This window comes from Pelodiscus sinensis, chromosome 30 (assembly GCF_052426305.1).
Source record: "Pelodiscus sinensis isolate ZL-2025 chromosome 30, ASM5242630v1, whole genome shotgun sequence".
NCBI classification, from domain to species: Eukaryota; Metazoa; Chordata; order Testudines; family Trionychidae; genus Pelodiscus; species Pelodiscus sinensis.
Genome location: NC_143081.1, coordinates 16,986,949 through 17,042,464, shown reverse-complemented (window position 1 = coordinate 17,042,464; position 55,516 = coordinate 16,986,949). Strand labels below are relative to the sequence as shown.

The 55,516-nt window shown below is 62.2% G+C and overlaps 2 protein-coding genes across 6 annotated transcripts; both read left to right on the top strand.

Annotated features, from left to right (window-relative positions):
- Nucleotides 1–1,659: 1,659 nt before the first annotated feature.
- Nucleotides 1,660–10,024, top strand: SNAPC2 (small nuclear RNA activating complex polypeptide 2). Of its 3 annotated transcripts, none has more exons than XM_075918180.2 (6): nt 1,660–1,792; nt 2,669–2,876; nt 3,611–3,730; nt 3,982–4,050; nt 5,950–6,193; nt 8,961–10,024. In XM_075918180.2, exons 2-6 carry the CDS (start codon nt 2,679–2,681, stop codon nt 9,467–9,469), a joined length of 1,140 nt encoding a protein of 379 aa, XP_075774295.1. In that variant the 5' UTR covers nt 1,660–1,792; nt 2,669–2,678; the 3' UTR covers nt 9,470–10,024. The 3 variants fall into 3 exon arrangements, with proteins under 3 accessions (XP_075774295.1, XP_075774296.1, XP_075774294.1); XM_075918181.2 differs by having other exon boundaries at nt 5,896–6,070; XM_075918179.2 differs by having other exon boundaries at nt 5,896–6,193.
- An 8,391-nt stretch (nt 10,025–18,415) lies between these two features.
- ARHGEF40 (Rho guanine nucleotide exchange factor 40) lies at nt 18,416–52,898 on the top strand. Of its 3 annotated transcripts, none has more exons than XR_012900250.2 (19): nt 18,416–18,634; nt 22,883–23,080; nt 24,079–27,010; nt 27,143–27,260; nt 30,952–31,057; nt 32,225–32,302; nt 34,058–34,174; nt 36,338–36,436; nt 38,756–38,883; nt 39,415–39,541; nt 40,881–41,584; nt 43,644–43,884; nt 44,044–44,130; nt 45,053–45,286; nt 46,237–46,407; nt 47,027–47,204; nt 48,445–48,623; nt 48,782–48,861; nt 50,944–51,001. XR_012900250.2 is itself a non-coding variant. In XM_089774295.1 (16 exons), the coding sequence occupies exons 1-16, from the start codon at nt 26,817–26,819 to the stop codon at nt 51,037–51,039; spliced, it is 2,871 nt and encodes a 956-aa protein (XP_089630421.1). In that variant the 5' UTR covers nt 26,681–26,816; the 3' UTR covers nt 51,040–52,898. The 3 variants fall into 3 exon arrangements, 1 of the variants encoding a protein (XP_089630421.1); XR_012900249.2 differs by lacking the exon at nt 50,944–51,001 and adding an exon at nt 50,735–50,789; XM_089774295.1 differs by lacking the exons at nt 18,416–18,634; nt 22,883–23,080; nt 30,952–31,057 and having other exon boundaries at nt 26,681–27,010; nt 48,405–48,623; nt 50,944–52,898.
- Nucleotides 52,899–55,516: the final 2,618 nt, after the last annotated feature.

The following is a 55,516-nucleotide window of genomic DNA, read 5'->3' as shown; positions in this document are numbered from 1 at the left end:
CCTCCCCCGGCCAACTCCGCCCCCCCGGCCTCCTCCTCCCCCTCCCCCGACTGGTTTCCCTCCTCCTCCCCCTCACCCCCCCCCCGAGCCCCCCCCCCCTCCTCCCCCGGCCAACTCCGCCCCCCCCGACCGGTTCTGCCCCCCTCCTCCCCCGGCCAACTCCGCCCCCCCGACCGGTTCTCGCCCCCCCCCCCCCGGCCAACTCCCCCCCCCCCCGACCTGTTCTCCCCCCCCTCCTCCCCCGGCCAACTCCGCCCCCCCCCCCGGTCCTCCCCCCCCTGCCCCCCCTCCTCCCCCTGCCACTCCCCCCTGACCGGTTCTCCCCCCCCCTCCTCCCCCGGCCAACTCCGCCCCCCCGACCGGTTCCTCCCCCCTCCTCCCCCGGCCAACTCCGCCCCCCCGACCGGTTCTCCCCCCCCTCCTCCCCCTGCCAACTCCCCCCCCCTCCCCCCCTCCTCCCCCCACCCGCCCCCTGTTCTCCCCCCCCCTCCTCCCCCGCCCCCCAACTCCTCCCCCCCCCCCCCGTTCTTCCCCCCCTCTCCCCCCCCGGCCAACTCCGCCCCCCCCGACCGGTTCTCCCCCCCCCCCCCCCCCGGTTGCCCCCCCCCCCCCCCGACCGGTTCCCCCCTCCCCCGGCCAATCCCCCCCCCGACCGGTTCTCCCCCCCCTCCTCCCCCGGACTCCCCCCCCCGACTTCTCCCCCCTCCTCCCCCGGCCAACTCCGCCCCCCCGATTCTCCCCCCCGCTCCTCCCCCGGCCAACTCCCCCCTGACTCCCCCCCCTCCTCCCCCACTCCCCCCCCCCCGACCTGTTCTCCCCCCCCCCCGGCCAACTCCCCCCCCCCGACCTTCTCCCCCCCCTCCTCCCCCGGCCAACCCCCCCCCCCTTTCCTTCTCCCCCCCCTCCCCCTCCCCCCCCCGACCGGTCCCCCCCCTCCCCCCGGCCAACTCCCCCCCGACCGGTTCTCCCCCCCCCTCCTCCCCCGGCCAACTCCGCCCCCCCCGACCGGTTCTCCCCCCCCCTCCCCCGGCCACCCCCCCCCCGACCGGTTCTCCCCCCCCCCTCCTCCCCCGGCCAACTCCCCCCCCCTGACTGGAGCCCTCCCCCCCTCCTCCCCCCCCGACCTTCCCCCCCCCCCCCTCCCCCCCGACCGGTTCTCCCCCCCCCTCCCCCGGCCACCCCCCCCCCCCCCCCCTCCCCCGGTTCTCCCCCCCGCTCCTCCCCCCCCTCCTCCCCCCCCCCCGACCGGTTCTCCCCCCCCTCCTCCCCCGGCCAACTCCGCCCCCCCCGACCGGTTCTCCCCCCCCCCCTCCCCCGGCCAACCCCGCCCCCCCCCCCCCGGCCGGCCCCCCCCCCCCTCCCCCGGCCACTCCCCCCCCCCGACTGGCTCCCCCCTCCTCCCCCGGCCAACTCCGCCCCCCCGACCGGTTCTCCCCCCCCCCCGCCCCCATGTGAATTCCGGTGTTTTTTGACGCCCCCCCCCGACTCGAGTCCCAGCCCCCCCAACTGTATCTCGCGCAGACACTGCCCGGGACTGACGAGAGACGCATGCGCAGTATGATTCCGAAGCCCATAGTGTCCCTGGGCCTGACGGGAGACGCATGCGCAATGTGACCATAAATCCCATGGTGCCCTGGGGCCGCAGTGACTGATGGGCAAAGCCCGCACTTCCGGGCGTCTCTATTTTCCCGGCGGTTAGTTTGTGACGTCATCAGTGTGCGACGCCGGGAGGTCACGTGTCTTGCTGGAGCGGTCACGTGAACTAGCCAGTGCTGTTCTGTTCTGTCCTTAGGTGTGGGGGCCTGCCACCCCGGGAGCTGGGCGGGGGAGGGGCTGTGGGTAGAGGGGAGGGCGGGGGAGAGGTGTCCTGGGGGGAGGGACTGTGGGGGGGGGGAGGGCGGGGGAGAGGTGTCCTGGGGGGGAGGGGCTGTGGGGGGGAGGGGGTGGGAGGGGGAGGGCGGGGGAGAGGTGTCCTGGGGGGGAGGGGCTGTGGGTAGAGGGGAGGGCGGGGGAGAGGTGTCCTGGGGGGAGGGACTGTGGGGGGAGGGGAGGGCGGGGGAGAGGTGTCCTGGGGGGAGGGGCTGTGGGGGAGGGGAGGGCGGGGGAGAGGTGTCCTGGGGGGGAGGGGAGGGCGGGGGAGAGGTGTCCTGGGGGGGAGGGGCTGTGGGTAGAGGGGAGGGCGGGGGAGAGGTGTCCTGGGGGGGAGGGGCTGTGGGTAGAGGGGGTGGGGGAGATGTGTCCGGGGGGGGGGTTGGGTTGTGAGTAGGGGAGGGCGGGGGAGAGGTGTCCTGGGGGGGAGGGGCTGTGGGTAGAGGGGAGGGCGGGGGAGAGGTGTCCTGGGGGGGAGGGGCTGTGGGTAGAGGGGGTGGGGGAGATGTGTCCGGGGGGGGGGGTTGGGTTGTGAGTAGGGGAGGGCGGGGGAGAGGTGTCCTGGGGGGGAGGGGCTGGGGGGAGAGGGGAGGGCGGGGCAGTGGTGCTCTGGGGGTGGGAGTGGGGGGATGAAGTGGAGGTCTGTGTACTACAATGGGACTGCCATTGTGCTGAGGGAGGGTCCACATCCTCTTCTAACTCATGGTGCTGAGAGAACAGGCTGGGCGGGGGGGCTCTGTGAGTTGATGGGCAAGTCTGGGCCTTTGACCCCTGACTCCTTATTTGTCTCCCCATGCAGAGCTTGAGCCATGAAGCCACCTGTTCGGACCCGCTCAGCCCCCAGCCGCTATGACGTGGGCCCCTCTGCAGGCCTCGCTCCAGCCCGGGTCCCCTGGACTGCAGGGGAGAAGAGGCGCCTGATCAGGGCTCTGAAAGCCCAGGCCCCTCCCGGGGACCTGCAGGCAGAGCTATTGCGGGAGCATTTGCCCCGTAGGACTGCAGCTGAGGTGAGTGGGAACAAAGGGACTGGTCCCAGCCATGCTGGTGACTGTGGCCAGGCCAGGCCCAAGAGATGGTGCCCGATCCCTTGCCTGGTTGGAGATAGGGATTTGAGGGGCCAGTTGTTATTGGATAGTTGTCAAACTAGTTACTTCCCCCACTCCGCCTTGCAGCCTCTATCAGAGGCAGGTTGGAGGGAATAGTTCAAACCCGTGTGGAGCCTTGAATCAGCTGGAGTGTTGCCACTTTGAAATGCTGCGTGGAGCCTGACCCCAGGCTCCATGCGGTGCTTTTTCCTTTGAAGTGTAGCAACAGCCCTAGGGAGGAGGCACCCTGTAGACTAATCGAAGCAATATGCGTGGACTATTCGATTATTCAATTACTTGCAATTTAACATCCTGAGTTGGGGGGAGGGGTCCCTGCCAGCTCTTGCTCTGGCATTTTCTGCCCTGATAGCTTAGTTCCTGTCGCCATGGTGCCTAGCTGCAGCTGTCTTCTGTGTTGGCTTTTGAGACCTAAAGCTTGTTTGGGGTTTTTATTAGTCGTGCAGCCCTTTTGGAAGCTCAAGCCATGAACTCCGTGCTGTCTGGAGCCAGAGTGGTTCTGGGAGAGGTGGCTCGGACACTCAGCACAAGCTGCATGGTTCCGCTGGGATAGAAGCACCCAGCCACACCTTTCCTTGCCAGTGTGAGGTAGGGTCACCTCTGCATCCTGCTAAACCCAAATCTTGCTGTGGTTGCAGATTCTGGCCTTCGTCCACCAGCTGAAGGGCCGTGTAGCAAGGGAGGCCATACGGACAGAGTATCGGCGCTGCCGGGAGGAGCAGAGGCGCAAGAGAGCTGAGATCCTGGCACCTATTGAGGTACGAGTGAGAATCGGGGTGGGTACCATGTGGGCAGGGCTGCTTGGTCTGTACAGCACCAGGGCCACAGGGAGTTGGATGGTACAGTACCAGGCTGTTGGCTTGAAGCTACAGGGAGTCCACCCTTTCTGAAGCTGTTCTTGTCTCCCTCCTGTTCTCCTTCCCTCTGCTGGCTTGTCATCTTCTCCTTACACGGTACAAAGGTGGATGAGAACCTGATTCTGGTGCCCTCACAGAAATCTGCCTTTCAGGTCTGGACAGATCTTGCTGAGAAGCTGACAGATAAGCTGGAAGAAACCATGACAGCAGCTTTTTCTCAGGTAATGGGCATCAGTGCTCAGCGGATGTCACAAGTTCCCATGGGGGCCAAGAACTCAGCAGGGTCAGAGACTGTCCTAGCACCTTATTCTGTCTTTACATGGTCTCATTCCCACTGTGACAGATTTACCGGGTGCGAGTGCTCCCTTCCGACGGGGCAGGGGGGTTCAGCGGACCCACTGTCTGTGTCTGACTGCCCAGGAAGGGCTACGTGAGTGCGATCGCCCGGTGCCGAGTCGGTGCCGGGGTTCGGCGGACTCACTGCCCCGCCCTTGTTAAGGTCCCGGGGTCCCGTAGGGTAGGGGGGATTTCCAGGGGCCAGTTCCTAGGAAAGGTCCTCCCCGGGGAGGGGGGGATGGAATATCAAGCGTTCGGTTCGCGTTCAAGGTCACCCGGCTCCCCAGGAGTTATGGCGTGACGTAGTTACTGGGTAGGTTGAGGCAGCGGGGACAAAAAGGAGGGAGGTGTGGGGGACCTGGGCCCGCCCTCTCCACTGGGTCCCAGCCCGGGGCCCTAAGTGGGGGACAACTAACACGTTCCCTCCACGACAGGTGGGGACAATCCCCGAAACTCACCTGCCCACGGGTGTCAGAAGCGCTCTGCCCTGGGCTTCTTCCACTCCCCACTCCCCGCTGCCTTGCCGGGGTCTCATTCCCGGCCACTTACCGCGCCCAAGCCGTCGGCCCCGTCCAGCCAGTGTCCTGGGGGCTCCGGCATCACTTTTCTTCCCTTCCAGTGAGGCGGGATGCTTGTCCTTTTGGGAGAAGTTCGGCGGCTCCTCCCTGAGCGTGCGCGCTCCCGCTGTCTCACTCGGCCACTTTTCAAGCAGCCCGGGCAGGGACACTGGGGGCGCCAGCTCCGGCGTCCGCACACCCCGTTGCGTAACGGCCGGGGCCCGGAGCTCCGCCCCCTGCGCTGCACAGCCCTGTGCTGCTGGCACGCTCCTCGGGCTCCCAGCCCGCCCGCTGCGTCTGGCCCCGTCCCCCTTGCTGCGGAGCCGTGCACGTCCCCCTGCGCCAGGTCTCAGCCCGGCCGGGGCTACTCCGGCTGTTTGTACCGCCCGTCTGCCCTCCCCTAGCTGAGGGGTTGGTTCCCTGCCCTGGGTCAGTGCGGACCCCGCTGGGTCCGTCACACCCACAGTGCCTGAGCAGTAGTTCCTCCTTCCTGTTGGTACAGGGAAACTGAGGCATATACTGTGGAAACCACTTGCCTGGTATCTTGCAGCAGGTCCATAGAGCGCTCAGAGTAGAACCCAGCTGTTCTGACCTTGTGTGTTGCTCTCTCTCCTGTTTTCTGCACAGCTTAGCTAAGTCATGGCAAAGCGCTTGAGGTAGGGTCTGAGCAGTGATCGCTCTGTTGCAGCAGTGAGCAAAAATGTTTCTTTGTCACACAGCTCCTAACCAAGCATCTCTCCTCTCCCTCCTGGATATCGGAGATTGCTCTGGGGAGCATCAGGCGATCTGAAACCCCTGTATCTCATTGCATGCTCTTCAGTGCTGCATAGTGGTGACTCTCCTGCCCAGTCTCGCCTTAAGGATGGGCTGTCCTGCAAAGGGGGTCCCCATTCCCTTTGCTTCCAGAGCTCCTCCTCCTAACTAGATAGAGGCAAAGTAGAAGTAATGCTCAGTGTTGTAACAGGGAGGGTAATTAACTGCCTCAGCAGGTTACCAAGAGTCCTAGTGGAGTCTCAACACTGGTCACTTAACATCAGGAGTGGGAGGGTATTGAAAAGCTCTGCACTAGTTCAAACGTGAATTAATCCCAGTGAGTCCTGCAGCCTGTGTCATGCAGGGGTCACACTAGCCGATCGCAGCATCTCTTCTGTCCTTAGAGTCTCCACTTTTCAGGTACTGACCGTCGCAGCCACCGAGCCAGTCACTTTGCTCCATTCGCTTCCCCAGAAGCTGACCAGAGCTGCAGAGAAAAAGGCTCATTCAGACTCCTCGAGCCAGCGGGATGCCTTGCCGGCCCCTGCCAATGCAATGAGGAATGGAGCTGCCAGTCCAGAGCCCCCAGCAGCCAGTCAGTCCCCTAACACTGGTGCTCAGGGGGAACCAGAGACATTCAGTGTGGACTTTGATAAGATCTATAAATACTTCTCTCTGCTCTCCAAGGACATGAAGGTGCCTGAGCTCTCGCCGTACGGTGAGTTGGGACCCCACAGGTGACACGTGGGGGGTGAGCTATCTGGCCGTAGTAACCATCCCTCACTGATAGCTTAGCTCAGGGTGGGAACCCAGCAAGCCCTGGTGATGTGTGGAGCGACTCAACTGTGGAAATGAATCCAAGACCAGCTAGATGTGCACAGGTGCTGCGTGTACGCCCTGGGATCTTGTAACTGCCTCATGCTCTTTGTCCATCAGTAGATTCCTCCAGCGTCTAGAAACTGATCTGCTCCCTCGTCTCTCGGAGGGAGGGGAGTGTTTGCCCTGTCCTAGCAGCTGCCTCCCCTTCCCCCTTTGTGACCTTCCTGCCCATTCTGCAGAAAGTTCTGGGGGGTTGGCCCTCGAGGCTGGGTGGGTGTATGTACTCAGGGTCGCTCTTGCCCTGAGATGATGTTTGTGGCAGGGGGAGAGGGGAGTCCTGGTTCACCTCTGTCTTCTCCATTCTCTCACTTGTGTATCGCTTGATAAGTGCTGGTCACCTTGTCATCAGCGGCATTGTGCTCAGACAGAGGTGAGCAAGACAGTGGTACACAATTCCATGCAGAGCACTGGTCCTCCAGGCCCAGCTGCAGCAAACCCATCCCTTTCCTTAGTGAGCATTGCTGTGGCAAGATGGATGCACCGTGGCCATGTGCTGCTTAGTCAAACCCTCCCATGGGGGGAGGCTGATGGAGCCAGGGAGGGTCCACGTCCTCTTCTGACTCAGCTCTGGGACGAAGGGACCCCTGTGTGGTTGTGTTGAGGAATTAGTGCAGGTGCAACACCTAGGGCACACATCTGTTCATGCATCCAGGGCCAAAACACAGCCTCCGTACCACAGGCATGAATGACACGATCATGGGGGCTACAAGTTTTGGAAACAATTTAAAAATATATCACACTTTTCTTCTTGAAAAATAACTCTCTAAAATCGTCAAACTGTGCTGAAGCCAAACCTTACTCTAATCCTTTATAACAATTTAAAGAACAAAAATATTCAAACAGTACTTGTTGCTGCCAAGTCTACTATATAGAGAGAGTTTGTCTGTTTGATCAGGAACTCTTCCTAAATGGTAAGAGCTAGGCCCATTAAATTCAGTATACAACTTACGCTGCTTTCAGTTAAGATCAGAGGAAGGGTTTGGTTGTGCCAGGAGAACAGGATGTGCCTGGAACATAAGAACAGCCAGACTGGGCCAGCCCAGTATCCTGTCTGCTGACAGTGGCCAATTCCAGATGCCCCAAAGGGAGGGAACACAACAGGTAATCCTCATGTGATCCCTCCCTTGTCACCCATTTCCAGACAAACAGAGGCTAGGGACACCATTCCTACCCATCCTGGCTAATAGGCATTGATGGACCTGTCCTCCAGGAATCAATCTAGCTCTTTTTGAACCCTATTAAAGTCCTAGCCTTCACCTTCCAGAAGTTGACTGTGCGCTGCATGAAGAAAAACTTCCTTTTGTGTGTTTTTAAACCTGCTACCTATGAATTTCATGTGGTGACTCCTAGTTCTTGTTTTATGAGCAGTAAATAATTCTTCTTTATTCACATTTTCCACACCAGTCACGATTTTATAGATCTTTATCATATCCCCCCTTAATCTCCTCTTTTCTAAACTGAAAAGTCCCAGTTTCTTTAATCTCTCTTCATATGGGACCCGTTCCAAACCCCAAATCATTTTTGTTGCCTTTTTCTGAACCTTTTCCAATACCAATATATCTTTTTTTGAGATGAGGGGACCACAGCTGTACACAGTATTCAAGATGTGGGCGTACCATAGATTTGTATTCTCTATCCCTTTTTTTAATGATTTCCAACATTGTTTGCCTTTTTTTGATGGCCGCTGCACACGGAGTGGATGTTTTCAGAGAACTATCCACAAGGACTCCAGGTTCACGCTCTTCAGTAGTTATAGCTAAATTAGTCCCCAGCATATTGTATGTATGTTTAAAAAAAGAATTAGGGAAATTCCTAGAGGATGGGTCCATCGCTGGCTAATAGGCAAGGGGGTCAGGGATGCAACCTTATGCTCTGAGAGTCCCTAAACCTCTGACTGCTGGGAGTGGACAACAGAGAGTGGATCGCTCAACAACTGCCATGTTCCGGCACCAGCCGCTGTTGGACAATCGAATGCTGGTCTAGATATACTATTTGTCTCACCCGGTATGCCCATTCTTATGCCCCTAAACAAGACAGCAGTTCTCCCTAGGATGGGTGCAAAGAGACTTTCAGTTCATTCAGACCATTCAAAAGGGCGAAACTGATAGGGAGTTGGAATAGTAGGAGCGTTTGTTTTCCTTGTGAAGTCTGAGTGACAAGGAACACGAGACATATTCTTAACGACCACAGGTTTAAATATAGAAGGTGTTTATCTTTCTTCTGTATCCAGCTTGTTGCTTTTATGTATTAAAAACTCAATCATAACATGTTGGGTTTGTGCATTTAACCGAATCGTGGTTTCCATCCAAATGGAGCTGATCCGAAATCATGGGTAAAACATTAATCTTCTAGTAAATAGGAAATACATCATTTCCTAATGTGTAAATGGGTATGAATACACCATCTCTCCTGTTTGCAAAAAGCAGCCACAATTTGGGTGAGAAGGCTCTAGTGAGCTGCAAAGCTGCATGTCTGAGTGGTTTCTGGGCAATGCCGATCAACTCCTTGTTAGGAGAGTAACTGGAAAGTACATTGGCAAGGCAGGATTACATACCAATGGATGATTTAAATTAGCCCAGCCTGACGAGGTCTGCTCTTCCTTCCAGAGTCTGCCGTTGTCCTGGACCTGCTGATGTCACTCCCTGAAGAGCTGAGCAACTTGGACTATGCTGGAGTGAAGAGCCACATGCAGAGATCCTACAAGGAACTGACTGCCCAGCAGCCAGAGGGGAGCAGGAAAGGGTCTGACCCAGGAGCCGGTGCGGGAGAACAGGTTGCTGAGACACCTTCTGCCAGTGTCAGCTGTGAGACGCCTCCTCCTGCTAGTCTGTCTGTGAGCTGCATGGCCCCAGCAGAACTGGCAAAGCCAAGTGACCACCAGGAAAGGACCAGCAGGTCAGGGGAATCTGAGCAGGGAACACAGGAAACCTCCCTGCCTAGTGTGCACCCATCCCCAGACCAGCCGTCAGCTTCTCATGGTCAGCTGCCCCTGCCCCTCCCTGGTCCTACAGCAGCTGCTCAGAAGCAAGTTTGGAAGGATCTGGGAGTCTGCCCTTTGAACTTGTTCCTTCTTCCCTTGGAGCTGCTGTCTCGAAAGGGGGACAGTGTGGACTGAACAGGCTGGTGCTGAGTCTTGATTTCTCAAGGTGGAGATTCAGGCTCATTCTTTACACCAGTCCCTGCTCTGGTGCTGCGGTGGGGTCCCTGGAATTGACACAGTCTGCAAGTGTCTTTCGCCTGCACAATGGGAAAGCCCCGGTGCCTGGAGTTACGTGTCATTCTTCTAGTGGCTGGCATTCTTGCTGTAGTGCAACACTCTTCCCTCTCGGCACTGGGCGTAGTGCTGGACTCCTTTCTCTGATGAGCATGTGACAGCGCTGGGTTCACAGCCCTCTGATCATGTTGACTAAGTCCTGGTTTGCTAGTGAAGTGAAAATGCAAGTTAGCCTTTCTCTGAAAGGAGGGATGGCTGAGCTGTGCTGTTCCCCAGGGACTGAACCAAGCTGTGTGTATTTCAGGTTCCTATGCACAGTGCTATAGTGTCTGTGGAATAAAACTGTATCGTCTTGGTGTGTGGGCTGTAAAGTGTCATCCCTCACCTCTGGGCCATGCCTGAGGAACCTGGTCTGTAAATGTATTTAAGATGTGGAATAAAGAGCTGGAAAACATTCTTTTCAAGGTAAATATCTTCCCTTCTCTCCTGGAGCTGGAGGGAAGGAACTGGCTGTGAGCGGCTTTGAGCAAAGCCCTGTTCCTCACACAAGCATGAGGTGAGCATGGCAGTTCTGTGCCGAGAGTGGCCCTTTCTGGTAAAGAACTGCTCTTGGCAGCAGAGGCTGTGTCTATGGTACATGGTGTGGCCCTGACAAGTCCTCGCCAACGGAATTTGGTCCAGACCAAGATATTACCTCACCCGCTTTAGCTCTTCAGGAACTTCTGTCTCTCACCCACCTGTGAGCCCACTGGAGCGGAAAGAGGTTTATCAACAGAGGACTAGACCAGATCACTTTTTTCCCAAATGCAGAAGGAGACAAGACCATTTTAATAGAAACCAAGCCCCAGCTAAGGCGAAGCACCTGTCTGTCGAGGGCTGTGCCCATCACCCTTGCCAAACAGACTTTTATCTTGCTGTTTGGGTGTAGGGGGGTTACAAGTGCTGGTCACACTGGACTGGGGCAGGGAGGTTACAGTTCCTATGATTCATCAGGCCTTAGATCCTGGTGGAACCACAACCTCTGGAGGAGGAGATAGATAGAGCCCTGCGGGATACAAAATTTTGTATCTGCAACAATGAGCCATGGATATCCATATCTGTGTCTTTGCAGGTATGAGGGAGTGCTTAGACCCTCCCACGGCTGCTTGATGCATGTAAGGGGAGCAGGAAAGGGGTGTTGTCTGCCTCGCTGCCATGGGGCTTCCTGCACCCCATCAGACCCAGCAAGGCCTAATTATCCACATGACGGTTTTGGTCTGTTAATTTCCAGTTTCCTGTTCCTCACGTGACTTCGGCCCAGTCCTCACGTGCAATCGGTAGAGCTTTTCGTTTAGGCCAATTCAGTCCTTAGCAATGCCCCTCTGAAGCTTTTGTAACATTTGTGTGATCTTTCCTCCACTTCTAGCAGTTTGGCTTCTGTATAAACTTGGGAATACAAATATTAATTTGGGTTGACGGAGTCAGATGAACCCCAAGGCACCTTTCTTGCTTTGATGCTTTTTCCAAGGAAATACAAACCAAACTCCCATTTTTGAATTTTTTTTTAAGTCTTAAACAACAAATAGTCCCACAGCACCTTTGCGACTTAACAAAAAATGTAGATGGTATCATGAGCATTGTGCCCCCAAAAGCTCATGATAACATCTACATTGCTTGTTAGTCTCTAAGGGTATGTCTACATTACAGCACTATTTCGAATTAACTTGAAATAGTTCAATTTAAGCTAATTCAAAATAACGCATCTATACACAAAAAGTATTTTGAAATAGCACAGCCACACTGAGTGGACCCTGAACCGAGGTTAAGGCTGGCCGGAACCAGTGCCAGCAGGGTATCAGGTTAGGACTTAGAGTGTGGGGCTGCAGCCTGAGGCTAACTGAGCTCCATGCTTAAAAGGACCCTACCCCCACCCCCACCCCGGACAGACAGTTCTCAGGGTTCCCCGCTTGCTTGTCTCCCTCGATGAGGGACAGCAAAGCAGTCCTGTCTTGGAGTGCCCTGAGTGCCCTCACTCGGGACACCACAGCACTAGGACACATAGAGCCAGAGCTGCCCCTGGGCATGCTGGTGCCTCTCGTGGGGTCGTTGCCATCAGCCCTGCTGCACTTGCTGCAGGCTGCCATCGCGGGGCTGTCAGGATACAGGAGGCCCTGAGGGAGAGTGTTGGTCCTGAGGAACCCATAGAGCCTCCCTGGCCCTCCCCACCGGGGGCTCGTGCCCCATTCCTCCCTCATGTCCTTCCACTTACCCCTCCCTAGCCCCCCTTCCTGATGTCAAATAAAAGACACGTATGTTCAAAAATAGAAACTGGGTTTATTGAACAAAACGGGGGGGGGGGGTGTGAACCTCTGGGGAGACTGGGAAGAGGAGGTGGGAGAGGGGAAGAGAGAGGGTGGGGAAAACCTGGGAGGAGGGAGCTGGAAAGGGGAAGAAGGAGGAGGGGAAGCTCAGGGTTGGGGGTCTCCCCGGACCAACCTGACTTTCATGCAAACCTGCTCCAGGGTTCGCATGTGGCCTTTGGTGGCCAGGCTGGCAGCTATCCTGCCATAGACGGCCGCATTCCTCTGTCTAGTGCGGAGATCATGGATGTTGGGGGCATCCCCCCAAACCTGAATAAGGTCCATGATCTCCACCCTGGATAAGGAAGGCGCCTGCCTTCTCCAGCCCCTGTCAGGCTCCTGGGAGATGGCAGACTGCTCCTGGGGAGTGGTGGAGTGCTGGCTGCCAGTGGCTTGCTGGCTCATGTTTTGAGGCCACTGTCTACCCCTTTCATAGACTCATAGACTTTAAGGTCAGAAGGGACCATTATGATCATCTAGTCTGACCCCCTGCACAGTGCAGGCCACAGAATCTCGCCCACCCCTCTTAGAATAATCCTCTCACCTATGTCTCAGATATTGAAGCCTTCAAATACTTTGAAGGCCCCAACATGCAGAGAGTCCTTCAGCTGTGATCTGTGCCCAATGCTACAGAGGAAGGCGAAAAACCTCCAGGGCCTCTGCCAATCTACCCTGGAGGAAAATTCCTTCCTGACCCCAAATATGGCGATCAGCTAAACCCTGAGCATGTGGGCAAGACTCACCAGCCAGACACCCAGAAAGTTCCCTATAGCAACTCCTATCATCCCTCCATTGACCTATTTCCAACTGGAAATGAATGGTCAATTAGTTACCAAGATCATGTTATTTCATCCAACCATCCCCTTATCATAGAATCAGAACTGGAAGAGACCTCAGAAGGTCGTCAAGTCCAGCCCTCCGCTCTAGGCAGGACCAATCCCATCTAAATCAACCCGGCCAGGGCTTTGTCAAGCCGAGACTTAAACACCTCTAGGGATGGAGACTCCACTACTTCCCTAGGTAACCCATTCCAATGCTTCACTACCCTCCTAGTAAAATAGTTTTTCCTAATATCCAATCTGGACCTCTCCCACCACAACTTGAGACCATTGCTCCTTGTTCTGCCATCTGTCACCACTGAGAACAGCCTCTCTCCATCCTCTTTGGAACCTCCCTTCAGGAAGTTGAAGGCTGCTATCAAGTCCCCCCTCACTCTTCGCTTCTGCAGACTAAACAGACCCAAGTCCCTTTAATGGCTCTAGAGCTGGGGCAGAGGAGAGTAAGTTTTTCTGGTTGTGCCCAGAGTGGCCACCAGGGCTCTCTGGGAAGGGCTGGAGGCCCCCTATTTCGAATTAAGTGTCTACACAGCACTTAATTCGAAATAGCTATTTCGAATTTGGTAAACCTCATTCTATGAGGAGTAACACCAAATTCGAAATAAGGGCTCCACTATTTCGAATTTATTTTGAAATAGCGGTTTGGCTGTGTAGATGCAATTAAAGTTAATTTGAAATAACTGCTGTTATTTTGAATTAACTTTGTAGTGTAGACATACTCTAAGGCTGTCTACATTGGCATGATTTTGCGCAAAAGCAGCTGATTTTGCGCAAAAATTTGCTTCCTGTCTACACTGGCGGGGAGTTCTTGCACAAGAACACTGATATTCTAATGTGTGAAATCAGGGCTTCTTGCGCAAGTACTATGATGCTCCGGCTCAGGAATAAGCCATCTTGTGCAACTGTTCTTGCGCAAGAGGCCAGCGTAGACAAGCAACATAAATTTCTTGCGCGAGAAAGCCCGATGGCTAAAATGGCCATTGGAGCTTTCTTGCGCAAGAGAGCGTCTACACTGGCACGGATGCTTTTGCGCAAAAGCACATCTCTTGCGCAAAGGTGCATGCCAGTGTAGACGCTCTCTTGTGCAAATACTTTAATGCAAGAATTCTTGCGTTAAAGAGTATTTGTGCAAGATCATGCCAATGTAGACGTAGCCTAAGGGCGTGTCTACACAGCACCCTAAATTCAAAAGAAGATAATCAATTTGCGCTATGCAAATTAAATGTCTTATTTCGATAGAATTTCAAAATAAGCTATTTTGAAATAGTGTCTACACAGCGCCAAATTTTGAAATAGCACGCTATTTTGAGACGTCCCTTAACCCACGTGGAACGAAGGTTGCAGAGATGCTGAAATAGCATGCCTAATTCAATGCCTATTTGCACATTTCAAAGATGCAAGGTAGTTATTTCGAGATACATCTGGTATCCCGAAATAGCCCCACTGTCACCCATTGGTGCTGCAGGACTATTCATTGTTTAAACATTTTCAGTTAGGGTACGTCTACATGGTAGTGCATATCTCAAAATAAGCTACGCAATTTGAGCTATGCAAATTGGCTACGTCTAGACTGGCATGATTTTCCAGAAATGCTTTTAACAGAAAAGTTTTCCGTTAAAAGCATTTTCAGAACAGAGCGTCTAGATTGGCATGGACGCTTTTCCGCAAAAGCACTTTTTGTGGAAAAGCATCCGTGCCAATCTAGACGTGCTTTTCCGCAAAAAAGCCCCGATCGCCATTTTCGCAATCGGGGCTTTTTTGCGGAAAACAAATCTGAGCTGTCTACACTGGCCCTTTTGCACAAAAGCTTTGGGCAAAAGGGACTTTTGTCCGAATGGGAGAGCATAGTATTTCACAAGAAGCACTGATTTCTTACAATAGGAAGTCAATGCTTTTGCGGAAAATCTAACGGCCAGTGTAGACAGCTGGCAAGTTTTTCTGGAAAAGCAGCTGATTTTCCGGAAAAACTGGCCAGTCTAGACACAGCCATTGTGTATCTTATTTCAAAATAGCCTATTTTGAAATTTGGTGCTGTCTACCAAATCTTGCTAAATTTTGAAATAAATTGCTATTCCGGCATCTTCCTTAATCCTCGTGCAATGAGTTTTACAGGGAGCTGGATTAAGAAGCCCGTTATTTCAAATGTATTTAGAAATAACGGGCTTCTTGTGTAAACAGTGCAGCATGCTAAATAGTGCTGCTGTGTAGATGTACTCTAAAGGCTGTGTCTAGACTGGCAAGTTTTTCTGCAAAAGCAACTGCTTTTGCAGAAAAACTTGCCAGCTGTCTACACTGGCCGCTTGAATTTCCACAAGAACACTGACGAGCTCATGTAAGATTGTCAGTGTTCTTGTGGAAATACTGTGCTGCTCCCGTTCAGGCAAAAGCCCTCTTGCACAAATGCTTTTGCGCAAGAGGGCCAGTGTAGACAACCCGGTATTGTTTTGCGCAAAAAACCCCCGATCGCGAAAATGGCGATCAGGGCTTTCTTGCGCAAAACCGCATCTAGACTGGCACAGTGATAGAAATGTAATCCTAAAAAAGCAAGTTGAAAGAGCCAGACGAATACCTAGAAACCATCTACTTCAAGACAGACCCAAGAAAACCAACAATAGAACACCACTTGTCATCACCTACAGCCCCCAACTTAAACCTGTCCAACACACATTATCAATAAACTACAGCCTATACTGGAACAGGATACTAAACTCCAAGAGGCTCTGGGAGACAGACCCATAGTCTCCTATAGACAACCACTAACCTCAAGATGATTCTTACCAACAACCACAGGACATACCACACTAATACCAACCTTCCCTTGCAACAAACCCCGTTGCCAGCTTTGTCCACATATTCACTCTGCTGATACCATTATTGGACCTAACCAAGTGAGTGATAAGATCAAGAATACATATTCCTGCGCATCTAGAAATATAATTTATGCTATCGTGTGCCGAAAGTGTCCGTCTGCTTTGTACATTGGACAAACATCTCAGACACTTCGCCAAAGGATCAATGCCCACAAAACAGATATTAGACAGGATCACAAAGAAAAAAAAGTTTCTTGCCATTTCAACCAGAAAGGACACTGTCTCAGTGACTTAATTACCTGCATCCTGCTTCAGAAGCCTTTTAAATCTGCACTTGAAAGGGAATCCTCTGAACTGTCATTCATGCTAAAATTCGACACTCTACGCGTGGGTCTCAACAAAGACCCCAGTTATCTTACCCATTACAAAGATAGCTTCCCCAATTATCACCTCTAATACCATTAGCTCACAGACATTTACCTCCCCCCCGCTCCACATCCCCCTTCTGTTCTGAAATTTGATTTGTGTTCTTTTTTTTAATTGTATCTTTTGGTATATATGGTTGTGACTAGTTGCTTCCACTATTTGATCTGAGGAAGTGGGTCTGGCCCACGAAAGCTCATCATCTAATAAACCATCTTGTTAGTCTTTAAAGTGCTACATAGTCCTGTGTTTTGTTTTAGACTGGCACAGACGCTTTTCCGCAAAAAGTGCTTTTGAGGAAAAGCGTCCGTGCCAATCTAGTCGCTCTTTTCCGCAAATGCTTTTAACGGAAAACTTTTCCATTAAAAGCATTTGCAGAAAATCCTGCCAGTCTAGCCTTACAGACTAACAGGCTACCCCTCTGAAACTTTGAAATCTACAATTCAAGCCTTTTCCCACTAGATGGCAATGAGTAAAGATAAGCCACTATCAAGGAGATTCCGGGGGATCCATTCAGAGCACACTGCTGGGAGACAGGGCTGCCACCGCCCAAGACTGGGGGACTTTCTCCAAAGCCAGTCACAAAGAGCACTTTTGTGTACAACAGAAATGGGTGGTACGTGATGCGATTGGTTTTCAAAGCCTCTCATTTGTACAAGGAGTGGCCCTGGCAGTGGCAGAGGAGAACTGTAGTGCCCGTATGGTTGCTTGTTAGCCAGCGTGGTGAACAGAAAAGTGCTTTTTGTGATTGGCTTGGTGCCTTATGGTAGAGGACCCTAGTCTGGGGCTGTCAGTAGCCCTCTCCCTAAGCAGTTTGATATTCTCAGGAGTGTCCCTCCAGGCCACCCTTGTTACAGCAGCTTTTAATGGTCTCTTTTCTCAGAAATTAATTGAAATGATTTTTTTCTAGTGATTGTCACTAAAAAAGTTCTGAGCCTCCTTCATCTCACATTTCCACACAATTTTTACCATAATTACGTACTGTAATAAAGGCCCAAGGCTCTTTGGCCAGTGAAATCGACATAGTGTACGAGGGGAGGTCCTCTAATGAATCAGTAACTAGTTAAAAGCTAGGAAACCAGGATAGGAAGCAGTGGTCAGTGCTCACAGTGGAGCGAGGCCAATAGCTGTGTCTTTGTAATGGAATCTGCGCTATTCATAAATGGTCTGGAAATGGGGGGATAGGTGGCAAAGTTTGCAGACAATACAAAGTCACTTGAGAGGTCAGTTGCCTGCAAAGAATGACAAGGGGCTTTCAAAGAAGGTGGCAAAAATGACAGATGAGATGGAATGTTGATTAGTGCCAAGTAATGCCTAGGCAAGAGAGACTGAGGGGCATGGACCAAGGTGTGTGACCTGAACGGACCAATCACTGGGCTACAAGGTGCGATTGGCATGCCTGCTGCATTTGCTGCGACACCACCTGCAGACCCAGCTAAAGGGAATTTTGGGTATGAATTCCCATTCAGGGAGGCTGCTCCAGCCTCGCACGTTCACAATGACCCAGGCTGTCTCATAACTTGGGCCTGGCAGGGGGTGTAACCAGGTGACACCTTTTGCCCAGGAAGTTGGACAGAGGAGGAGGCGGGGCTCGACCGTGTTGCTGCGGGGGTGGGTTACTCTGGCTGGCTTAGGATGCAGGTAGGGAGCTGAGATGCTCCTGGTTCCTGTTCTGCACCGTGTACCTGGGAACCAATAACCCTCCCTGCTGGTGAGATCACGTCTGGCTGTGGATGGGGATGCAGGGCCCTGTAGCTCCCCACACGCCCTAACACAGACATTCTCTGCCTCTGCTGAGTGAGGTCCAGGTCAGGGAATGCACAGGCCCTGCTAGAGCTAGGCTGCTTCTCTGAGAACCAGGCAGCTTGACTTCTGAGGGCTGGGTCTTTGGCAGGAAAGTGAGCGAGGGATCTCCTCAAGGAACTGTTCTTTGCTGGTCCATTCTGCACCGGAGGGTGCCTGGAAGTGGATGTTTGTGTGTGAGAGAGCGAGATTACAGAGAATGGGAATTCCTAGTCTGGGCTGAGGGGTCCCTGGGCAGAGGGGTCTGTGCAAATGCTCCCTCTAATCTTTTCCACCCATGTTCAGAATGAATTTTTTTTATGTGGAGCGAGATGTGCACCACCAGTCTAAATGTGCACTATTTAGCTGGGCAGCATTGGAATCTCTCCTGAGGACGTATGAGCGCACAGCTGCCTGGGCACACTGGTCAGTCGTCTGGCTAGGGGGTGTGTGGAGAGTCCCTGGGCAGGGGAGGAGGATGCATGTGGGGGTCCCTAGGCAGAGAAGCGGGTGCATGGGGGGGGCGAGGCAAGGCAGGCGGTGTGGACACCCACCTGTGGAGGCTGGCACTGGTGATGGGGGGGGTCCTATGCAAGGCTTCAGGGGCAGGGCTGGGGATGCCCGGGGCTCTGCAGCGGGCGTGGGGAGCCGCTGGGGGCTCAGCTGTGGGCAGCCCGGGGCTATGTGGGGTTCCCAGCTGAGCGCTCGGGGCGCGGCTCCGCTGTCCGGCACCGCCCGGCGCCGCCTGCGTCTCGGCGTCCCCCTTGGCGCGGCCCCATCCTGCGTGAGCGGCCCCCGGCCAGCCCGGAGCGCAGCGCCCGCGGGCCCCGCCGGGACTGGACGGGACCGAGCCGCAGAGCAGCCCGGCGCGCCATGGTCAGTATCGCCGCCCGGCGCGGGCCCCCCGGAGCCCCCCAGCCCGGCCCCCCGGAGTCCCCCACCGGCTCCCCGGTGCCCCCCCGCCCGGCCCCTTCGGAGTCCCCCACCGGCTCCCCGGAGCCCCCCCGCCCGGCCCCTTCGGAGTCCCCCACCGGCTCCCCGGAGCCCCCCCGCCCGGCCCCTTCGGAGTCCCCCACCGGCTCCCCGGAGCCCCCCAGCCCGGCCCCCCGGAGTCCCCCACCGGCTCCCCGGAGCCCCCCCGCCCGGCCCCTTCGGAGTCCCCCACCGGCTCCCCGGAGCCCCCCAGCCCGGCCCCTTCGGAGTCCCCCACCGGCTCCCCGGAGCCCCCCAGCCCGGCCCCCCGGAGTCCCCCACCGGCTCCCCGGAGCCCCCCCGCCCGGCCCCTTCGGAGTCCCCCACCGGCTCCCCGGAGCCCCCCAGCCCGGCCCCTTCGGAGTCCCCCACCGGCTCCCCGGAGCCCCCCCGCCCGGCCCCTTCGGAGTCCCCCACCGGCTCCCCGGAGCCCCCCCGCCCGGCCCCTTCGGAGTCCCCCACCGGCTCCCCGGAGCCCCCCAGCCCGGCCCCTTGGGAGTCCCCCACCGGCTCCCCGGAGCCCCCCCGCCCGGCCCCTTCGGAGTCCCCCACCGGCTCCCCGGAGCCCCCCAGCCCGGCCCCTTGGGAGTCCCCCACCGGCTCCCCGGAGCCCCCCCGCCCGGCCCCTTCGGAGCCCCCCCGCCCGGCCCCTTCGGAGTCCCCCACCGGCTCCCCGGAGCCCCCCCGCCCGGCCCCTTCGGAGTCCCCCACCGGCTCCCCGGAGCCCCCCCGCCCGGCCCCTTCGGAGTCCCCCACCGGCTCCCCGGAGCCCCCCCGCCCGGCCCCTTCGGAGTCCCCCACCGGCTCCCCGGAGCCCCCCAGCCCGGCCCCTTGGGAGTCCCCCACCGGCTCCCCGGAGCCCCCCCGCCCGGCCCCTCGGAGTCCCCCACCGGCTCCCCGGAGCCCCCCAGCCCGGCCCCTCGGAGTCCCCCACCGGCTCCCCGGAGCCCCCCCGCCCGGCCCCTTCGGAGTCCCCCACCGGCTCCCCGGTGCCCCCCAGCCCGGCCCCTTCGGAGTCCCCCACCGGCTCCCCGGAGCCCCCCCGCCCGGCCCCTTCGGAGTCCCCCACCGGCTCCCCGGAGCCCCCCCGCCCGGCCCCTTCGGAGTCCCCCACCGGCTCCCCGGTGCCCCCCAGCCCGGCCCCTTCGGAGTCCCCCACCGGGTTCCCGGAGCCCCCCCGCCCGGCCCCTTCGGAGTCCCCCACCGGGTTCCCGGAGCCCCCCCGCCCGGCCCCTTCGGAGTCCCCCACCGGCTCCCCTGTACCCCCCAACCCGGCCCCTTCGGAGTCCCCCACCGGGTTCCCCTGTACCCCCCAACCCGGCCCCCCGGAGTCCCCCACCGGGCTCCCCTGTGCCCCCCAACCCAGCCCCTTCGGAGTCCCCCACCGGGTTCCCCTGTACCCCCCAACCCGGCCCCTTCGGAGTCCCCCACCGGGTTCCCCTGTGCCCCCCAACCCGGCCCCCCGGAGTCCCCCACCGGGCTCCCCTGTGCCCCCCAACCCGGCCCCCCGGAGTCCCCCACCGGGCTCCCCTGTACCCCCCAACCCGGCCCCCCGGAGTCCCCCACCGGGCTCCCCTGTGCCCCCCAACCCGGCCCCTTCGGAGTCCCCCACCGGGTTCCCCTGTGCCCCCCAGCCCGGTCCCTTGGGAGTCCCCCACTGGGTTCCCCTGTACCCCCCAACCCGGCCCCCCGGAGTCCCCCACCGGGTTCCCCTGTACCCTCCAACCCGGCCCCCCGGAGTCCCCCACCGGGTTCCCCTGTACCCCCCAACCCGGCCCCTTCAGAGTCCCCCACCGGGTTCCCCTGTACCCCCCAACCCGGCCCCTTCAGAGTCCCCCACCGGGTTCCCCTGTGCCCCCCAACCCGGCCCCTTCAGAGTCCCCCACCGGGTTCCCCTGTACCCCCCAACCCGGCCGCTTCAGAGTCCCCCACCGGGTTCCCCTGTGCCCCCCAACCCGGCCCCTTCAGAGTCCCCCACCGGGTTCCCCTGTACCTCCCACCTAGGCCCCCAGAACCCCTCCACCGGGTTCCCCTGTGACCCTCACCCGGGCCCCCTGGGGAGCCCCCCACCTAGACCGCTGGGTACCTCCATTGGCTTCTCTGCCCGCCCCCCCCTTTCCCTGCCAGGATCCAATGTGTAACCTCCACCTATCCTCCTAGCTTCTGGCCGGCAAGCGCCACCCACCACCCGGCCCCTGGGTATCCTCCACTCAGTCTCCACCTGGCCAGAGGTCTCAAGTACCCCCCCCATCTTTCCCCTAGCCAGGCTCACCTGGGAACCCCTCATTCACTCCCTGCAGGCCAGGCTCTTGGGTACCCTCCCCCGACCCCGTCCCTCCCAGGGTGAGGCTCCTGGGCCCCCCTTTCCAGAGGGCTTGGGCAGGGGTGGGGTGAGGTGAGGTGGGGCGCTGCAGCACCCTCAGACTTGGGTGGTTTCTGTTCTAGATCTGTTCACAGCTGGGTTCAATGGTTTCAATGCACCCCCTCTGTGCCCATTGCTCCAGCCCCTCCCTGGCCAGGGCTCCCTACATCCTCCCCACCACCCTGGCCAGGGCTCCCCACATCCTCTCCACCACCCTGGCCAGGGCTCCCTACATCCTCTTCCCCGACCCCGGCCAGGACTCCCTACATCCTCCCCACCACCCTGGCCAGGGCTCCCCACATCCTCCCCACCACCCTGGCCAGGGCTCCCCACATCCTCCCCACCACCCTGGCCAGGGCTCCCTACATCCTCTTCCCCGACCCCGGCCAGGACTCCCTACATCCTCCCCACCACCCCGGCCAGGGCTCCCTACATCCTCCCCACCACCCTGGCCAGGGCTCCCTACATCCTCCCCACCACCCTGGCCAGGGCTCCCTACATCCTCCCCACCACCCTGGCCAGGGCTCCCTACATCCTCCCCACCACCCTGGCCAGGGCTCCCTACATCCTCTTCCCCGACCCCGGCCAGGACTCCCTAGGTCTCCCCTGCCAGCCAAAGCTCCCTAGGTCCCCCTTCCCCCCCCACTTGGGCCCTGTGAAGTGAAGCTTGCAAGGCCTGGAGTTCCCAGCTGGGCTTTGTCACACAGGCAGCTCAGTGCTGTGTCCCTGTGTCCAACAGAGATTTCCCTCTCCAGTCCCACCTCCCACCCCTGTGCCTCAGTGCTGTGGGGAGCCGGGGGCTGGCCGTGGGGTAACTGGCCAGGGCAGAGGGCTGGGGGATGGCTGTGTGGGGCGGAGCAGGATGTGCACTGGGTGGGCGTGAGGCACAGTCTAGACAGAGCCCTCCCCAGTTTCCTGGCCCTGTGCGTGGAAGGAATGAGCTGAGCACGGTTAATGGCTTGCAGCTGGTGCCGGAGACTCTGCTCAGTGCCCAGTTGCGCTCATGTTGTCCCAGCTTGGGCTGGGTTGGCCCCAGCATGCTCAGCACTGGCCCGCGTGCAGGGCCCCAGCCGACAGGTCTGGGCGAGAGGTTAGAGCTGGGGGGCTGGAAGCCAGGGGTGGGCCACATCTATGTTTGGAACGTGTATGGAGGGCCAGGCAAGCTCACAAAACTGGAGGGGGGCTGAGGATGAGGTGTTTGGGGCACAGAAAGGGGCTCCAAGCTTGGATAGAAGGGTTTGAGGGGGATCAGGGCTTCGGCAGGGGGGTCAGGGCTTCAGCAGAGATCCATGCTATGGGGAGGGGCTGTAGATGAGAGGTTTGGGTTGTAGGAAGGGGCTGCATCCTCCCATGTGGCAGTGAGGCCATGCGTGCTGCACTCTGCTGGCACTGCCCCTGCAGCTCCCATTGGCCATGGCTCCCAGCCAATGGGAGCTGCAGAGCAGGTGCTTGGGGGGGGGGGGGGGCAATGTGTGGAGTCATTTGTCTGCTCCTGTTTCCCGGAGTCATACAGAGCGGGGCAAGGCAAAGCCCTCCCCCTCTTCCCCCCTCCCTTTCTACTCTCTGGCAGGAGCTCAGGGGCCAGAATCCAAGGTCTGCTGGGCCATAGTTCGCCTGTGGGTGGTGGGGGCCAGGACCAGGACTTCTGGGTCCTCTCTGGGCTGAGGGGAGGAGTCTAGGGGGTAGGAGCAGAGTGCAGGGGGGCTGGGAGCCAGGACTCCTGGGTCCTCTCTGGGCTGGCAGGGAGCACGCTGGGCTGTAAAGCGGTGCCATGTCCTTACTGCCGGCAGGAGCCTGAGCCGGTGGAGGACTGTGTCCAGAACACACTCTCGGCCCTGTACCCACCCTTTGCAGCCACGGCGCCCACGCTGCTGGGGCAGGTGTTTGAGGTGGTGGAGCGGACCTACCGGGAGGATGCCCTGCGCTACACCCTCGAATTCCTCATACCTGCCAAGCACATCTTGGCACGCATCCAGCAGGAGGCCTGTGTGAGTCTGTCCATCCGTGCACATGTCTGGCCCTTTGTGTGTCTGGGGGTATCTGTGGCCTGGCATGTGGGTGTCTTCCCTAGCAGGCAGAGGGGCAAGTGTCTAAGGGTCCGCCTCGCAGGCCCAGCTCTGGGTGTCCCAGGCTGTGTGGCCCACTGACTCAGTCTCTCTCCCTGCGCAGGCCCTGTACTGCGATCTCATGTTCTGCCACGAGTGTGGGCTATCTGTCTGGGCAGGCCCGGCACGTGCCGGAGCGTGTCTGTCTGTGGCCCTGACTCGTTTTCTCTCCCTGCGCAGGCCCAGTACCACGGGTTTGTGTTCTGCTACGAGAGCTGTCTGTCTGTGGGCCAGGCCTGGGGAGGGGCTTCTCTGTCTGTCTGTGGCCCTGACTCAGTTTCTCTCCCCCACAGGCCCAGTACCAGGGCCTCGTGTTCTGTCACGAGGGCTGTCTGTCCGTCTGTGGGCCAGGCCTGGGGAGGGGCTTCTCTGTCTGTCTGTGGCCCTGACTCAGTTTCTCTCCCCCCACAGGCCCAGTACCAGGGCCTCGTGTTCTGTCACGAGGGCTGTCTGTCCGTCTGTGGGCCAGGCCTGGGGAGGGGCTTCTCTGTCTGTCTGTGGCCCTGACTCGGTCTCTCTCCCCCCACAGGCCCAGTACCAGGGCCTCGTGTTCTGTCACGAGGGCTGTCTGTCCGTCTGTGGGCCAGGCCTGGGGAGGGGCTTCTCTGTCTGTCTGTGGCCCTGACTCAGTTTCTCTCCCCCACAGGCCCAGTACCAGGGCCTCGTGTTCTGTCACGAGGGCTGTCTGTCTGTCTGTGGGCCAGGCCTGGGGAGGGGCTTCTCTGTCTGTCTGTGGCCCTGACTCAGTTTCTCTCCCCCCACAGGCCCAGTACCAGGGCCTCGTGTTCTGTCACGAGGGCTGTCTGTCTGTCTGTGGGCCAGGCCTGGGGAGGGGCTTCTCTGTCTGTCTGTGGCCCTGACTCAGTTTCTCTCCCCCACAGGCCCAGTACCAGGGCCTCGTGTTCTGTCACGAGGGCTGGCCACTCTCTTTGCACGAGAAGGTTGTGGTGCAGCTGAGTTCCCTGCCCTGGCAGCAGCTGCGCCCTGGCGACTTCTACCTGCAGGTGGCCCCCTACCTGGCCCGGGCCCCCCGGCTGGTGCTGAAGTGCCTGGCGCCCGATGGGCGCAGCCTGCAGGAGCTGCCGGTGCCGCCCCATGCCTACCCCTTCCTCTTCACCGCCGAGTGGCTGAGCGGTGTCAACGCGGATCGGCGGGCCGGGCGGCTGGAGCGCTGTCTGCTGGCGGCTGGGGAGCGGCTGCTGCGCCTGCCCTGGACCGAACTCATCTGCCCACAGTTCGTGCCCCCAGATGGCTTCCCAGCCGGGCGGCCGGGCCCTGCCCCACTGGGGGCGCGCAGCCCTGGGGACGGTCGTCACTCCGGCGGGGAGAGCCAGGAGCTGGAGGGGGAGTATGTGCAGCTGCTGGAGATCACCCCTCCCCGGCCCCATGCCCCCCCGGCAGCCCCCATGTCCCAGAGCCGCACCCTGCCAGCCCGCAAGGGCCAGAGCAAAGGCCGCAGCCGGCGCCACCGGGCCTGGCTGCACCCCAAGCCCAGCCGGGAGGAGACTCTGCCCAGGAACCGACCCCGCAGTACCTGGGAAGGGGGGGGGCCGGGGACGGCCCTGGGCCAAGTGGGGCTCCTGCAGGCCTGGGACCCACAGAGGCCGTACGGGGAGACTCGAGGGCCAAGGGTCAGCCAGGCGGATGGGCAGGAGCAGGGTGGGGGTGCACACAAGGTAGCAGCCCAAAGCCTGGACAAGGAGGGGCAGCTGCCTGGGGAGAGGGGGAGGGGAGGTCCTACCCTCAGGGAGCAGGAACGGGGGGGGGACTCTGGGGAGCACAGAGGGGGTCCGAGCTTCCAGAAGGGGCAGCTGGGCAGGGACCCGGGGGAACAAGGATGGGATCCCAGCCATGGGGAGCAGCAGCAGGGTGGGGACCCAGGGGAGCAGGGAGGAGGTCCCAGCCTCCAGGAGGTGCAGCAGGGAGGGGACCCAGGGGAGAAGGGAGAGGAACAGGGAGGGGGTCCAGGCTTTGGGGAGCAGCAGAGGGATGGGGACCCAGGGGAGAAGGGAGAGGAACAGGGAGGGGGTCCAGGCTTTGGGGAGCAGCAGAGGGATGGGGACCCAGGGGAGAAGGGAGAGGAACAGGGAGGGGGGCCTGGCCTTGGGGAGCAGCAGCGGGATGGGGACCCAGGGGAGAAGGGAGAGGAACAGGGAGGGGGCCCTGGCCTTGGGGAGCAGCAGCGGGATGGGGACCCAGGGGAGAAGGGAGAGGAACAGGGAGGGGGTCCTGGCCTTGGGGAGCAGCAGCGGGATGGGGACCCAGGGGAGAAGGGAGAGGAACAGGGAGGGGGTCCAGGCTTTGGGGAGCAGCAGAGGGATGGGGACCCAGGGGAGAAGGGAGAGGAACAGGGAGGGGGTTCTGGCCTTGGGGAGCAGCAGAGGGATGGGGACCCAGGGGAGAAGGGAGAGGAACAGGGAGGGGACCCTGGCCTTGCGGAGCAGCAGAGGGATGGGGACCCAAGGGAGAAGGGAGAGGAACAGGGAGGGGGCCCTGGCTTTGGGGAGCAGCAGCAGGATGGGGACCCAGGGGAGAAGGGAGAGGAACAGGGAGGGGGTCCTGGCCTTGGGGAGCAGCGGCAGGATGGGGACCCAGGGGAGAAGGGAGAGGAACAGGGAGGGGGCCCTGGCCTTGGGGAGCAGCGGCAGGATGGGGACCCAGGGGAGAAGGGAGAGGAACAGGGAGGGGGTCCTGGCCTTGGGGAGCAGCGGCAGGATGGGGACCCAGGGGAGAAGGGAGAGGAACAGAGAGGGGGTCCTGGCCTTGGGGAGCAGCAGCAGGATGGGGACCCAGGGGAGAAGGGAGAGGAACAGGGAGGGGGTCCTGGCCTTGGGGAGCAGCGGCAGGATGGGGACCCAGGGGAGAAGGGAGAGGAACAGGGAGGGGGCCCTGGCCTTGGGGAGCAGCGGCAGGATGGGGACCCAGGGGAGAAGGGAGAGGAACAGGGAGGGGGTCCTGGCCTTGGGGAGCAGCGGCAGGATGGGGACCCAGGGGAGAAGGGAGAGGAACAGAGAGGGGGTCCTGGCCTTGGGGAGCAGCGGCAGGATGGGGAACCAGGGGAGAAGGGAGAGGAACAGGGAGGGGGCCCTGGCCTTGGGGAGCAGCAGCGGGGTGGGGACCTGGGGGAGAGGCAGCTGGGTGAGGATCTTGGGAAACAGGGTCTCTGCCTCGGAGAGCAGCAGAACAAGGACCCCTCAAACATCTCTCCCCAGCCCAGTGTGGGTGCCGAGGGGCTGGAGGCCTGGCCAGCAGAAGGGCTTGGCCCTGGGCAGCGGGAACAGAGCCAGGGCCCTGCAAAGCCGAGCAGCCCCCAGCACATGGCTGCCTGTGCTGAGCAGAGGTCCCTGGGAGCCAGGACGCGCCCCCAGGGGGGTTCTGTGCCGGGGGTACCACCCCGGGCTGCCAAGGGCAACCGCAGGAGGAGATGGGGCGGGAGAGGCTATCGCACCTCTGTGGACTGGCAGGAGCCTGGCCCTGTGGCACGGGTGGGGGGTGCTCTGGCTGACACCAAAGAGGGAGGCAGCCCCTCTGGCACCGGACTCCCCGTGCCCCCTAGCCAAGAGGAGGAGGCTTCTGCAGATGGCTCCACCCCAGCAGAGGCCGCAGACTCCACCGGCCCATGGGACGAGGCTGCCCCCAGCTCCCCAGCGAGGACAGAGGCTGCTGGCACGGCCCCTTGTGTGCGGAACGTGGTGCCCTGGCAGCAGGGGGCCAGAGCCGGCTGCCCCCTGGAAACTCTGCCCCCCATCACCGCCCTCCGGGGCCAAGACGTGGACTGGGAGCTGCTGTGCTCAGGCATCTTCCAGCTGACAGGTGAGCGCCCACGCCAGGGCCAAGCAGCTGCTGGGAGCTTGGCATGGGGGACAGGGGGGCTCCTGCAGGGGAGAGGCAGTTCACTTGGGTGTGTCCTGCCATGCAGCCGCCTCCACCCTCTCTCCCCTGCAGGCGGCACAGACCGGACGGGCAGGGCCCTGCTGACCATCACTCCCCCGCCCACTGGGAAACTGGACCCATCCCAGGGGGAGCTGAGCCGGGCCCTGCGGTACCTGCATTCGCTGCTCAGGTAAGGCCAGTGTCCTGCCTGTCCCCACGGCTGCCCCCAATCTGACTGTGCTCACTGCTCCCCGCCCCCTCACGTCACCGGCCCCCTGGCTCCCCGCGGCTCTATGTCACCGTCCTCACTGCTCCCCGCCCCCTCACGTCACCGGCCCCCTGGCTCCCCGCGGCTCTATGTCACCGTCCTCACTGCTCCCCGCCCCCTCACATCACTGGCTCCCCGCGGCTCTATGTCACCGTCCTCACTGCTCCCCGTCCCCTCACATCACCGGCCCCCTGGCTCCCCGCGGCTCTATGTCACCGTCCTCACTGCTCCCCGCCCCCTCACATCACTGGCTCCCCGCGGCTCTATGTCACCGTCCTCACTGCTCCCCGTCCCCTCACATCACTGTCCCCCTGGCTCCCCACGGCTCTATGTCACCGTCCTCACTGCTCCCCGCCCCCTCACATCCCCATCCCCACGGCTCTATGTCACCGTCCTCACTGCTCCCCGCCCCCTCACATCCCCATCCCCACGGCTCTATGTCACCGTCCCCACGGCTCCCCGCCCCCTCACATCCCCATCCCCACGGCTCTATGTCACCGTCCTCACAGCTCCCCGCCCCCTCACATCACTGTCCCCCTGGCTCCCCATGGCTCTATGTCACCGTCCTCACTGCTCCCCGCCCCCTCACATCACCGGCCCCCTGGCTCCCCACGGCTCTATGTCACCGTCCTCACAGCTCCCTGCCCCCTCACATCACTGTCCCCCTGGCTCCCCATGGCTCTATGTCACTGTCCCCACGGCTCCCCGCCCACTCACATCACTGTCCCCCTGGCTCCCCACGGCTCTATGTCACTGTCCCCACGGCTCCCCGCCCCCTCACATCACCTGCCCCCTGGCTCCCCGCGGCTCTGTCACCGTCCTCACTGCTCCCCGCCCCCTCACATCACCGGCCCCCTGGCTCCCCACGGCTCTATGTCACCGTCCTCACAGCTCCCCGCCCCCTCACATCACTGTCCCCCTGGCTCCCCACGGCTCTATGTCACTGTCCCCACGGCTCCCCGCCCCCTCACATCCCCATCCCCACGGCTCTCCACGGCTCCCTGCCCCCTCACGTCCGCCCCCTCACGTCCTCATCTCCACGGCTCTATGTCACCGTCCCCACAGCTCCCTGCCCCATCACGTCTCCGGCCCCACAGCTCCCCACCCCTTCACGTCACCGGCCCCCTGGCTCCCCACGGCTCCCTGCCCCCTTACGTCACTGGCCCCACGACTCTATGTCACCATCCCCACAGCTCTATGTCACTGTCCTCACAGCTCCCTGCCCCCTCATGTCACCGTTCCCATGGCTCCCCGCCCCCTCACGTCACCGGTCCCCTGGCTCCCTACGGCTCTATGTCACCGTCCTCAGGAGCTCCCCGCCCCCTCATGTCACCAGCCCCCTGGCTCCCCACAGCTCTATGTCACCGTCACCATGGCTCCCCGCCCCCTCACGTCCCCGTCCCCGCGGCTCCCCGCTCCCTCATGTCACCGTCCCCCTGATTCCCCACGGCTCTATGTCACCATCCCCACGGCTCCCCATGGCTCTATGTCACCGTCCCCACGGCTCCCCGCCCCCTCACGTCCGCCCCCTCACGTCCTCGTCCCCACGGCTCTCCACGGCTCTATGTCACCGTCCCCACAGCTCCCTGCCCCCTCACGTGTCCGGCCCCACGTCTCCCCACGGCTCTATGTCACCGTCCCCACGGCTCCCCGCCCCCTCACGTTCCCATCCCCACGGCTGCCCCCAACCTGACCATCCTCATGGCTCCCCGCCCCCTCATGTCACTGGCCCCCTGGCTTGCCACAGCTCTATGTCACCGTCCCCATGGCTCCCCGCCCCCTCACGTCACCGTCCCCCTGGTTCCCCACGGCTCTATGTCACCGTCCCCACGGCTCCCTGACCCCTCACGTCACCGTCCCCACGGCTCCCTGCCGCCTCATGTCACCGTCCCCCTGGTTCCCCACGGCTCTATGTCACCATCCCTCTGACTCCCCACCCCTACCACGTCACCGTCCCCACAGCTCCACATCACTATCCTCCCAGCTCCCCACCCCCGCCACGTCACCATGCCCATGGCTCCACATCACTGTCCTGATTCCCCGCCACGTCACCGTCCCCACAGCTCCCCACCCCTGCCACGTCACCATCTCTGTGGCTCCACATCACCATGCCCTCCACCCCTGCCACGTCACTGTCCCCACGGCTCCCCACCCCTGCCACGTCACCATCTCTGTGGCTCCACATCACCATCCCCCGGGCTCCCCACCCCTGCCACGTCACCGTCCCCATAACTCCCCACCCCTGCCATGTCACCGTACCCACAGCTCCACGTCACCATCCCTCTGACTCCCCACCCCTGCCATGTCACGGTCCCTATGTCACCATCCCCCCGGCTCCCCACCCCCGCCACGTCACCATCCCCACGGCTCCCCACCCCCACCATGTCACCGTTCCCATGGCTCCCCACCTCTGCCATGTCACCGACCCTATGGCTCCATGTCACCATCCCCCGGCTCCCCACCCCTGCCACATCACCGTCCCCACGACTCCCCACCCCTGCCATGTCACCGTCCCCCCGGCTCCCCACCCCTGCCACGTCACCGTCCCCACAATTCCCCACCCCCGCCACGTCACTGTCTCTATGGCTTCATGTCACCATCCCCTCCGCTCCCCACCCCTGCCACGTAACCGTCCCCACTACTCCCCACCCCTGCCACGTCACCGTCCCCACGACTCCCCACCCCCGCCACGTCACTGTCTCTATGGTTTCATGTCACCACCCCCCCGGCTCACCACCCCTGCCACATCACCGTCCCCACGACTCCCCACCCCTGCCATGTCACCGTCCCCCCGGCTCCCCACCCTCACCATGTCACCATCCCCATGGCTCCACATCACCATCCCCCTGGCTTCCCACCATGTCATCGTCCCCACGACTCCCCACCCCTGCCACGTCACCGTCCCCACAATTCCCCACCCCCGCCACGTCACTGTCTCTATGGCTTCATGTCACCATCCCCTCGGCTCCCCACCCCTGCCACGTCACCGTCCCCACTACTCCCCACCCCTGCCACGTCACCGTCCCCACGACTCCCCACCCCCGCCACGTCACTGTCTCTATGGCTTCATGTCACCATCCCCTCGGCTCCCCACCCCTGCCATGTCACCGTCCCCACGACTCCCTGCCCCCCCCCACTGTCCCCACAGCTTCCTGCCTGCCGCTCCCTACACTGGCATCCCCTCGGTTCCCTGCCCACTCATGTCCATGCCAATCCCTGATGGCTGCGGGGGCTGAGCCAGGCCTGTATTCACTGCTCAGGTACCACCAGCAGCCAGGCGCTTGGGCAGCCACTCAGCAGAGGTTCCAAGGCCGCCCAGCTGATGAGCAGAGAACCCACAGCTGGGTTTGTGTTTCTGTGGGTGGTGCACATCCGTGCGTGCCTTGGTGCTCATTTGGTGCATGAGTGGAAAAGATTAGAGGGAACATTGTCCACCAGTACCGGGGGGGCCTCCAGCCCCCACATCCCTCCCTGTCTCCTTCCAGCCCATGCCCCCTCTGTACCCCACAGCCTGTCCCTTCCCACTCCTGTTGTGCCAGACCCCATTGTGCCTCAACTGCCGGGGCGGGGGCAGACCTCTGCCCTGGTAACCCCTTGCTCTCCTCTCCCATAGGAAGGAGCAGCAAGAGTTGGGGTTGACGGTGCTGCTGGATCTGCGGCAAGGGGGGGCTTTGCCCCCCCAACCCCCTGCACTGCTGCCAGCCCTGCGGGAGCTGCAGGTACTGGCCCCACAGTCCCCTGCACCCCCTAACTGTTCCCTGGTTCCCCCCCAGCACTGCCCCCCCCACAGACCCCTGCACCCCCTAACTGTTCCCTGGTTCCCTCCCCCAGCACTGGTCCCCCACAGACCCCTGCACCTCCTAACTGTTCCCTGGTTCCCTCCTCCAGCACTGCCCCCCACAGACCCCTGCACCCCCTAACTGTTCCCTGGTTCCCTCCTCCAGCACTGCCCCCCACAGACCCCTGCACCCCCTAACTGTTCCCTGGTTCCCTCCTCCAGCACTGCCCCCCACAGACCCCTGCACCCCCTAACTGTTCCCTGGTTCCCCCCCAGCACTGCCCCCCCCACAGACCCCTGCACCCCCTAACTGTTCCCTGGTTCCCTCCCCCAGCACTGCCCTCTGCACCTCCTAACTGTTCCCTGGTTCCCTCCCCCAGCACTGCCCCCCACAGTCCCCTGCACCCCCTAACTGTTCCCTGGTTCCCCCCCAGCACTGCCCCCCCCACAGACCCCTGCACCCCCTAACTGTTCCCTGGTTCCCTCCCCCAGCACTGCCCTCTGCACCTCCTAACTGTTCCCTGGTTCCCTCCCCCAGCACTGCCCCCCACAGTCCCCTGCACCCCCTAACTGTTCCCTGGTTCCCTCCCCCAGCACTGCCCTCTGCACCCCCTAACTGTTCCCTGGTTCCCTCCTCCAGCACTGCCCCCCACAGACCCCTGCACCCCCTAACTGTTCCCTGGTTCCCTCCCCCAGCACTGCCCCCCACAGACCCCTGCACCTCCTAACTGTTCCCTGATTCCCTCCTCCAGCACTGCCCCCCACAGACCCCTGCACCCCCTAACTGTTCCCTGGTTCCCTCCTCCAGCACTGCCCCCCACAGACCCCTGCACCCCCTAACTGTTCCCTGGTTCCCTCTCCCAGCACTGCCCCCCCACAGCTCCCTTTGCCCCCTAACTGTTCCCTGGTTCCCCTCCCCTTCCACTGCATCCCCAGGTGACCCCCCCCCAGCCCCACACTGCTCCTTTGGTGCATTGACTCCTCTCCAGCCCCCTGGTACAAAGCTGCCCCCTCGCCCCCCATTGCCTGCACTTCTGTGTCCAGCACCTGCTCAGGCCTGAGCCCCTGCTCTGCACACTGGCCTCCCAGCCTGACTCCTTCCCTGCAGGAGGCGTCCCCAGCCCCTGTGAGCTGCCTGCTGGTGCTGGCCCCCCTGGAGGGCCCTGGGGAGCTGTCCCTTGATCAGGTAGGGGGCGCCAAGGCGTGGGGGTGCGGGAGCTCTGGGAGCGGGAGGGGAAATGGGTGGGGCTTTGTGACGGACCAGGCTGGGTCTGGGCACAGTTGAGGGCGTCTGCTCAGGGTGAATTGTTCAAATTCAGGGCTCTCTCTAGCCCCCAGACTGGAGACCTTCCCAAATAGGCCACACACCAGTCCCACCAGGCCTGGCCAGCCAGAAGCCTCCCGAGCAAAACCCCTCAGACACCCCAGCGATATCCGTGCCCCACATGGCCCCGGGCCTCATACACAGGGGAGGGGTTTTAGAACCCAATTCCACCTTCCCCGAACAAGTTCTGTCCAGTTCCCAGAAACCAGCCACAGATCCCAGGTCAATTTACACTCTGGACATTACCCACAAATCACGCTGAGCCAACCCTTTAGAATCTAACATCTAAAGGTTTATTACCAAAAGAAAGAAAAGCCGGAGAGTAAGGTTGTTAAAGTTTCATACATTACATGCATCGAATCTCCCAGTTCTCGATACAGGCTCTAGCAGAGATGTTATAACTGTTGGCTTAAAAGTCCTTGGTAAGACCAAATGGAGGCTACCACGTGGCCTCTTTATACCTCCTCCCTGGTCTCTTTTTGGCTGCAGCCCGTCACAGCCCATGGCCTGTCCCTGTGTTCCCTGCTGGTAGCTCCTAGGTATCAGTCACCATTCTTGAGGTGATAGAAATGGAGCCGTGTTAGTCTGGTGTAGCTGAAACAAAAAACAGGACTATGTAGCACTTTACAGACTAACAAGATGGTTTATTAGGTGATGAGCTTTCGTGGGCCAGACCCACTTCCTCAGATCAAATAGTGGAAGAAAATTGTCACAACCATATATACCAAAGGATACAATTAAAAAAAATGTGTTCATGTTTTTTTAATTGTATCCCTTTGGTATATATGGTTGTGACAATTTTCTTCCACTATTTGATCTGAGGAAGTGGGTCTGGCCCACGAAAGCTCATCACCCAATAAACCATCTTGTTAGTCTTTAAAGTGCTCCAGAGTCCTGGTTTTTGTTTCATTCTTGAGGTGTGTCCTTGGCCTGTAGAGGGCTATTGATCCATAGAGACTTGCTCATTAGCATGTCCATAGGCTGAGCTGCTTTGCCCATAGTTCAGCCACATATAGAGAAACATTTGGTATCCACACGAAGTACGTGCTTATAACTTCACACAGAGACATTATACAATCACATGAATAGCATGTATGGAATCAGTATGGGTCTGTCTACACTAGCCCCTAGTTCGAACTAGGGTGGTTAATGTAGGCAACCGGAGCCCGGGATTTGAATTTCCACGAGGAGTAACGGTAGTTCGGAATAGGAAGTCTAATCCGAACTACCTAGTTCGTGCCACGTGTAGCCGTGGGCACGGAGTCCGAACTAGCGGACATTTAAAAATGGCGGCGCCCGGCAATATGCAAATGAAGCCCGGGAAATTCAAATCCCGGGCTTCATTTGCAACTCCGGTTGCCTACATTAACCCCCCTAGTTCGAACTAGGCTGGTAGTGTAGACATACCCTATAAGGTAAGCTTTCATTTGACACCTTGCATGGCCCCCTTTGTACCAACTTTTGGGGCACCCCCCCATGGGTGCAGCAGTGACTTGGCTGCTCCCCTCAAAATCCAGTAATGTGACAGGCTTTCAGCTGGGAGCAGAGAAGGGGCCGGATTTCACCTGGCCGGGGCGGGGGGTTCCCTGCTTGGTGACACCCAGATCCCTTCCCCAGGAGGCGCTCATCCTCTCGCCCGCCGACCTGCCCCTCTTCGTGCACCCAGAGCAGCTGCAGCCAGCCCTGGGCGGGACACTGCCACACTCGCACGGCCACTGGGTGGAGACCTGCCAGGTGAGAGCTGAGAGCCCCCCCCACCCACGGCTACCCCCTGTAGCCTTCCCCCCCCACCGCAGCGCCCTGCACCCCCCCACTACACTCATACGGCCACTGGGTGCAGACATGTCAGGTGAGAGCTGGGAGCCCCCCCCATGGCTACCCCCTGTAGCCTTCCCCCCCCACCGCAGCGCCCTGCACCCCCCCACTACACTCATACGGCCACTGGGTGCAGACCTGTCAGGTGAGAACTGGGAACATCTCTCCCCCCCCGGCAGCATCTAGCACCCCCCTCCTCAGCGCCCTGCACCCCCCCTGCTGCGCTCATACAGCCACTGGGTGGAGACATGTCAGGTGAGAGCTGGGAGCCCCCCTGCAGCCTCCTCTCCCCACAGCACCCGGCACCCCCCTGCTGGGCTCATATGGCCACTGGGTGGAGACGTGTCAGTTGAGAGCTGGGAACCTCCCCCCCCCCGGCAGCATCTAGCACCCCCCTCCTCACCACCCTGCACCCCCCTGCTGCGCTCATACAGCCACTGGGTGGAGACATGTCAGGTGAGAGCCGGGAACCTCACCCCCCCCCGGCAGCATCTAGCACCCCCCTCCTCAGCGCCCTGCACCCCCCTGCTGGGCTCATACAGCCACTGGGTGGAGACGTGTCAGGTGAGAGCTGGGAACCTCCCCCGCGCTGGCAGCATCTAACACCCCCCTCCTCAGCGCCCTGCACCCCCCTGCTGCGCTCATACAGCCACTGGGTGGAGACGTGTCAGGTGAGAGCTGGGAACCTCCCCCCCCCCCCCCCGCAGCATCTAGCACCCCCCTCCTCAGCGCCCTGCACCCCCCTGCTGCGCTCATACAGCCACTGGGTGGAGACGTGTCAGGTGAGAGCTGGGAACCTCCCCCCCCGCCCCGGCAGCATCTAGCACCCCCCTCCTCAGCGCCCTGCACCCCCCTGCTGCACTCATACAGCCACTGGGTGGAGACGTGTCAGGTGAGAGCCGGGAACCTCCCCCCCCCCCCGCAGCATCTAGCACCCCCCTCCTCAGCGCCCTGCACCCCCCTGCTGCGCTCATACAGCCACTGGGTGGAGACGTGTCAGGTGAGAGCCGGGAACCTCCCCCCCCCCCCGCAGCATCTAGCACCCCCCTCCTCAGCGCCCTGCACCCCCCTGCTGCGCTCATACAGCCACTGGGTGGAGACGTGTCAGGTGAGAGCCGGGAACCTCCCCCCCCCCCGCAGCATCTAGCACCCCCCTCCTCAGCGCCCTGCACCCCCCTGCTGCGCTCATACAGCCACTGGGTGGAGACGTGTCAGGTGAGAGCTGGGAACCTTCCCCCCCCGGCAGCATCTAGCACCCCCCTCCTCAGCGCCCTGCACCCCCCTGCTGCGCTCATACAGCCACTGGGTGGAGACGTGTCAGGTGAGAGCTGGGAACCTTCCCCCCCCCCCCGGCAGCATCTAACACCCCCCTCCTCAGCGCCCTGCACCCCCCTGCTGGGCTCATACAGCCACTGGGTGGAGACGTGTCAGGTGAGAGCCGGGAACCTCCCCCCCCCCCGCAGCATCTAGCACCCCCCTCCTCAGCGCCCTGCACCCCCCTGCTGCACTCATACAGCCACTGGGTGGAGACGTGTCAGGTGAGAGCCGGGAACCTCCCCCCCCCCCGCAGCATCTAGCACCCCCCTCCTCAGCGCCCTGCACCCCCCTGCTGCGCTCATACAGCCACTGGGTGGAGACGTGTCAGGTGAGAGCCGGGAAACTCCCCCCCCCCCCCCCGCAGCATCTAGCACCCCCCTCCTCAGCGCCCTGCACCCCCCTGCTGCACTCATACAGCCACTGGGTGGAGACGTGTCAGGTGAGAGCTGGAAACCTCCCCCCCGCCCCGGCAGCATCTAGCACCCCCCTCCTCAGCGCCCTGCACCCCCCTGCTGCGCTCATACAGCCACTGGGTGGAGACGTGTCAGGTGAGAGCTGGAAACCTCCCCCCCCCCCCGGCAGCATCTAGCACCCCCCTCCTCAGCGCCCTGCACCCCCCTGCTGCACTGTCACTGCCAAGTGCCATGTGAGAGCGGGGAGCCCCCCATGGCCCCCTGCAGCCCGCGTCTCACAGACTCCCACACAACTGGGGTGGCAGGCTGCCCCTCACAGGAGGCTGGTGAGCCCCTTTCGCTCTCCCCACAGGCGCTGGAGCAGCTCTGCGCGCTCTGCCAGTGCGTGATACAGGCGGTGCAGGCAGCCAGTGCAGAGCTGGAGGCGCTGGGACTGGCTGAGTGCGAGGCGGTAAGTGTCCCTCCCCTGCACCCCCAGGCACCCCCCAGTACCTGCCCTCCAGGCTCCCCTGGGGCTCTGCTGCACCCTGAAGAGGCCATGGGCAGGGCAGGGGCATCTGGGGCCAGGCTAGCTGGGCAGGGGGCTATAAGAAAGGAGGTTTCAGGGACATTGCTGAGTGAATCAGCATCCCCCCACCTCCCTCAGACACCCCAGTGCTCCCTGTGCCCCACCCAGCCCCCCCTTACACAGGGGAGAGGTTCTAACCCATCCCCCACCTCCCCTCACACACCCCAGTGCTCCCTGTGTCCCCCAGCCCCCCCTTACACAGAGGAGAGGTTATAACCCATCCCCCACCCCCCTCAGACACCCCAGTGCTCCCTGTGCCCCCCAGCCCCCCTTACACAGGGGAGAGGTTATAACCCATCCCCCACCCCCCTCAGACACCCCAGCGCTCCCTGTGCCCCCCAGCCCCCCTTACACAGGGGAGAGGTTATAACCCACCCCCACCTCCCCTCAGACACCCCAGTGCTCCCTGTGCCCCCCCAGCCCCCCTCACACAGGGGAGAGGTTATAACCCACCCCCCACCTCCCTCAGACACCCCAGTGCTCCCTGTGCCCCACCCAGCCCCCCCTTACACAGGGGAGAGGTTCTAACCCATCCCCCACCTCCCTCAGACACCCCAGTGCTCCCTGTGCCCCACCCAGCCCCCCCTTACACAGGGGAGAGGTTATAACCCATCCCCCACCTCCCCTCAGACACCCCAGTGCTCCCTGTGTCCCCCAGCCCCCCCTTACACAGAGGAGAGGTTATAACCCATCCCCCACCCCCCTCAGACACTCCAGTGCTCCCTGTGTCCCCCAGCCCCCCCTTACACAGAGGAGAGGTTATAACCCATCCCCCACCTCCCCTCAGACACCCCAGTGCTCCCTGTGTCCCCCAGCCTCCCTCACACAGGGGAGAGGTTATAACCCAACCCCCATCTCCCTCAGACACCCCAGTGCTCCCTGTGCCCCCCAGCCCCCCTTACACAGGGGAGAGGTTATAACCCATCCCCCATCTCCCTCAGACACCCCAGTGCTCCCTGTGCCCCCCAGCCCCCCTTACACAGGGGAGAGGTTATAACCCATCCCCCACCTCCCTCAGACACCCCAGCGCTCCCTGTGCCCCCCAGCCCCCCTTACACAGGGGAGAGGTTATAATCCATCCCCCACCTCCCCTCAGACACCCCAGTGCTCCCTGTGCCCCCCAGCCCCCCTTACACAGGGGAGAGGTTATAATCCATCCCCCACCTCCCCTCAGACACCCCAGCGCTCCCTGTGCCCCCCTAGCCCCACCATAAACAGGGGAGAGGTTATAACCCATCCCCCACCTCCTCTCACACACCCCAGCTCTGGGTGGAGCTGACCAGGTGGAGGGGGGCTCCGGGATAAGTAGAGGTTCTTGGCTAGGAAGGGGGATCCTGGTGGGCGTGGGCAGGTGAGGGGGCTCTGGGCCAGGCGGGGGCTCTGGGATGGGTAGAGATTCTCAGCTAGGCAGGGGGCTCTCGGTGGGGCTGGCCAGGTGGGGGCGAGGCTCTGGGATGGGTAGGGGCTGTGAAGGCGGGGGGCTCTGGGATGGGTAGGGGCTGTGGGGGCGGGGGGGCTCTGGGATGGGTAGGGGCTGTGGGGGCGGGGGGGCTCTGGGCCAGGCAGGGGCTCTGGGATGGGTAGGGGTTGTGGGGGCGGGGGATCTGGGCCAGGCGGGGGCTCTGGGATGGGTAGGGGTTGTGGGGGCGGGGGATCTGGGCCAGGCGGGGGATCTGGGATGGGTAGGGGTTGTGGGGGCGGGGGATCTGGGCCAGGCGGGGGATCTGGGATGGGTAGGGGTTGTGGGGGCGGGGGATCTGGGCCTGGCGGGGGATCTGGGCCAGGCGGGGGCTCTGGGATGGGTAGGGGTTGTGGGGGCGGGGGATCTGGGCCAGGCGGGGGCTCTGGGATGGGTAGGGGTTGTGGGGGTGGGGGATCTGGGCCAGGCGGGGGATCTGGGATGGGTAGGGGTTGTGGGGGCGGGGGATCTGGGCCTGGCGGGGGTTCTGGGCCAGGCGGGGGATCTGGGATGGGTAGAGGTTGTGGGGGCGGGGGGCTCTGGGCCAGGCGGGGGATCTGGGATGGGTAGGGATTGTGGGGGCGGGGGATCTGGGCCAGGCGGGGGCTCTGGGATGGGTAGGGGTTGTGGGGGCGGGGGATCTGGGCCTGGCGGGGGATCTGGGCCTGGCGGGGGCGGTGTCCAGGGCGGGCAGGCTGGCCCTGCAGGGCGCTGGCGCTCTGCTCACTGCCATGTGCCCACAGGCGCTGTCTGTGCGCATTGCTGGGCACCAGGAGGCCATGCAGAAGCTGCTGTCAGACCCGCGGCTGCTGGAGTTGCAGAGCAGTGGGGGGACCCTGCTGGCTCAGCTGACCCCGTCCGAAACTCACAGGTGACCCTTGTCCGTGGGAGGGGAGGGCAGACCAGGCCCGACGCAGGAAGGGGCCGGGCCCTATCTGGGGGCAAGGCCGCTAGCCACTGGGAGAGGCACCCTGGCCCTCTTGCAGCAACTGGCTCGTGGTGGTGGGGAGCTGCCGTGCACCCCCTGGCTTGTGCCTGGCCGTGGTTGTGGCGCCACAATGGGAGAGCGGCAGGATGTGACTTTTCCATGCCCAGCCACAGTGTTGCTGGCAGTGCCAGGGTGGGGCTGGCCGTGGGGGGCAGTGGTGTGTGGGGTGGGGCAGGGTGGCGCGGGGGCTGCAGTGGCCAGTGCGTGGAGCAGGGGATGATGTGTGGGGCAGGGTGGCATGGGGGTGGGGCAGGGGACAGTGCGTAGAGCAGGGGATGATGTGTGGGGCAGGGTGGCGCGGGGGGTGCAGTGGCCAGTGCGTAGAGCAGGGGATGATGTGTGGGGCAGGGTGGCATGGGGGTGGGGCAGGGGACAGTGCATGGGGCAGCAGCTGACACCTCTTCCTGTTCCCAGCGGCCCTGCTGCAAGGGCAGCCGGTCTGTACCAAGAGGTGGACGACGCCATCCATCGGCTGGTGCGGCTCAGCAACCGTCGCCTGGCGCAGCTTCAGCAGGAAAGGGGCCACCAGCAGCAGGCACAGGTAGTACCCCTCCCCCTCCTCTTCCCAGCCGGCCCCCGACCCCACAATCCCCCAGCCTGCTCCTCCTGCCCCATCCCACAGCCCCCTCCTTCTGGCCCAGCCTCCAGCCCCCCAAGAAGCACCTCCCCTGGCCTGTGTCTGCTGGCCAAGTAACCAGCATCGCCAGGACCCCCTCTTCCCACCCCTCCTCTCCCTACTCTTTGATCTGCAGGGCATGTCCTGCTGCGTGGGGGCGGGGCTCGGCTCTGCAGGGCGTGTCCTGCCGCGTGGGGGCGGGGTTCGGCTCTGCAGGGCGTGTCCTGCCGCGTGGGGGCGGGGCTCGGCTCTGCAGGGCGTGTCCTGCCGCGTGGGGGCGGGGCTCGGCTCTGCAGGGCGTGTCCTGCCGCGTGGGGGCGGGGCTCGGCTCTGCAGGGCGTGTCCTGCTGCGTGGGGGCGGGGCTCGGCTCTGCAGGGCGTGTCCTGCTGCGTGGGGGTGGGGCTCGGCTCTGCAGGGCGTGTCCTGCCGCGTGGGGGCGGGGCTCGGCTCTGCAGGGCGTGTCCTGCCGCGTGGGGGCGGGGTTCGGCTCTGCAGGGCGTGTCCTGCCGCGTGGGGGCGGGGCTCGGCTCTGCAGGGCGTGTCCTGCTGCGTGGGGGCGGGGCTCGGCTCTGCAGGGCGTGTCCTGTCGCGTGGGGGCGGGGCTCGGCTCTGCAGGGCGTGTCCTGCTGCGTGGGGGCGGGGCTCGGCTCTGCAGGGCGTGTCCCGCTGCGTGGGGGCGGGGCTTGGCTCTGCAGGGCGTGTCCCGCCGCGTGGGGGCGGGGCTCGGCTCTGCAGGGCGTGTCCTGCTGCGTGAGGGTGGGGCTCGGCTCTGCAGGGCGTGTCCTGCCGCGTGGGGGCGGGGCTCTGCTCTGCAGGGCGTGTCCTGCTGCATGGGGGCGGGGCTCGGCTCTGCAGGGCGTGTCCTGTCGCGTGGGGGCGGGGCTCGGCTCTGCAGGGCGTGTCCTGCTGCGTGGGGGCGGGGCTCTGCTCTGCAGGGCGTGTCCCGCCGCGTGGGGGCGGGGCTTGGCTCTGCAGGGCGTGTCCTGCCGCGTGGGGGCGGGGCTCGGCTCTGCAGGGCGTGTCCTGCTGCGTGAGGGCGGGGCTCTGCTGGCGCTGTGAGTGGTAGGTTGTGTGCTGGGACTTGGGCGCTTTCTGGAGGGGAGTGGGAGGAGAGAGCACAGGCTGCCTGCGCAAGGCAGGTTTGCATCCCCAGGCAGCTCCTGGGCCCACTTGTCATTTCTGCCTGTTTTCATTGCAGACCCTCCCCTACCTCCAGCCCCTCTGGTTCGTGTCTCTCACCGTCTCTCCTGCTCTCTCCTGCAGGCTCAGGACGGGGTCCCGGGAAGCGCCGTGCGCCTGCCGGCCCTGGAGGATGGCGGGGAGCCCGGGGCGGGGCATGGCGAGCTCTCGGACGACGCCTTGCAGGAGCTGCGTGGGCTGGCGGTGCAGGGACCCCGGGCGCTCTGGGACTTGGGGCGGTACCAGGCTCGCTGTCAGGAGCTGGGGCGCTTCTTGCAGAAGCGGCTGGAGGTGGCACTGCGGACCGGGCCCCCACCCCGGCGCCGGGCTGACAGTGCCAGCGCCTCCAGCTCCCCACAGCGTCCAGGGCGGGGCCTGGGCACCGGCCTGGCCTCCTCCCGCAGCATGAGCTGCCTGCTGCCCCCGCCTGGCAGCCTCTCCCCTGGCCTGCACAGGGCCCCCCCCAGGGACCCAATGGAGAAGAGCAGTGAAGAGGGGAGCTCCCCTCCCAGCAGCTCCCCTGCCACTGCCTTCTTCCAGGGACCCACAGTGCCCCCCTGCCGCCCACCCCGTAAAAGCCCCCCCAGTACGCAGAGGTCCCTGAGCATGCCCGGCCCCAGCCCTCCCCACCCCAGTGTCCTCATCCGCGGCCTGGAGGTGAGCAGCCAGGAGGTGGTGGACCGCACCTGCTCGCCCCGGGAGCACGTCATGGTGGTGAGGAGCAGTGCCCAGAGAGCCGACGCACCGTGGGGGGGCACGCCAAGCACTGAGCGGAAACGCCGTCTGGGGTGAGTTGCTCTGCCGGGGTTTGTACCAGCCCCAAGCTCTGCAGATCTGGGCACTGCCCGACACACACTGCAATCCACTGCCCAGTCTGGAGAGCAGTGCGCCCCACAGGTCTGGGCACTGCCCGAGACACACTGCGATCCGCTGCCCCATCTGAGAGCAGTGCACCCCATGGATCTGGGCACTGCCCGAGACACACTGCGATCCACTGCCCCGTCTGAGAGCAGTGCGCCCCTCAGGTCTGGGCGCTGCCCGAGACACACTGCGATCCGCTGCCCCATCTGAGAGCAGTGCACCCCATGGATCTGGGCACTGCCCGAGACACACTGCGATCCGCTGCCCCATCTGAGAGCAGTGCACCCCATGGATCTGGGCACTGCCCGAGACACACTGCGATCCGCTGCCCAGTCTGGAGAGCAGTGCGCCCCTCAGGTCTGGGCGCTGCCCGAGACACACTGCGATCCACTGCCCCGTCTGAGAGCAGTGCGCCCCATGGGTCTGGGCACTGCCCGACACACACTGCAATCCACTGCCCAGTCTGGAGAGCAGTGCGCCCCACAGGTCTGGGCACTGCCCAAGACACACTGCGATCCGCTGCCCCATCTGAGAGCAGTGCACCCCATGGATCTGGGCGCTGCCCGACACACACTGCGATCCGCTGCCCCGTCTGAGAGCAGTGCACCCCATGGATCTGGGCACTGCCCGAGACACACTGCGATCCACTGCCCCGTCTGAGAGCAGTGCGCCCCTCAGGTCTGGGCACTGCCCGAGACACACTGCGATCCGCTGCCCCATCTGAGAGCAGTGCACCCCGTGGATCTGGGCACTGCCCGACACACACTGCGATCCACTGCCCCGTCTGAGAGCAGTGCACCCCATAGGTCTGGGCACTGCCCGACACACACTGCGATCCACTGCCCCGTCTGAGAGCAGTGCGCCCCATAGGTCTGGGCACTGCCCGACACACACTGCCATCCACTGCCCCGTCTGAGAGCAGTGCGCCCCATAGGTCTGGGCACTGCCCGACACACACTGCGATCCACTGCCCCGTCTGAGAGCAGTGCACCCCATAGGTCTGGGCACTGCCCGACACACACTGCGATCCACTGTCCCGTCTGAGAGCAGTGCACCCCATAGGTCTGGGCACTGCCCGACACACACTGCGATCCACTGTCCCGTCTGAGAGCAGTGCGCCCCATAGGTCTGGGCACTGCCCGACACACACTGCGATCCACTGTCCCGTCTGAGAGCAGTGCACCCCATAGGTCTGGGCACTGCCCGACACACACTGCGATCCACTGTCCCGTCTGAGAGCAGTGCACCCCATAGGTCTGGGCACTGCCTGACACACACTGCGATCCACTGTCCCGTCTGAGAGCAGTGCACCCCATAGGTCTGGGCACTGCCCGACACACACTGCAATCCACTGCCCCGTCTGAGAGCAGTGCGCCCCATAGGTCTGGGCACTGCCCGACACACACTGCAATCCACTGCCCCGTCTGAGAGCAGTGCACCCCATAGGTCTGGGCACTGCCCGACACACACTGCGATCCACTGCCCCATCTGAGAGCAGTGCACCCCATAGGTCTGGGCACTGCCCGAGACACACTGCGATCCACTGCCCCGTCTGAGAGCAGTGCACCCCATAGGTCTGGGCACTGCCCGACACACACTGCAATCCACTGCCCTGTCTGAGAGCAGTGCACCCCATAGGTCTGGGCACTGCCCGACACACACTGCGATCCACTGCCCCGTCTGAGAGCAGTGCGCCCCATAGGTCTGGGCACTGCCCGACACACACTGCGATCCACTGTCCCGTCTGAGAGCAGTGCGCCCCATAGGTCTGGGCACTGCCCGACACACACTGCCCCGCTGGAGAGCAGTGTGCCCAGGCACTTCCTGTTTGTGCCCTTGGAGTGGAGGACCCATTGGCAGGGCATGGTGCCCATCAGTGTCAAGAGGGCCAATGGCTGCCTAGTGGCCTGGGTGACCCAAGTGTGGGGGTGCATCAGCATCCAGTGGGGAGGGCCCAGGGCTCATGGCCATCCCCTTTCCTGCCAGCGCCCAGCAGCAGCTGGTGACGGACCTGATTGCTGCAGAGCAGGGGTACTTGTGCTGCCTGGCAGAGTCGCTGTCCCTGGAGCCGGCGTGCCAGGGCCTGTCCCCTGAGCTGAGACACGAGTGCAACGCCCTGGAGAGCACCCGCCGGCGGCTGCTGGACTTCCACCGGGCCTACTTCCTGAAGGAGCTGCGCGGCTGTGCCAGCCACCCCCTGCGTGCGGGGGCCTGCTTCCTGCGCTACGTGAGTGTCCGGCCCAGGGGCCCAGCTGGGGACTCCTCCCCACACCCCGCGGGTGCTCTGAGAGCACTGACCCTGTGCCCATGGGCTGCCAGGGCATGGTGCCCATCCTGGGGTGGAGGGAGCTGGAGTTGGTTCTAACCCCCCGTCTCTCTGTGCCAGGCGGACCAGTTCGGTCTCTATGCCCCATACGTGAAGAACCAGCAGAAGCTCATGGCAGCCCTGGCCTGCCATCCAGCTGCCAACAAGGTACCATGTGTGCTACCAGCGGGGAGGAGAGTGGGGGTCAATGGTTAGGGAAGGCAGGGCAGGGAGTTCTGGACTCCTGGGTCCCATCATGTCAAATGTCAAAGGATAATTAGGCAACCGCCACAAGACACAAACAGCAAACCTTTCTGCGCTTAAGCCACTAGCTGATCAAGGGGCACTCAAGGACAGTCAGGCCATGGTAGAGAAATACAATGAATTCTGTTGCATCTGTCTGCATGGCTGAGGGTGTGGGGGGGATTTCCACCGCGACCCTCTCCGTGGAGGTGATGGATCCGAGGAATGATCTGCTAAAAGGGGCAAGCAGCGAGGTGCCATCTGAGGAGAGACTGGAGCTTTTCGGGCTTGAAAGGAGACGACTAAGGGGGAGGATGATGAAGGTCTATAAAATCATGGCAGGCCTGGAGGAAGTGTTATTTACCTCGCACGTCGCACAAGAGCCGTGGTCCAGGGATGAAATTAATAGACGGCAGGTTTAAACAAATGAATTCGCACCTCGCTCGGTCAACCGGGGGTCCTTGTCAGGGAGTGCTGCAAAGGCCTGAATCTAACTGGGACATAGCGCCTACGAGCGCATCTCCCCAGGCTGGGACTGGGCAGCAGGTGATGGACCCTTCAGTGCCTACCCACGTCTGTCCTTTCCCTGAGGCCTTCGGTGCAGATGAGGGTCAGAAGACAGGGTGCTTGGTGTCTATGTCCTTACCCCAGCTCTGGGAGGGGAGTGGGGCCCAGTGGTTAGCATGGGGTGGTGGGTCTGTGAGCGAGGACTCCTGGGTTCTAGCCCTGGTGCTCAGAAGGGAGTGGGGCCTACTGGTTAGGGCACAGGCTGGGAGTCAGGCTCTGGCGGCAGAGACAGCAGGTGCTGGGGGGTTGGTGCATAGTCAAGCTCCTCCCTTCCTCCCAGACCATGCACGGCAGCCCCGAGGCCCCCCGGGAAGAGGCGGCGCTGGCAAGCGCCCTGCGGAGGCCCCTGGAGCAGCTGGAGTGCTATAGGCACTTTCTGGAGGAGCTGTTGCAGGAGACGGACCCAGAGCAGGCGTCAGAGCGCGAGGCCCTGGGCGCAGCACAGCAGCTGCTGCACTCCCAGGTGCGGCACGGCACTGACCTGCTGGCCATGGAGCAGATCCGGGGCTGCGAGGTGAGTGTAGGCAAGGTCCTCTCTGCTCCACCCCAGGGTGCCCAGCTCCACTCCAGTGCACCCAGGTCCCCCCAGCTCACACCATTTCAGACAGCCCCTCCCAGTGTCTCTGGCCCCTCCCAGCATGCACGGCTCTGTCCCTGCCGGTGCGGGAGCTGGGGCTCTCCCAGCATGCACATCTCTGTCCCTGCCAGTGTGGGAGCTGGGGCTCTCCCAGCATGCACGGCTCTGTCCCTGCCGGTGCGGGAGCCGGGGCTCTCCCAGCATGCACGGCTCTGTCCCTGCCGGTGCGGGAGCTGGGGCTCTCCCAGCATGCACGGCTCTGTCCCTACCGGTGCGGGAGCCGGGGCTCTCCCAGCATGCACGGCTCTGTCCCTGCCGGTGCGGGAGCTGGGGCTCTCCCAGCATGCACGGCTCTGTCCCTGCCGGTGCGGGAGCTGGGGCTCTCCCAGCATGCACGGCTCTGTCCCTGCCGGTGCGGGAGCTGGGGCTCTCCCAGCATGCACGGCTCTGTCCCTGCCGGTGCGGGAGCTGGGGCTCTCCCAGCATGCACGGCTCTGTCCCTGCCGGTGAGGGAGCTGGGGCTCTACCAGCATGCACGGCTCTGTCCCTGCCAGTGAGGGAGCTGGGGCTCTCCCAGCATGCACGGCTCTGTCCCTGCCGGTGCGGGAGCTGGGGCTCTCCCAGCATGCACGGCTCTGTCCCTGCCGGTGCGGGAGCTGGGGCTCTCCCAGCATGCACGGCTCTGTCCCTGCCGGTGCGGGAGCCGGGGGTCTCCCAGCATGCACATCTCTGTCCCTGCCGGTGTGGGAGCTGGGGCTCTCCCAGCATGCACGGCTCTGTCCCTGCTGGTGTGGGAGCTGGGGCTCTCCCAGCATGCACGTCTCTGTCCCTGCCAGTGTGGGACGGCCCGGATGTCCCATTACCCACAATGTCTCCCCTCCCCGCAGCTGGACCTGGCGGTGCAGGGGCGGCTGCTGCAACGGGACGAGCTCGTGGTGCTGCACGGGCGCCGTAAGCGGCACCGGCACCTCTTCCTCTTCGAGCAGCTGCTGCTGTTCTGCAAGCGCAGGGGAGCTGAGGGCGGGCTGGAGGCCTACGTCTGCAAGCAGGCCTTCCCGGTGAGCCCCCCGCCGGCCTCTCTCCATGGCCAGCCCCTCCACAGAGCAATGGGGCGAGGCTGGGCAGGGTCCGGAGGGTTGTGGGGTCTTGGCGCAGGGTGGCAGCAGGGGTCCCCAACCCGGCCTGCTGCCTTCGGCTTCTCCCCAGCGCGACTCATCACCCTCCTGGGGCCAGCGCGCTCTGCTGCCCCCGCCGCTGAGAAGGGGGTGCAGGGGGCCTGCGGGGTGGCACAGCGGGGCAGAGCTGACTCTGGAGGGCCCCAGCTCCCACCGCCTGCATGGTGACTGGGGGGCCCTGCTGCCGCCACGCCAGGCCCCAGGTGGAGCAAGGGTGGGGGTTAGGGAAGAGGGGGAGTGAGGCTGGGGCACATGATGGGGAAGGGTTGCCCCTGTGGATGGCCCTGCCTGCCTCACCCTGCGGGTCCCCGCCCTCCCTCTGTCCCTTGGGAAACCACCCTGCCCCGCCCCACTATGGGTAGGATTCCACCGCCTACCCTGCCCCACGGGACCCCTCCCACTGCCCCACCCTGCCCCACAGCCCTTTGGGGCGCACTGGCTTGACCCCTGCCCTAGCACCCCCTGCTGCCCGGGTGCGTCTCACCAGCCCTGCCGCCCCCAGACGGCCGACATGGGGCTGACGGAGAACATCGGGGAGAGCGGGCTGTGCTTCGAGCTGTGGTTCCGGCGAGGCCGGCTGCGAGACGCGTATACGCTACAGGCCCCCTCGCCCGCTGTCAAGCACCAGTGGACCGGTGCCGTGGCGCAGCTGCTGTGGAACCAGGCCACGCTCAGCAAAGGTAGGCTGGGCACTGGGGCAGCGCGTGGGCTGGGAGCCAGGTGATGGAGGGGCTAGCTCTGGGAATGCGTTGGGGGGAAGGGGAGCAGGCGCAGGGTTCCCTGTGAGCCGAGCGCTTGGGCGGCCACACAGGAAAGATTCAGCTGACACCCAGCTGATTGGCAGAGCACCCACAGTGTCTCTCAGCCAGCAGCAGGTGTTTCTATTGGTGGTGCACATCTACACATGGCGTGGTGCACCAAAAACATTTATTCCACACAAGCATGGAAAAAGTTAGATGGAACATTGGTCGGCGGGTGGGGTTGATGAGGGACATGCCCCTTGGTGTGACGCATGCGGGACGGTGATGGAGCTGGGGAGAGCATGGCAGGCACGGACCTCAGTGGTGGGGATTGGGGGCGTGGGACACAAGGGGGGGTGCAGGCCAGGTGACATTGGAGGGGACATGGTGCCAGTGGGACGGGATGGGATGAGACACATGGTCCCAGCGGGACAGGGGACCATGTGGGCCCTGACAGGACAGAAGAGGCCGTGGGGGCCCTGGCGGGACGGGGCCGTGGGGGCCCTGGCGGGACAGGGGGCTGTGGAGGCCTTGCAGGACAGGGGCTGTGGGGGCCTGGCAGGACAGAAAGGGCCGTGGGCCCGGCGGGACAGGGGGCTGTGTGGGCCCGGCGGGACAGGGGGCTGTGGGCCTGGTGGGACAGGGGGCCGTGGGCCTGGCAGGGCAGGGGACTGTGTGGGCCCGGCAGGGCAGAAAGGTCCGTGGGCCCAGTGGGACAGGGGGCCGTGGGCCCGGCAGGGCAGGGGGCCGTGGGCCTGGCAGGGCAGGGGACTGTGTGGGCCCACTGGGACAGGAAGGTCAGCGGGACAGGGGGCCGTGGGCCTGGCAGGGCAGGGGGCCGTGGGCCTGGCAGGGCAGGGGGCCGTGGGCCTAGTGTGACATTCTCCCTTTGCCCTGCTCCGAATTGTGCTCCCACGAGATGGTCTCCAGGGCCATCGGGGACCAGCCCTTTGCCAGTGGCCAGATCCAGCTGAGCCGCCGAGGGGAGGGGGGCTGGAGCGCGGGGGGGTCAGCCTGTGGGCAGCTTGGGGGCAGGGCAGGGAGTGTGCATGGCCTGATGGGGAGGGGTCCTTCGAGCGTCTCTCTGCAACTGGGTGGGAGGGTCAGTCTCCCCTCTGCTCTCACCCCCTCTCTCTGCAGCTGCCTGCACCCGGGCCTCAGTGGTCGTCTCTTCCTTCAGCCCATGCTCTCCCCCGGCCGCCACATCTTCCCCCCGCCCCCGCCCTGCTCCCCTGGGCCCACTCTGCGATGCCAGCCCCGGGTCCCCAGCGGGGCGCGGCCCCAGAGCCTGCTCGCTGCCCGGGCACCTCGAGGAGGAGGAGGAGGACTGGGACCTGGACGTGAAGCACATCCCCTGCGGTGAGTCGCCAGGAGTCAGGGGCTGCAGGGACAGGTGGCTGGTCCCTGGCATTTGGGACGTGGCTGGCCGTGGGGCTCTGGGAGAGGGGACGTGGATGGCTGGCTCAGGGGGACACGTGGTTCCGTGTGGGCCTCACCGCCCCCCGGTTCTCTTGCAGTGTCCGAGATGGTGGCTGGCACACGAGCTGCTAGTGCGCAGGGGCAGCGGAGCCCGGAGGCATCGGTGAGCTCTGCCCTAGTGAGTATGCGGGGGCGCAGCAGGGTCTGTGGGGCTCTCTGGGCTCCATGTCAGGTCCCACTCCCAGGGCAAGGGCAGTGCTGCAGAACGGTCCGTCCACCCAGCGCTCAGGGGTGCTGCTGGCCATGTCTGTGCACGCGTGTGTCTGGCCCAGTCTGTCCATGCACGGCTGGATGTGTCTGGTCATTACAGGCTTGCCTGGCCCATGGCCAAAGTGGGCAGCTGTGCCGGCAGGGCCCAGAGGGGTCCCAGGCTGGTTCCCCCGCCCTGCCCCTAGCTCAGGGCCTCTGGCACCACAGGGCCCTAGGCCTGTTGTCACCCCAGGGAGTCCCTGGAGAGGTGCCATTTTGGGACTAGGCTGCTCTGCTCTGCTGCCCTCTCTGTCGCATAGGGGTACATTCCTGCCTGCCCTCCCCACCTTGCCCCTAGCTCCACCTCCCCACTGGCCCAGAGATACCCCCGCTCCTCCCCAGCCTCTGCCGCTCCTGCCCTGCTCCGCCCCCTTACTCCTAGCTCCACCTCCCCACTGGCCCAGAGATACCCCCGCTCCTCCCCAGCCTCTGCCGCTCCTGCCCTGCTCCGCCCCCTTACCCCTAGCTCCACCTCCCCACTGGCCTAGAGATACCCCCGCTACTCCCCAGCCTCTGCCGCTCCTGCCCTGCTCCGCCCCCTTGCCCCTAGCTCCACCTCCCCACTGGCCCAGAGATACCCCCGCTCCTCCCCAGGCTCTGCTGCTCCTGCCCTGCTCCGCCCCCTTACCTCTAGCACCACCTCCCCACTGGCCCAGAGATACCCCGCTCCTCCCCAGCCTCTGCCGCTCCTGCCCTGCTCCGCCCCCTTGCCCCTAGCTCCACCTCCCCACTGGCCCAGAGATACCCCCGCTCCTCCCCAGCCTCTGCCGCTCCTGCCCTGCTCCGCCCCCTTGCCCCTAGCACCACCTTCCCACTGGCCCAGAGATACCCCCGCTCCTCCCCAGCCTCTGCCGCTCCTGTCCTGCTCCGCCCCTTACCCCTAGCACCACCTCCCCACTGGCCCAGAGATACCCCCGCTCCTCCCCAGCCTCTGCTGCTCCTGCCCTGCTCCGCCCCCTTACCCCTAGCTCCACCTCCCCACTGGCCCAGAGATACCCCCGCTCCTCCCCAGCCTCTGCCGCTCCTGCCCTGCTCCGCCCCCTTACCCCTAGCTCCACCTCCCCACTGGCCCAGAGATACCCCCGCTCCTCCCCAGCCTCTGCCGCTCCTGCCCTGCTCCACCCCCTTACCCCTAGCTCCACCTCCCCACTGGCCCAGAGATACCCCCGCTCCTCCCCAGGCTCTGCTGCTCCTGCCCTGCTCCGCCCCCTTACCTCTAGCACCACCTCCCCACTGGCCCAGAGATACCCCCGCTCCTCCCCAGCCTCTGCCGCTCCTGTCCTGCTCCGCCCCTTACCCCTAGCTCCACCTCCCCACTGGCCCAGAGATACCCCCGCTCCTCCCCAGCCTCTGCCACTCCTGTCCTGCTCCGCCCCCTTACCCCTAGCTCCACCTCCCCATTGGCCCAGAGATACCCCCGCTCCTCCCCAGCCTCTGCCGCTCCTGCCCTGCTCCGCCCCCTTTCCCCTAGCACCACCTCCCCAGTGGCCCAGAGATACCCCGCTCCTCCCCAGCCTCTGCTGCTCCTGCCCTGCTCCGCCCCCTTACTCCTAGCTCCACCTCCCCACTGGCCTAGAGATACCCCCGCTCCTCCCCAGCCTCTGCCGCTCCTGCCCTGCTCCGCCCCCTTACCCCTAGCTCCACCTCCCCACTGGCCCAGAGATACCCCCGCTCCTCCCCAGCCTCTGCCGCTCCCACCTTGTCCTGGCACCCTCACAAATGGTGTTTTATTTGTTTGCCAGAGAGATGGCCACGCCCCCCCTGACCTGGTGACCCCGCTCTGACCATGGCCCCCAGGTACCGGCCAAGTGCACCCCTCCGTCTGTCTGTGTGTCCGTCTGCTCCGCTCCAGCCCATGGGGGGTGCCCCCCATGCTGCATCTGTCTGTCTGCCCAGTCCATGTGCCCATCTGCCCCTCCCCGGGCAATCACTCTGCTCGCTCTCTCCACAGAGCTGGGTCTGGAGCTTGCACAGGAAGCTGTTTGCCTCGCGCAGCCGCACGGGGCAGGATCGGAGCATGGAGGCTGCCAGGAACAGGACGGTGTGAGCCTTGGGCACCGCCCACCACACGCGGTGCCCCATGGGGTCAGCCCCTCCCTCTGCATCGACTCCGAGCCTCCGCCCCCAGATCCTGACCTCCCCGCTCCCCCCACATGGGGGCCTTAGCCACTGCCCCATGGATTCTGCCCTTCCTACCCCATAGCCTTTACCCCAGATCCTGCTTTTCCCACCCCCCACCTCATGACTCCTCCTGGTGTTCTCACTCAGCCATTCTTCCATGTGCAACTGCACGCGCACAGTGATCCCTGTCTCACCCTGCCATCTTTCCATGTGCAACTGCACAATCACAGCAATCCCTGTCTCACCCTGCCGTCCTTCCATGTGCAACTGCACGCGCACAGTGATCCCTGTCTCACCCTGCCGTCCTTCCATGTGCAACTGCACAATCACAGCGATCCCTGTCTCACCCTGCCGTCCTTCCATGTGCAACTGCACGCGCACAGTGATCCCTGTCTCACCCTGCTGTACTTCCATGTGCAACTGCACGCGCACAGTGATCCCTGTCTCACCCTGCCGTCTTTCCATGTGCAACTGCACGTGCACAGTGATCCCTGTCTCACCCTGCCGTCCTTCCATGTGCAACTGCATGCGCACAGTGATCCCTGTCTCACCCTGCCATCTTTCCATGTACAACTGCACACGCACAGTGATCCCTGTCTCACCCTGCCGTCCTTCCATGTGCAACTGCACACTCACAGTGATCCCTGTCTCACCCTGCCGTCCTTCCACGTGCTCCTACACGCCCTGATCCCTGTCTCACCCTGCCGTCCTTCCATGTGCAGCCGCACGTGCACAGTGATCCGTCTCACCCTGCCGTCCTTCCATGTGCAACTGCACACTCACAGTGATCCGTCTCACCCTGCCGTCCTTCCACGTGCAGCCGCACGTGCACAGTGATCCCTGTCTCACCCTGCCGTCCTTCCATGTGCTGCCATACGTGCACAGTGATCCGTCTCACCCTGCCGTCCTTCCATGTGCTGCCATACGTGCACAGTGATCCGTCTCACCCTGCCGTCCTTCCATGTGCAACTGCACACTCACAGTGATCCCTGTCTCACCCTGCCGTCCTTCCACATGCTCCTACACGCCCTGATCCCTGTCTCACCCAGCCATGCCTCCATGTGCTTGCACACACAGACACACACGCATATAGGACCCTTTTTGCACCCCCGGCCCACCTGCACTTGTCTGTCTGTGCTCCTGGATCGATCCCCTACCCTCTCCTATCCGGGAGCAGGTGCAGCAGGCACAGAGACCCACCCCACCCACAGTGGGCTGGAGCATCATGGGAATGCTGTACCTGGCAGACTGGAGCACCAGGGGACAGTCCCTACTGGGGATACTGGAGCATCATGGGAAATTCAGTGCAAGGTCGATTGGAGCATTCTGGGACATTCCCTACTGGGGCCTACTGGAGAATTATGGGAAATTCTCTGCCTGCCTGCCTGGAGCATCCTGGGACATTCCCTGCTGCGAACATTGGAGCATTATGGGAAATTCTCTGCCTGGCTGCCTCCTGGGGTGTCGGCCATGGAAACTCTGGTGGGCAGGAGCTTTATACAAGTACTACAGAGTGTATAATATACAATATGTTTACCAAGGGAGCCTGGCTAGCAGAGGTGAGGGCTGCAGGTGCCAGGGACCAGAGACCTGCTGGACCTGGCTCGGAGCCAGAGGACTGGCAGGCGGTTGCCTCTTGGGGCCATGAGCTCCTGAGGCCTCCCCCTGACTGTGGGGTGAGGAGCCAGGCTGGCTGGAGCCAGGCCGCCAGTCGCTGTATGCCTGCCGGACCATTTATAACCTGCATATGAATAAAGCCGCGTCAGAGGCTGTCTCCCTCTCTGAGCAGAACCCAGCTTTGTGCCAACACCGCCTAGGGGTTAGCTCATCCGGCTGCCCCGCCTTCACCCAGAACGGGGTCTGGAGGCACCCCACACCCAGGAGTGCCACAGCTGCCCCCATCCTCCATGAACTCCTGGGGCTGGAAGGGAACTCGGGAGGCCATTAGCCCAGTCCCCTGTCCTCATGGCGGGACTAAGACCATCCCTGACAGGACTTGCCCTACACCTCTCCAGTGATGGAGACTCCACAATCTCCTGTCACCGAGGGATGGGGAGTCCCTGAGCCCTCCCCCACCTGCAGCCAGACAGGACTCCCAGCCGGCAGGGAGAACAGAAGGGCTATTCGGCGACGGGGACACAGCAGAGCACAGACTGGTCAGCGCAGGAACCAAGAGCAGCCAGTACAGCCCCGCTTGGGGAGGGGGACCTAGAGCGGGGGTTCTCTGCACCACAAGTCAGCCCAGAATGGCCCACTCCCGGCTCTGGGTCCCAGGCCCCCAGCCCAGCTCCTACTCTGGCGTCTATCCTGCTTCCTGGCCGAAAGGAGTCACCAGGCTACAAAGAGCACCGACCTCTTGTCTGTGCAGGCAGGCAGCTGGAGTAGCCTCCCCCAGTGGAAGTCACTCCTGAAATTCCCATCCCCATCTAGGAACTGGTGCAGTACCCAGAGAAACTGAGGCACACACATGGGCTTATGTCAAGGCTTTTCCCCCACTCTGGCACGATAGATGCAGAAGTGGGGGCCTGCCGAAGTACCCCAAAACCTTTTCTTTCCAGGCTTTGGTATAAAACTTCTCCCCAAAATCTTAAAAACCGAGATTTGGGGGATACAAATCTGCTGCCACCACCCAAATACTGCTAAGAAAGCCAGGGGAGTGATCACTTGGGAAAGCTCAGCCCTACAGTAAAACCAGGACACACACAAAAATAACACCAGGTTAATAAAAAAGAAAGAGAAAGAACTTTTATCATCACCACAATATTCCTGTTACAAGCATAATGACTGGATGGAAAAGTCACCAATTAATATACTCATGGGGGGATTCCACCATGGGCCAAAACGTAGTTACAAAGGAGAGAAAGCCCCATTTTTAAATGCACAGCCCTCAGCTCCCCATTCCCAAACACTAAAACCTAATGGGTTTATCTAAACTTTACCCTACTTACAGAGTCTTTTCTTGGAGAGAGACATTTTGACTGTGTCCCTCAGTAGCTAGAGAGAAACTGCTCAGGGACAAAGGAAAACCCCAAGATTCCTTTGTCCCCGTTTGAAATTCCTACCTACATTTCTATTGGCTGCTGGTTACCTGGTTAGGTAAGGGACATAGTTAACCTCTAGTCCCCAGGCTGCTGGCTAACCCTCATGGGCATGACCGCTTACTATAGGACAGTAACATTTGCAACATAACAAGGTGAATAACATCCCCACTTTGCCACACCTCCCCAGGTAATTAATTGCAGTGTTTAACCACCCTAACAGGAAGCTCTTCCAAATGTCCAACCTAAACCCCCCTTGCTGCAGTGTAAGCCCAGTGCTTCTTGTCCTGTCCTTAAAGGCCAAGGAGAACAAGTTTTCTCCCTCCTTGTAGCACCCTTTTAGATACTTGAACACTGCCACGTCCCCTCTCAGGCTTCTCCTTTCCAAACTAAACAAGCCCAGTTCTTTCAGCCTCCCCTCATCGCTCATGCATTCTAGATCTTCACTCTTTTTTCTTGTTGCTCTTCTCTGGACCTGCAATTTCCCCACATCTTTCTTGACATGCAGTGCCCGGAACTGGACACAGTACTCCAGCTGAGGCCTAGTCAGTGCAGAGTGGAGCGGAAGAATGACTCCTCGTGTCTGGTTCACAACACGCCTGTTAGTGCAGCCCAGAATCATGTTGCTTTTTTTGCAACAGCATCACACTGCTGACTCATATTTAGCTTGTGGTCCACTCTGACCCCTAGATCCCTTCCTGCAGGGTGCCTGCCTAGACAGTCGCTTCCCGTTCTGTGTGTGTGAGACTGACTGTTCTGCCAGTGCTTGTTCACATTGACTCCAATCAGGTGTGTGCACACGTCAGGAACTTTTCCTTAGCAGCCCCTGTCAGTTTGGCTGTGGAGTCCCCTGGAATGGCTCCTTCATGGTGCTCAGCCATCTATAACTGTGAACACGATGTGCCCTCCTCCCCCTTCGTTTCCTGCTTTCCATCCGTGGTGGCCTTGGAACAGGGGTCACTTGTGTGCAAGTGCTCCCTCGGCTCCTGCAGCTTCGCTCTGTTTTCAGCGATTAGTGAGCCAGTTTGGTTGCGTTTGGAGTCATTATCCTGTCCATCCACCTGGGGCTGCAGGGCAGGCCAGCAGCCCAGGGGTTAAGGTGCGCACAGGAGAGAATCCTGCCTGAAATACATGGACATCACGGGCTGCCAGGACCTCCTATGGCACGTGGCACTTGCCATTGCAGGCTGAGGAGATAGTCCAGGACGCTGACCTCCTCGCCCCACAGGGCCTGGCGAGAGTGGTCATGCTGCTGATTAACACAACAGTGATATGGCAAACCCCAGCATCCCCCCCTCCCACAGGCAAGGGCATGGAGAGGAGCTGCCTCATGCCACACAAAGAGTAGGAGCACTTCTCCCCAGA

Excerpts from the sequence above, each read along its gene's own strand:
- SNAPC2 (XM_075918179.2), top strand. The coding sequence starts at position 2,679 with ATGAAGCCACCTGTTCGGACCCGCTCAGCCCCCAGCCGCTATGACGTG. Across the intron at positions 3,731-3,981 it reads AGATCCTGGCACCTATTGAG|GTCTGGACAGATCTTGCTGA; the intron begins GTACGAGTGAGA and ends TCTGCCTTTCAG. Across the intron at positions 4,051-5,895 it reads TGACAGCAGCTTTTTCTCAG|GTACTGACCGTCGCAGCCAC; the intron begins GTAATGGGCATC and ends TCCACTTTTCAG.
- ARHGEF40 (XM_089774295.1), top strand. The coding sequence starts at position 26,817 with ATGGGACGAGGCTGCCCCCAGCTCCCCAGCGAGGACAGAGGCTGCTGG. Across the intron at positions 27,261-32,224 it reads TACCTGCATTCGCTGCTCAG|GAGGCGTCCCCAGCCCCTGT; the intron begins GTAAGGCCAGTG and ends CCTTCCCTGCAG. Across the intron at positions 41,585-43,643 it reads GAGCGGAAACGCCGTCTGGG|CGCCCAGCAGCAGCTGGTGA; the intron begins GTGAGTTGCTCT and ends CTTTCCTGCCAG.